Below are 72,089 nucleotides of genomic sequence, written 5' to 3' on the forward strand. Positions count from 1 at the left end.
GTCCCTTAGCAGCATATGATATGACATCATATGCTTGCACGGTACATACGGAAGCAGACCGTGCAGGTATGTTTTCCGTCATGCTACGAAGCGTATATGTCCCATGACGTGATGAAGATATGTACCAATGTCCCTTAGCAGCATATGATATGACGTCATATGCTGGCACGGGACATACGGAAGCAGACGGTGCAAGTATGTTTTCCGTCATGCTACGAAGCGTATGTCCCATGACGTGATGAAGATATGTACCAATGCCAGGGTATAATTGGTTTACGATGGTGACGTAATGATATGTTTCAGTGTCGGGTGGATTATTATTTTTTTCTTTAAATTTTTATCCCACGATTTTGTAACCCATTTTTTCACCCCTGTGTCAATTATCTAATGTGATCCTGGGCTCTCTACACACCCTCCGCCAACCTAGTCCCCATATATGGGGGACATGGGGAGAGCAACGGACTTGAACTCATGCTTCTGTGTCGGGTGGATTAAAGGGACATACGCATAAAACCACCCGAGTAACCACATTATACCACTAACCAACTCAGAAATTACATATATACATATAGACATATAGACATATGAGCATATGACGTGATGAATATATGTACCAATGCCAGGGTATAATTGGTTATCGATGGTGACGTAACGATGACATGTTTCAGTGTTGGGTGGACTAAAGGTAATGCCCCTATGTATACATGTATGTAATCTGATACCACTGCCATAACAGGCATAGGTAATCATTACCGTTCTTCAAAATACTACGTTTTTCCTCCAAAAGCAAGGTACGTAGCAAATAGCTAAACCTAATAATTCAATATTGCAAACGTTCTTTCACAGAGAGGCTGAGATTGTTTGTAGCGGTCTACAGTACTTGCACGCTCTGCTTGCGCACTAGTAGGCAATTTATGGCCTACTAGTGTGCAACAAGCAAGTAGGCACTCGACAGAGTGCAGTTCTAGTTGCATTTATTTTGAGTCTTGTATAGGCGGGGTTACTGGGTCACCTTCTCTTGGGCCTGTAGATGCTGTGGGCACAAAGGTCACAGGTAACAATATTGGCCTAAAGTGTTCATTTGAGTAAGAGGGCATTGTTTCAGTCTCTGGGGCTTGTTGTACCACTTCAGGGGGGTTGAAAGGGCATGGTCGAAGGTGATTCCGGTGGATTGTCCTAACGGGTCCTTCCTTCCCTTCTGGCCTGATCTGGAAGACTGGCACGCCGGGGCGTGATTGGTCGAGAACAACATAGGGTTGGGGCTGCCAGTGGGGTGCCAGCTTGCCTTGCTCTCTGCGGCGGAAGTTGCGCAAGAGCACTCTTTCTCCGGGCAACAAGGGTAGGTGTTTTGCTCTCTCATCATACCTGTCCTTGTCCCTCATTCTGTTTTCTCTGGTCTTAACTGCAACCTGTTTGTAGACTCTCTGCAGCGTCTGGTTGTGTTGATGAACCCAGCCTTCTAGGTCATGTCTTTGGGTCATTGCCGGTGCTCCTACGACCACAGGCAGGCGGGCATGTCGACCAAACATGACATAGTGTGGGGTCAGTCCGGTGGTCTCGTGGGTGGTGTTGTTGTACATCTGGAGCAGAGTCGGCAAGTGATCTGGCCAGTGTGCTTGGTCAACCTGACTCAGCGTTCCTAGGAGAGACAGAATAGTCTTGTTAAACCTTTCACAGGCCCCGTTTCCCTGAGGCCTGTAAGGTGTAGTTCGGATCTTGGAGCATCCGTAGAGGCTGCACAGCTGTGCTACCAGGTTTGACTCGAACGCTGCCCCATGGTCAGACAGGATCCGTTCTGGGCACCCCCACGCCTGGATGAGGTGGCGCCAGAGAACCCGGGTCGTAGTGGCTGCTGTCTGGTCTTTCGTAGGGATGGCCCACCCATACTTGGATAATAAGTCAGTTATAACCAACAGGTAAGGGTAGGTGTCGCCATGCCGGCCAAGAGATAAGTAATCAATTGAGACGAATACTGGACAACTCACCCCGGTGAGTTGTCTTCACTTTCTGACATGTCGGGGTGAGTTGTCTGTACTTTCCACTGGGGCGAGTTGGGCGAGAAAGTACGGACAGCTCACCCCGAAAGTCCAGACAACTCACCCCGGTGAGTTGTCTTCACTTTCTGACATGTCGGGGTGAGTTGTCTGTACTTTCCGTGGCACCCATTACAGTAGGCCTAATTCAATTTCGGATCTAACTAGAAATTGTTGTTGTTGTTGTAAAGTTCTGAAAATAGACTACTTCAATATCCAATAGGAACTATGTCACCATTAGTTCTAAATTCACGCCTTTTTTCCATTACTGGATACATTTTCCCTTTATTTATTTAGTTCTTTATATGATGATTTCCTTTTTTTCATTTCATAGAAGTGTATATCTTTACGTCTGTAAATGTTCTGATAAATTTAAACCGAAAGACCCTAAGTCTTAGTGCTTTTTGCTCTGCTTTTGTTTGAAATGTACCCTAGTGTGAAATAACATCATAATAATGTATGATCAATCAATCACAGTTCTAATATTCAGTAAAGTATTATTGTGCAATATTCAGTATATAAAAGAGCTCAAAGGCTACATATTCAGTCAGACAACTCACCCCGAAAGTGAAGACAACTCACCCCAAAAGTGGCCGAAAGTGAAGACATCTCACCCCTGAAAGTGAAGACATCTCACCCCTGGTGAGTTGTCTTCACGTTCGGGGTGAGTTGTCCTGACAACTCACCAAAAGAGGCAAAAGGGGTGAGTTGTCTTGTTACCATTGAGACAGTTTCCATGGGGTAAGATGTGAGAATTGGCACCAAAGGCGCCCTTACCTCTGGGCCACGTTTCTGTTGGACACAACTTGCGCACTGGGACCCCCATTCCTGCAGGTCAGTAATCATCCCTGGCCAGTAGAAGGTCTTCCTCAGTAGGGCTTCAGTTTTGGCCACTCCCATGTGGCCTGAGGAGTTGTGGTACTTCTCCCACAGCTCCTTGGTCTTGCTTGAGGGTACCACAATTTGAGTTCAAACCGGTGTTGCGCTCCTGCGCTCTCCTCTTCAACACACCTCCCTGGATGTGTAGGCGGCTCCATTCTCGCAAGAGGCGTCTTACCACAGGCAGGCTGTCCTTCCTTTCCTCTGCTCCTGGGAGGTGTTCTCCTGAGAATCATAAAACACGGGACGTGATGTTAAGACTGTCCATTGTGCCAATAGATGGTGTGGGCTCACATGAGATTTCCTTGATGTTAAGAGTGGCATTGGGAGGTGTATTTCTTAACTAGGGTATGATGTCAATTTCGGGACACATCCTCAGTAGTGTGCCTTTGAATCAGCGGGTGTTTCGGCCTTCAAACACTATACACCCTCATCAAAGGTGGCCAGCTAAAGGGTGATCAAGCCTTAGCTTGTGCCCCATGCCCAATCGTTAAGATTTGCCTCTCACGGGACTATGCAAGGCAGGGGCGTCCTCTTCCCTGAGCCAGCCATACAGCTGACCGCATACCTCATATGCCCTCATGTTTGAGGGGTTTGAATGGAGTTCTCAGATGTGTGTGTGTGTGGGGGGGGGGGGGTCATGTTCTTTTAGCCCAGCAAGGGTCTTTCCTTTTAATCCAGATCCACTGGCTGCCTCTTTCAGCTGCTTCAGAAAGTGTTCTGATTGTCTGCCGCAGAGCCTGTCCATGGATGCCAAGTTCCTTCACTTGGGCCAGGGTTTGGTCTCCATCCTGCCAGTTCTTCCACTGGTCTTCCGTTTCAGGGGTTGCCTCCAATTCCACTGCAGCCGCTGCGGCTTGGACGAATTCAGTCTCCTGCGGTAACCTGGACAAGATATCAGCGTTACGGTTGGCAGTACCTGGGCGGTATTTCAGTTCAAAATCAAAATTTGCCAGTTGGGCTGCCCAGCGCTGTTCAACAGCCCCTAAGCGTGCGAGGAGAGACTCATTGACGTGCCCCCCCAGGCACCGCTGCATCAGACGTTGGAACGTCGCTGGGCGGTTGCATAGGCCGAAAGGCATCCTCTGGAACTCGTAGAGGCCCATGGGGGTGGTGAATGCAGTCTTCTCTCTGTCCTTCGGGTCCACGTCCACCTGCCAGAACCCACTGGCGAGGTCGAGAGTGGAGTACCAGGCCGCTTGTTTTAGACAGGTGAGGGACTCTTCTATCCTCGGTAGAGGGTAGGCGTCTTTGTGGGTGAGGGCGCTGAGCTTCCTGTAGTCCACGCAGAAGCGCCACGACCCATCCTTGTTCTTCACAAGGACAATTGGCGCCGCCCAAGGGCTGGAGCTTTCCTTGATGACCTCTGTGTCCAACATGTTTTGGAGGAGCCCTCTCAGCTCTGGGTAGAGGCTTGGTGGGATCGGCCTGTAGCACTCCCTGCTGGGTGGTGCCGAGCCTGTGGGGATTGAATGGAGGACTGTCCAAAGTCCTCTTCTCCTGCTGCAAAGGCAGTCTTCCATCGCTGCAGCAGGGAGTCCATCATCTGTTGCTGCTCTGCAGACAGCCCATCACCTTTCAGCAGGTGGACTGGGTGCTGGTCTTCTGTGGTGACCTGGTTCACCTGGACGTCAACTTCAACTACCCCTGGGTCTGAAGCCTTCAACACCAGGTCCTTCTCCCCTCGCACCTGGCTTGCATCAACCTGGAAAATGTTAGCAAGGGGGCGCCGTTGAGGTATTAAGATGGGGTATGGGTTCACGTTGCGTATCCTTATGGGGAGGCGTCCTTTCACCACCCAAGCAACGGACCGGGCCACCTGCCATTCATCATCTCTCTCTGGGCCCTCCACAAGAGCGCAGAAGTCAGACCTGGGCCTCGTCCCGTACAGGTGTGTCCATAACACCATCTCGCTGTTGGGAGGGACATAGACTGGATCTTGGCGGGTCAACCGGGCCACTCCAACCTGTCCATCTGATGGTTCAGCCTGCGACACCTTCTGGCAGACGGCGAAGGCACGTTCCCACTCACCTTTGGCCTGTCGGGACATGGTAGCACCAAATGCCGTCAGCCCTGGGTGGACTCCCTGGAACAGTTCCTTCCAGAAGTGTGAGATCACGTTCATTCCTAGAATGCCCTTCTCAGCATTCAGGCACTCGTCTTTGACAATGATGACCCCCTTACCGGACACAGTGACCCCTCCCACTGTGAAATCCAAGATGGCGTACCCGGTATAGGGGATCCGTAGGCCATTGGCAGCTTTTAGGGTCTGTTCCCCACTGAGCCATTTTTGAAAGAAGGATTCGCTGAACAATGTTACTTGTGAGCCTGTATCGAGCAAGCAGGGTAATTTAACCCCTGCAACAGCTATTTCCACCCCTGGACACGTACCAATCATAGCGTTCTCCTCTGCTCGGTTCCCCTGGTTCCCCTCCCCAACCACTTGGCTCCCAGTGGCTGGGGCTGTTAGTTTAAATGCCTCTTCTCCTGTGGGCAGCGCCTCTGGATGTGGCCTGCCTTTCCACAGCCTCTACAAATGGGCTGGCCCTGTTGGTCCCATTCGAATGTCTGGTGTCGTCCGGGGGAGGGTGTATAACGACCCTCCTGAACTCTCCCTCTTGTAGTAGGGCGTCTGTACTCATCTGGGGCATTCTGTGGGGAAAGTTGCCCCACATCTTTCAGAGTTTCAGTTAGAACAGATATTTGGTCTTTCATTTCTTTCCTAAGTTCAGCTCTTACAGTCTCTCTCCACTCGTTTAAACTAGGAGCAACTGGGGTCTGTTGTGGTGGAGGCACTGAGACACACGCTGCGCATGCAGACTCCATCCTCTGTTCGGCTTCCAATGCTCGGGCTTCACTACACACTTCACTGAAGGATAATGTAGGGTTTCTACGCACCTGGCGTTGGAGTTCTTGTTGTACTGTGCTAGGTCTCAAACCCAGGACAAGCTGGTCTCGGATGGTCATCTCATCTTGAGCCGAGCCATTTGGTTCATGCTCTCGCCATATGGAGAATAGCTCCCGCAGCCGGAGAATGTAGGCGGCAGCAGTTTCTCCTTTCTGTTGGTGACATTAATTTTAAAGAATTGTGCACGGAGCTGGGCTACTGGAGTTACCTGTCCATACAGCTTCTGTAGCTCCTGTAGGATGGCTGCGCTAGTTGCACGCCTAGCTGGGTCTAATAGACGTATCTCTCGCTTTGCTTTGCCTTCAAGCGCTCCAAAAATAAAGTCTATTTTCTGTTCTTCATTTAACCCTTGTGCCCGCAGCATAGCCCGAACCTGCCCATTCCATTCTGAAAACCTCATTTTACTTGGGTTACCATTGAATTTTGGGATTCATGGGACCCCCATAAACCATGGCATCATCATTGCATTTATCAATGGTTGGCTTGCATTAACATTTTCTGACCTGGCCCCATCTTCTCGTGGTACACTAGGGCCTGCCCTTTCAGGTTGCATTACATTGTCGTCGGCCATTTTGCTCTGTACGGTGTGAATAAGGAGTCCTGCCAACTACGCCACTTATGTAACAGGTTTTTGAGAGAGTTGTACTACTCTAAAGTTCAGACTCCAGTTCACACCAATACAGAGTAAATGACACGACACAATAGGGGTAAAGTATAAAAGTACAAAATCCTTTTATTATAATCTAGACATATGAATCCATTCAACAGTACAATAATTAAATGCAAGGGTACCCTCTTTTAAAACAAAACAATAATAAATCACTTCATCAATAAATCACTTCATCAGCATTTAAAATAGCAAGCAGCAATTGATAAAACTGTAGGGAGAGAGTCAGTGAGTCAGGGGAGTTAGAAATACCACAGTCCAGTCCAGTAGTGAATCCGATCCGGGTTTTGCGCCTCGCCACAGCCGTGACGAGACAGCTAGTTAAGTTCAGTTCGATCCACATTCCACATTGTCCAGTCCGGGACTTCCGCGTCGCCGCTGTCCGGGCGACCTGACGCTCCGCTGTTGGACAAGGAGAACGACGTAATGAGTGACAGCCCTCTCACAACCGGCACTTTCAACTTTGACAACACACGCAGGCTAGCATTATTACTTTCCTTTAAAAAGGAGTAGGATGAGCATATCATTAATCAATCTCTGGTCTGCTGCTCCACCGCTGTCACAACATCTGGCTGGCTCCAGCACTTCAACACAGAAACGGGAACTCGAATCACTTTACTGTCACACTTAAGAGCCTTAACCCACAAACTCAATAGCACATATAGTTACTTTCCTTAATTCAGATGATAGAGAGCGTTGACATTGCAGAGTGATCAATCTCAGCGACGTGGAGGAGGCGATGAGGACATCGGACCCACGGTGTGGTCGAGAGGAGGAGAGGAGTCTGGTCCGCGGGCACAGCGTGGAGAGACGATGAGATATTTAATCTGGCCTACAACATGTAGGGATAAGAGGACAGAGAAAGGTCTGGCGTGATCCGACGACGGCGGCAGCAGGCACTGTCTGAGCACTGCAGAGAGAGAGCCGGGGTGGGATCTGTCATGTAAAGTGAACTACATGTGTCAAACTAATAGAACTACATATGCCATTATGTCAAGTCTGTTGTGCGCATGCGCACGCAGGTATGTGTGAGTTGTGGTTGATTGGCACATTTCAATAAAACAGTCAGTTGTTATGTAACCCCCGCAAGCGTTGGTCAGAGCGTCCTGTGTTCTAATCTAAAGTAAGATTACAAGCGTATGAAAACGTTACATGGTGTCAGAAGTTAACTTAACAGTTGGAGAAGGAAAAGAAGAGTAACTTTGAGACTTTTGAACGTGTGTGTGCATCGCTATGGCGAAGTTTCCCTCCCCGGATCAGTTGGATTTCACGAAGCCGGCAACCTGGCCAGATTGGAAGGAAAGATTTTCCCGGTACAGAGTTGCAACAAAACTGACAGCGGAGGCTGATGCAATACAGGTCAGCGCCTTAATATACTCCATGGGAGCAGAGGCTGAGCACATATTTAAATCGTTCACATTCACGGATGCACTAGATGCAGACAAATATGACCCAGTGCTTGCAAAATGTGACGCACATTTTGTCCCCAAACGTAACGTCATATTTGAGAGGGCTAGGTTTCACTCAAGAAACATGCTTGCGAAAATGTGGAAGCGTTTGTAAGGCAGCTCTATGAGTTAGCAGAAAACTGCGAGTTTGGAGCCCAGAAAGATGACAATTTGAGGGACAGGTTAGTCCTGGGAATCCGTGATAAAGGACTGTCTCAAAATCTACAAATGAAGGATGATCTGACGCTGCGTAGTGCAATTGACATGGCGAGGCATAGCGAGCTAATTAAAGGACAGAACCAAGGCTCATCAGACAATGTGGATGAAGTCAAAACCTTCGGACAGAAGGGAAGGAGAGACTATAAAGCAAGTGGAGCTAAAGCACACACTCCACACAGACAGAAAAACAAAAGGGGGAGAGGAAACTGTGGAAAATGTCACAGAGAACACAGTGATCCAGATCAGTGTCCAGCTAAAGGAAAAAGGTGGAGGCAGAATTGAGACGGATGGAGTCACTGGGCATCATAGAGAAAGTCACACAGCCAACGCAATGGTGTGCACCTATGGTCCCAGTGATAAAGAAGAACAACAAAATCTGAATATGTGTTGACTTAAAGAGGCTGAACGAATGTGTTGAACGAGAAAAGTTCATACTGCCTACTATTGACGACCTTCTCCCCAAGCTAGCAGGAAGTGCAGTCTTCACAAGCCTGGACGCGGCCAGCGGATTCTGGCAGATCCTTTTGGAGGAGGACTGTGCCCGGCTGACTACGTTTATCACCCCATGGGGTAGATACTGCTTTAAAAGGCTGCCTTTCGGCATCACGTCGGCGCCCGAAATATTTCAGAGGAAAATGTCGGAGCTGCTGGAAGGACATGAAGGCGTAATAGTCTACATGGATGACATTTTGATTTTCGGAGAAAACCAAAAGCAACATGACATGAGACTCAGCAAGGTTATGGAGTCCATCAGAAACTCTGTCCTCAAGCTCAACAAAGAAAAGTGTAAGATGTCTCAAACGAAGTTGGACTTTTTGGGGCAGGTGGTGAGCAAGGATGGCATTAAGCCAAACCCAGCGAGAGTTGCCGCTATCAGAGACATGAGCGCCCCAACGAACGTTCCAGAACTGAGGCGGTTCCTCGGAATGGTGACCTACATAGGTCGCTATCTGTCAAACTTGTCCACCTGTCTCCAGCCGTTGAACGAACTGCTAAAGTTTGACAGAGAATGGGTCTGGGGTCCGGAACAAGAAAGAACATTCACTGAGGTGAAATCACTGATCTCCTCAGCACCAGCTTTTAGTCTACTTTGACCCTCGGAGACCCACCGTCGTCAGCGCCGATGCAAGCAGCTATGGCCTGGGAGGCTTACTGATGCAGAACCATGATGGGACACTGAAGCCCGTGGCATTCTGTTCCCGTACTCTATCTGATGCTGAACGAAGATACGCCCAGATCGAGAAGGAATGTCTGGCGGGCGTTTGGGCGTCAGAACGTTTCTACCAGTATCTGTGTGGCCTAGAGTCATACGAGCTACACACAGACCATAAGCCACTGGTCACACTGATCAATTCAAAAGATCTGGATACGACACCCCTCCGCTGCCAGCCTCTCCTCATCAGACTGATGAAGTTCAATCCTGTAGCTGTGTATGTCCCGGGGAAGAACCTCGTCGCTGCTGATGCACTGTCGAGGCGCCCGCTACGAAGCACAGATCCGGGCAGCCTGGAAAAGGAGGTCCAGGCATACGTTAATGCCATTGAGGAGAGCGTAGGAGTCAGGAGGCCGGTCTTGGAGCAGATCATGGAGCAAACAGAGAAGGACAGTGAGCTCCAGTGTGTCCTGAGCTACATAAAGACAGGCTGGCCAGGTCACATCAAAAATGTGGCCATATTGGCGAAGCCGTACTTCCACAAGCGTGGAACTCTAAGTGAGCTGAATGGAGTCCTGAGACATGGCAACCAGATTGTTGTCCCATTCAGCATGCGCGATGACATGGTCCGGAAGGTCCACCAGGGTCACCAGGGGCTGACGAAATGTAGACAGTGCTACAATGATTCCATCTGGTGGCCAGGTATTGGAGATGATGTGAAAGAACTCATACAGTCATGTCGGCACTGCAACCTCAACCGACCCAGTCAGCGCAAGGAGCCTTTAATCACTACAGCACTGCCGGAGCTGCCTTGGCAGAAGATTGCAGCTGACCTCTGTGAGTACAAAGGCCGACACTACCTTGTCATAATTGACTATTTCTCCAGATGGCTGGAAATCCTCAATCTGCCGAAGACGAACTGTGAAACACTCATTGGGAAGATGAAGAGCACCTTCAGCCGCTGGGGGATCGCTTCGGAGGTCCGCACCGACAACGGGCCTCAATTCTCTGCGGAGCTCTTCAAGAAGTTTGCTGCAGAGTTCGATTTCCAACATATCACATCCAGTCCCTATTGTCCTCAGTCAAACGGCATGGCTGAACGCGCGGTTCAGTCAGCCAAAGCCATTCTCAAGCAGGATGACCCTCACCTGGCACTCCTGTGCTATCGGTCAACACCAACAGAGCCAACAAGAGAGAGCCCTGCTAAACTCATGATGGGCCGGAACCTGCGAACAACCCTGCCGACCCTCATGGAGAATCTGAAACCTGCTTGGCCTGATTTGGAAAAGGTCAGGAAAAATGACAAGCAAGCTAAACAGTCCTACGAGAAGTTCTACAACCGCAGGCACTCAGCAAAGCCTCTGCCGCCTCTCACCTGTGGTGATCAAGTACGTCTTAAGATCGACGGAGAGAAGACGTGGGCGACAACAGCGGTGGTGCAGCGTGAGGAGCCTACACCACGGTCGTTCACACTGCAGACAGGCCGAGGTGACACACCCAGGAGGAACCGGAGGAACATCCAGCTGGTCAACAGAGAGACTCCAGTGGAACCACCAGCGGAGCCACCAGCGGTCCCGCCTGAACCAGAACATTATACACCAGAGTATCCTGATCCAGTACCCCCGGTACTGTACACTACACAACCTGTCAGCAGCCACCCAGCAGCAGGTCTCGGAGGTCCTGTTGCCACCAGGAGCGGAAGAGTGGTGAAGCCTAACAGTCGCTATGTTAGTTAGGTTGTTTGTTACTGTAAGCAGAGATGGATGGCATTAGGGCAGAATAATCCCTGCCTCCTCTCGGGTTGTGGTAGTCCACCCACTCCCCTTAAGGTCAGTTAATCCTTGAAATAATGTTTACAGCTAATTTGCATGCTTGATGTTATTTGCATTTACGTTTAATTCATTAATCTAACTTTTGATGCATATGGTTTTGTAATTGAAAGAAAAAGATAAACTGAGGTATTTTATTGGTGATATTGCCTTTGTAAAAGACTTTGGGATTTCTTTACTTAAGAGGGGAGGTGTCATGTAAAGTGAACTACATGTGTCAAACTAATATAACTACATATGCCATTATGTCAAGTCTGTTGTGCGCATGCGCACGCTGGTATGTGTGAGTTGTGGTTGATTGGCACACTTCAATAAAACAGTTGTTATGTAACCCCCGCAAGCGTTGGTCAGAGTGTCCTGTGTTCTAATCTAAAGTAAAATTACAAGCGTATCAAAACGTTACAGTTTTCACTGGCGAATGAATGCCTTGACTCAGTCTGTGTCTGATAGGCTGCACACGCCTCGGTTAGAGCACCTGACAGGTAACAATACTGTGGCATAATGTTAAAATAAAACAATAAAACACAATATAAAGTTAACCATTTATCATGCTGCTCTACATGGCCCTGTGCATTTGTGACATTAAACCAGATGGCATTCTCCACTCTATGACATTAATCATTCACATTTACAGTTGGGAGATGACCAGACAGCAGCAGGCAAAGGTCTCCATCACTCGTAGGAGAAGTGCTGTCTGGTGAGTGTTGTCCATGTTGTCTGTTCAGTATCTCTACTGCTCCTTTCTATTCTGGAGGTAAATTACGTTTTATGGTAACTGTTAGAGAAAATGTAATTATTTTTGTAGATGTAGTGTGTGTAGTGTTTTAGTTAAAGGTAGTGTAAGTTATTGTTTCGAACTAAAAGTATTGTGCTGTCACTCTGTCATTGCTACTGAGTGTTCAGTAGGGGTCTCCCTGTCTCTCCAGCTCTTAATAAACAGAAAATAAATTTTCAGGTCTGTTTCCTCGAGCTGGGGAGTCAGGAAGACCCCTATACTGGACAAACGGACAAACGCAAGCAATGATTACTATCAGAATATAGATGTTTTTACACATATTTTAACAAAAATATCACTTACTGCAACTACAGCTCTGCTAAATTGTAGCAGGACCATACCAGTGTAATTTGTCTATTCAGAAATTTGGCCACATATTGTACGTTAATGTCGACATTTTTCTGTTTGTGTAGGCTTAGGCTATATGTTTTGCATTTTGTCCAGTCATGTAACTGCACACAATGAGAAAGGGCACACTGTGTAGGGCCCACAAAAAACTTTAGCTGTTACCAAACAACGTTTCGGTCCTTAGACGTTCATCAGGACAAAATACCTATTTTTGTGGTACCTTTCTGTGTACAGTTGGACTTCCTTTTTGTCCTACACACCTGCCGTCTATCACATCGGCTTAAAAATAAATAAATTCACCACCAGTCATTTAAAGTAAATAAGTGATGATGGTTAAACTGCACTGTGAAGCAGGATCATCAATATCCTACAAGGCTGAATTACCAATACTTTGCATGTTTCAAGACATTACTTTCAAGACTCTTCTTCCATTCCTTTTCAACATGAATGCAGTAAATGATGGTGAGAAAATAAAAAGAGCCTAGAAAAGTAATTTACAGAAGAATTATCTTGGTTTATGTGTTGCAGAAGTTTAAATATGAGAATGTTCTTTCAGAGTGCTCTGCTTTTGACATCATAATTTATGAATGGTCAGAGTAGATACTCATGTTTCCATTTATATCTTTCAATTGAACTTTGTATAGCCAATTGTCTCCACCAGGCCGTAGGCATGGGGAGAGAGTATGTTTTGCACTCTGTCCGTCCGTGTGTGTGTCCATCCGTGTGTCCGTACGTCTGTGTACAGCTAATCTCCGGCACCGTTAACCCGGTCGATGCCAAATTTTGCACACACACTCCCTGGATGCCAACGATGAACCTCTGCCCCAAATTTTCCAGAAGGGCCTGTTATAGCGCCACCAGAAGGCCGACTTTTGAAAAACACATTTTTGGATATTACTCCTCCAGATTCTGTCCAAAAATCCCGCAAATCGTTACACACTATCTCTATAGTCAAACCGGATCTGTCCGATATTTCATATTCCATCCTAATTGGCTAACATTGGTGATGGATTTATAATTAAGATAAAACCCATTTGTTGCATATAAAATGCAGAAGGGACCAAAGATATAAAGGACTGTATTATACTGAATTACTGAGCCACACAGGGCTAAAACTATAAAACTACTCTTGAGAAAGTACTCAAAAGTACTGATAAAATACTCAGCACCACAACTAGGCCGAGAGCCTATGACCAAGTTAACCATTAGCTTTTAGAAAAATACCTTGTACCCAATTAAAAGATGAAACCACCAGGAAGAAGGATTGTCCAGTCAGCAGAATATGGTTTAGTTCTATTCATTTTCAGATCAGAGAGACAGAACAGATCCGCATACAGCCAAATTACTCTCCCCTGTACCACCAAAAGGGCACATGGTAGTCTCTGACGAACAATTCATTACAAAGGCATTAATACTGTAGAATTACAATTGTTGATACACTTTCATTGGCTCAATACACAGTTAATTTCCACAATGCCACGCTGGCACTAGGTGTCGAACGCTGATTGGACCAGCACATAGATGATGGGACTGATATTGGGACAGCTTCCTTAATTCCGTCCTTGATGGCCATAGTCCGGGAAAGCACAGAGGCTGGCGTTGCTATGGCAACCTGAAGATAACATTCTTTCCCTGCCGTCTGTGAACTCTTCAACAGAGAAATGGCCTGCTATCTACTTTCTCACTAGGCATCAAGGTCAAATGCATGTAGTGTTTATCCAAATAGACCTCTCAATATGCCAGCTAACTTTTGACTGCAGGCAGACAGTATGGAGCCTAATAAGGAGTCAACAAGATATTAAATGGGACAGATGAAAACATATTTTGGCCATAAACATGGATGACATGACATTTATGATGATAAGAAGAACAACCCAGAGTAAACAGGCAGTAGGCTGATGATAAAACCGATGGTCAAAGGGCAAGATGAACACGGTCTGGGCCAAAAGGAAACATATTGACACCAGTCCACAAAAAATACCAATATAGCAGATCTACCAGATCCATCAATTGGCTTTGAAAGTTTACAGGATTGGCCCGTTTTGAACAAAAAGCCTCAAATCATGAACGCAGCGTGCAATTTACGTGAAATCTTTCACAGACTTGCCTACTAGGCTGAGGAATATATCCCACCCTTTTCACATTGGCCTGTTATAGCGCCACCAACAGGTGGATTTTTGCAAAACACATTTTTGGAACAAAATGCCTCAAATCATCCAATTGCCATCCAAGGCATGAGAAGAAATGGCACCCTTTTCACATTGGCCTAACCTGCCCTGGTGGAGACCTGTGCCCCGAGGGGCACTTTATCTAGTTTTTAACCCCTTTTCTCCCCAATTTAGTAGCAATTAAATCCTCCCTACACATTTATATGCTGCTCTTGTACCCTACTGGCACACCTGCCACCTGAGCTCAGTGGTACAGTGCATTGGTTAATTCATCCCATGTATAAACACGAGACCTGTTTCACCTAAGCTATGTGCTGAATACTGTCTTGATACCAAGCCACAACTATTGCATTGTACAATCAACTAGAAAAAGTGCCCCTCGGGGCACAGGTCTCCACCAGGGCAGGTCAGGTTGTGGCCTCCTGGTGGCGCTATAATAGGCCAATGTGAAAAGGGTGACATTTCTTCTTACGCCTTGGATGGCAATTCTCCATATTCAGACCACAGCCATCTTGCCAGCAAGGTGATACCTAGGTGACACTTCCCATAGAGAGCCCATTCATCCAAACAGAAAAGTCCTCTCTAACTATATTTAACAACGTCAAAAACACCAACATTGCAGCTGTAGGGAAAGCTTGAATTATCCTCTTTAAATCTGTAAAATATTTGTTTAATAAAAATCCACCGTAGACATTTTATGAGCTACTTCCTGTCACGAAATTCCTTGCAGATGATTATTTTCTAAGTATCAGAGTATGGAAGCGCTCGTTATCAGTAAAGCAACCTCCTGCTGCCTCAATAGTCAATGAGCTGCCGCCCCCTTCCTATACAAACCCATTATAATTTCAAACTCCATTTTAACCATAATAGATTAATGGAGCGGAGGCAGCTGAAATGAATATCAAATATCTAATACTGAATCAAGTAACTTAAAAACTGTCACATAAGCCTGAGTAGGCTTTTGAAAGTGAAATATTCCTTTAAGTACTACTGCCTCATTTAACTGCCTATATAAATGAGGTAGTAAATAGCAGCAGCATATAATAATGTTCCATAAAACACAAGATGCTGTGTTGAAGACATAGACAGACTGATTGAACTGATTCTCAACGAGAAATGAGGTCTTCAGTGGTCAAGTTAACACGTGTTTTTTCCCATTTAGTCTGTGTGGTAGAAATGGGGATACTTACAAGAAGCATCCTACTGTTGTACTGCCTTATTAGCCTCAGCAACGGTGAGTATATTCAGCTAACAATATAAGCATACCCTTTTTGTGTCTGTATAGCAGCATGTAACATTAAACTCTTTCTTTTTTCCCCCTAGCAAATGTCAGTCCTAGTATCAATAATACAGTTGAACTTGTGCGTGAGGATGTCCCCAAAGGTAGGTAGACAAGTTTTATTATTGCATTTTGATTTAAACGGTGACTATAAGTGAATGAAGTTATGCAGTCATTTAAATGGGGTGTAGGCTAAGTCATGTTTTTTGTAAAAAAAAAAGAAAGAAAAAAAAAAGTAATGTAAAGTTCAAATAGTAATCATTGCTATGGAGTGTTTATTCATTAACTGGGATCTCCCCATCTCTCTAGTTTAGTAAACACAGATACACTCAGTTTGGCATATCAATTGTATCCAATCGGGAGAGAGAACCCAACAAGATCATTTAGCATCTTACATTCTATAGTAGCCTATTCGAGTCCCATGGTCTTTTTAGGTTTTTGTTTCATCTTTTCCAATTTCACTTGTTTTATAAAGAGCTGAGGAGATAGGATGAACCTTTTAACTGTTTTTTAAAAACTTTACTACATTGATATGATATAGTCATATGTAAAGTTTACTTTGACATTTACATTACTTTACTCCCTGTTCTTTATAGATGGACTTGCATTTAATATTAGGGCAACCGATGCTGAAGGCGACCCATTGACTTATGGCATAAGTGGTCTCAGTATGGTCTATTTCTCTGTTAACCCAGCAACTGGAAATGTAACAGTCCAGAACGAGCTTGACAGAGAGGTAGGCGTACAGTAGGAAGGACATCTCCTTTGTGAATTTTGCTCAGTGCTCAGATATGTTTGGTCACAATATATAAAAATACTAGTTACTAAATAATAGTAAAAAGGCCTTTATTGAAATGTTTTACTTGAATGAAAGTAAAAAAAAGTATTGGCATCAAAACATACCTACAATGAGTACCAAAGTAAATTTTGTTTCTCACAAAAAAACATTATTCTTTTCGAAAACAATCAAGTATAGCCTAAAATAAGACTTAATTGGTTAATATGTTTGTAAAAATAACTATTAACTGTAACGACAACACCCTCATTCCAGAGATCCTCTAAAGGGCTTTTCAAACGGGCAGCGATGAACGCAGCCGTTGTCGCCTGGATCAACGACGGGTCTGCTCCAAATCATAGCACTTTTTGAGGCTATTTTTGAGGCTTATTCAGAAAACTCCAGACCACAGAAAATCAACTGAATGTTCAGGTTTTTTGGGTGCAATTGAGGTCAGAAAAAAGGGAGAAAAAATCACCAGACCTTTAATATAATTAGGCAGATTTTCTTATAAACAAGATTTTGTTTGTTTGTTACATTGTAAATGTATATTTCGATTTTTATTATCGTGAGAACGATAATACAATTTTTCGGGAATAGATAGATACTGCTTGGATTCCCCATCGATGATGTCACTGGTGGTGGATGGGTTTCTGAACGGCCCGCAGCCCTCCTATGGGACACAGACGGAGTAGGAAAAAAATTGTGGCATTTCATCATGAACATTAGTGAGGATATGAAGATAGGTTGAAAAGTGGTGAAGTGGTCCTTTAAGTTAAAGGACCACGTTAAAGTTAAAGTTTAACCATTTAGGATTGAGGCCTAAATCAAGTTTTCTGAAAAACTTCAAATATTGATTCAAAAAGTACGAAAATGTTATGCTGCTATATACTGTACCCAAAAGGGGTTCCCGTCCAGAAGGGTTGAAACACCAAAAGGGGTTCCCGTCCTGAATGAGTTAAGGGCCTATACGTAGTACAGATTCCTGTATTCCTTGCGAGCCTTTCTTATTTGATTGTCATCGCTCAATTAAACCTACATATACATTTTAATTAAGTATCGGAATAATCAGAACTCATCACAAGAGCACCAGCAGAGAGCAACTCAGTGGTCAGAGGCTGATTGATTGAAAATTGTATTCACAGTTTGTAGAATGGGTACAGTTCAAACGAAAGTACAGGTGTATACAGGAACAAACTGCTAAAACTTGTTTACATCAGGGTCCTCCATTTTCAATTCATCAGAACATTTAAAGACGTACAAAGGTCAGTTAGTTACATAACTTACATATCAGATCATACAAGCATAAATTAGATAGGGTAATTGTTGGTTACTTACTTTTTCCCATAACGTCACTGGTATTCAAGCTGAGTTACCCACACTTTAAACTGCTGTGTTTTTGCTCTAGGCCATGCCATCTGGTGAAACATACATGAAACTTGGACTTGTGGTCTCTGATGGCTTTACTACAGTAAGTTTAAATATACAGTAAGGGCAGATGGAATACAGTACAAGTGAGCATACCAGCTTTTTGCATTTCATATTATTTTGCTATTCACTGGTCCACTACGCTCTACCTTTCAGACCAGGAAAGAAATAAACATAATATTAATAGATGCCAATGACAACAAACCCATTTTTACGGAATCGGCATACAACAGGGATGTGGAAGAAGTAAGTTGAACAGCATTAAATATTTTTCCTATTCATTTGATTCTTCTGCAGGAAAGTGACCTGTATTGTGTATAAATTATTCTCAACGCAGTTGTATATGCATTAGTTTACGGCCCCCGCATTTGATACATTTTTGTTTATTTCTGGGACTCCAAATAGACAATATTGTAAGGCAAGTATGATTCCCACTGATGCCACGAATACCAAACGAGTCGCCCATTTACCAACTCGCCCTGGGCATACAGCCGGCGGATGCTTTAGCAGGTATTATTGACCTTAATACCTGCTAAAGCATCCATTGGCTCCTACTTATTTACCTATTTTTCTTTTCATTCTTTTCTTTACTTCCCATTGATCAGAATGTAGTTGTGGGAACAACTTTGTTTACAGTATTTGCAGAGGATGCTGATGAAGGAGTTGCTTCTGTTGTGAGATACAACATTGACGAGGTGATAGTATTTACCAGACACCTTAAGATAAATAATTGACTGGATTAATCTATATGGAACTATAAAATGCTTTTACACTATGATTTATAGGTTATTCCAGGTGATGGAGTGCATCCTTTTGCCATTGATGCGTTTTCCGGTGCAGTCACATTAGCAGAAAGCCTAAATTACACCGCTCTGAGCACTTTCTACCGAATAAAGATAAATGCAACTGTAAGTATTTTTCTTATCAAAGGATATTGCATAGAAATTTCCCCTAAAGTCTTTCCACATATTTTTGCAGATAATTCATTATCCTTAGGGATAGACTTTAGCTAATTTTGTAAGCGTTGCCGAGCCATGAGGCCCATAGGGGCAGGAGCCTATGGGCTCCATTTTCGTCAACGCTAAACCCCTTATCCCTAAACTTCTTTGCTTTTTTTTACTATTTTGAAAAAACATTTTGGAATAGTTCAACTAGCCAATCTACACTGACACGTTGTGAGCTTGTAGACCATTTCAACTATTCAAAAATGTTTTGCAAAATAGTAAAAAAGGCAAAGAAGTTTAGGGATAAGGGGTTTAGCGGTGACGAAAATGGAGCCCCATTCCTTAGCGTGAGGCAGCTTGATGTACTGGACATGACGCTAGTATGTCGCAGGGTCTTACCCCAATCCAACCCTAGTATGTCGCAGGGTCTTACCCCAATCCAACCCTAGTATGTTGCAGGGTCTTACCCCAATCCAACCCTAGTATGTCGCAGGGTTTTACCCCAATCCAACCCTAGTATGTCGCAGGGTCTTACCCCAATCCAACCCTAGTATGTCGCAGGGTCTTACCCCAATCCAACCCTAGTATGTTGCAGGGTCTTACCCCAATCCAACCCTTGATGTACTGGACATGACGCTAGTATGTCGCAGGGTCTTTACCCCAATCCAACCCAACCCTTGATGCTGAGTGCCAAGCAGGGACATGACGCTAGTATGTCGCAGGGTCTTACCCCAATCCAACCCACCCCTTGATGCTGAGTGCCAAGCAGGGAGGCACTGGGTCCCAGTCTTTAGTATGACCAAGTTAATGTTCTCTCAAATATGTGCATTCCAACCATTGTACACACTGAGACATAGTGCAGCATGTAATAGATCCAAATAATGTACCATTAAGACGCCCTGAGGGTGCGACCTCGCCCCAAAGGTCGTGCACGCATCCGCCTGGGTAATGGCAGACTGCTGGGCGGGCGCTGGTGCTTTGTCATGGGGGATCAGATCAACGTATGGAATGAATTCTGTATTGGCTATACAGTATATGGAGTGTGTCACGAGGCGTGATGGACGGACGGACGGACGGACAGACTGACTGACAGGTTTTGCAGGTTTACATAGTAAACTGGCAATCATGTAGCATATTAGGCTAAGACTGTATTAACCAACTCGTGGATTTCCTGTCGCTTTGCCCTGGCTGTAACCTTTGAGCTACAGTGTCTCTTTATGTCCCATAACAGGACAGTGGAGGTCTCCTCAACGGAGTGCAGGTGTTTCAGTCAAACGTCGCCTTTGGCTTCATCACCGTCATAGACGTGCCAGACCTTGACCCACAGTTTATACGACTACCTTACACAACCTCAGTCACAGAGCACTCCCGCGTGGTAAGTCAACTCAATATACAGTACATCTACATTATACTTGTGGGGTTTATTAAGAGAAGCTGTTAATGCCACCATTTATTCTTTTTCAACTCCAGTATTTGAATAATGCTTCTGTGAAAGAACCAATAAACAAAGTTATAAAAAAATATATATATATACAGTACATCAAGGTCTCATTAACTTTGGACTAATACTCCTATATACAGGTTTAATGTTTGTTTTAGTTCAATGTTTGTTTTAAAAACGCCATTGACAATGAAAAAAAATATTTCATCTTGTCCTTAACAGAAATATTAAATGCCATTAACAATAAAGATAATCTAATGTTTTGTTTTTTTTATTTCCTTTTCTGCTAAGCAACAAGCTATATATGCTTAGATGTTTTCTATTTCTATTAGGATAAATTTGCACGACTAAACGGAAGTGTGGAGGAGTCTCCACTTCCGCTTTATATTTTACTTATGACAGCTCTTCCGTTGCTCCAGACTGTATGACAGAAGTATTTGGAAATTGTGAGAGGCAACAGTCTGGGAACGCGAGACTAGTTGGTTGGCCTCGTGACATCAAGTGTGTTGCATATAAAATGCAGAAGGGACAATTAATGATTTACTAATGATAAAAAGGACTGTATTACTTTATTACTTCGATAGCCAGAGCTGAAACTATAAAACTGTAAAAATACTTTTGAAAGTATTTTGAGTACAAATAAATACTCAGCACCACAAGTCTAGGCAGAGAGCCTCTAACAATTTACAAAAATGGATTTAAACCTTTTAGATGATAAAGTTAAGAATTAGCTTTAACAGGAATACTTTTAAGAGAATGATCAATATCCAAATGTTACCTTAAGCAGGAAATACTCTTTAGAAAAATACCTTTAAATACCCAATAGAATAAATGAATCCACCAGGAAGAATGATTGTCCAGTCAGAGCAAATATGTTTTTTGTCGATTCATTTTCAGTTCGGAGAGAATAGAACAGATCCCACATACAGCCAAATTACAAAATGTCTCTCCGGCGTGCCACAAAATGGACACGGTATGTATATCATTTTAATCAAGATTTGAGAAGGCTACACAAAGCAACGTGTCAAATAACCAAAGGAAGTTCAAACAATCACATCCTGTCCAAACCAGGAAGCATAATGTATGGGATATGTAGTTAATCATGTAAATGTAGTTCATAATTTAAGTTAAATTCAACCAGCTAACGTGACTAGCAGACAACTTGTCTGCTCTGGCAAAGCACCAAGGCCGAATAACAGGGTGTTTTCCACAGACACGCTGGGTGTTTTAGCAAACCGGAGAAAACAATACTTTATCAGCACGCCGGCTGGGGGGAAGAATTAAAATCGGTAGGACACAGGGCCTGAGATATGAAAGGTACAGGACATGGGGCATGAAGATACAAAGTCATTGGGAACATGGAAACTTCCATCCACAAAATAACAGATCTACAATAATTCAAAATTATCCATCAACGTGACATCATCAGGGATGGATGTATGGAGATCCCTGATGTCATCATTATTAAGCTCATATATGGAGATCCCTGATGTCATCAATATTGGCCAGCAACTCTACATCTGACCTCAACCCCTTAGATCTCCATTGTTCTGTTCTGACATTCCATATATTGATCCTTCCCCATCCATCCTTCCTCTTCGATGTCTCCCTTTTGACTGATACCTGTCCATTTAAACTCGCGAAAACTAGTTCTCAACAGGCCCGAAAATGAATGTGGGTATGTGGGGATGTGGGGATGCACATGCAGATCCGACACACCAAAGGTCCGACATGCGGAAAAAGTCAAGTGCTTATCAGGGTGGGAGGGGTCCCCTGTTCTAATATGATTATTTTGGTCAGGGTGGGAGGGGTCCCCTGTTCTAATATGATTATTTTGGGGGTTCACGGCCTGAAAAGGTTGAGAGCCACTGGTCTAACTGACTAAATTGAGCAGTGATTTTAGCTCCTAAAAGGTGGACTGATAATCTAGTTCTACCACCTGAAAAGTCTGTCTCTCAAGACAGACTGTTGACTCATGTCAAGACTCAAGAGGGCGCTGTATTTGAGGGGCGCTAGCCCCTCCTAATACAGGTTTAATGTTTCTCTTTAGTTCAATTATGTCATCTCTTTATTGTTAATGGCATTTAATGTTTGTGTTGGCACCGTTTGTTTTATATCACCATTACATCACCTAATCAACATGAGATAGACTTTAATATAGCACCCCTCACTTCACACGGGTGTGATCTTTCCTTTATATGCCGATGGGTTCTCAGATTGCCTGAAAAGAGATGTGCTATCACTGAGTTTACATATACTGCTTGTTATAAGCTTTGGGCTTGTTTTTCTGTACAGTTGCTTGTAAATATTGGTAGTTGGAGGTTTCAGGTTTTGGGGCTTGTTTCTTAAGTGCAGTTACATATTTGGGCTTGTTTCCTAATTCTGGTTAAACGAGTGGTTCTCAAAAATGTTCATGTCGGACCCCCAACAAAATAATATGTATTTGTCCACAGAGCCCCCATCGAAAATATTTTGTGCCAGAATGCTGTACCAGATTTGTGTTGTTAAAATGTTTCGAAAAATATTTAAAATGTATCACTTTTTCTTTTTCAAGGTCTGTTTGACAATAGTAAATTGACGCCTTTTAATATGAGTTTGAAGATCCATATAGGGTTAAACTGCTCATGTGGCCTATAGTCGCTTCTTTTGAGCTTGAGCCTGGTTGCTTTTTTCTCTCGGAAAAGCTGGCAACACTGATACTGGGCATTTAAGGCTCATTCATAGTCTGGATTTTCGGTGGTCAGGTGACCTGCATCGCTCCGGGGGTGAGCTGACCACCGGAGCTGAAATAACGTTGAGCGGTGGTGAGTAAAAACAGAGAGAATGGCTGGGGCGGTGGCGGTGGTTTGCTTTTCACCGCGGCTTGTGACGTCATGTTGTAGTTCGGTGGTCACCTCACCACCAAAAATCCAGACTATGAATAACGCTTTACTTGTGTTTATGTATTATTGCACTCATGTCAAGCACAGTTGCTGTGAATTTGACGTGAACTCGTTCAGCCTAGCTGTACTTCAGCAACCGAGAATTTAGTAGCCATTTGTGTGTTTGTGTGTAGACTTCTTCAACTGACTGGTTTATTTTTGTATTGCCAGGTCGACTCTATATTTCAAGTGTTGGCCATAGACCAGGACACAGGAATCAACGATCGTATCACCTACAGCATTGAATGTGAGCCTCAACAACAGTATTGCAGTTATTGCAGTTTAAATCCTCTAATCTTAGTAAAACACGCCTTAGTTGCAAATGGACGTTGACTGCTTTTTCCCATCTACACTATGGCCCTTATTTATCAACGCGTTGATAAATAAGGGCCCAAGTCTCTACACCAAAAATAACCGATCTACAGTAGTCAGATCTACTATTTTTGGATAATGTTCATTGTTCCCCCCCAGAGTACGGATGCTGGGTTAATTGGATGAATGATAGGATGAGTGACAGGGCGGACACATTATGAATGGATGAATTAATTAAAGGATAAATGGATGAATGAATGAACATACAAACGAACAAACGACCGAATGAATGAATGAATGAATGTTATTAATGAATGATGTTACTGGATGAATCGTTGACATTGGAATTGTTTCCGCAGCTGCAACAGTTTCCAGAGCAGTCGCGTTGTTCCGCATCTCAGAAAATGATGGAGCTATATTTGTCAATTCTGACATAGACCGTGAAGTTGTTGGTGATGTCGTCACTCTGAGAGTCAAGGTACAGCTTTGATTTTTATTTTAGTTTCCTCAATTTTATGTCTCCCTGGCTCCCTCCTATTGTTCCCAGATATACAGTATGTATGGTAGTTACAGGAGATATATATATATATATATATATATATATATATGTGCAGGCCAAAGAGAACTTCCCCAGGGAAAGGAAGGGACCGCACAGTCGCACACTCCAGAGACTCGGGACAAGATTATTTATGCTTCATTTTTTATTGCACGACGCGTTTTGCCGCTTGGCTTCGTCAGGTGCATGTATGCAAGCACCTGTATGTATGTATGTATATATGTATGTATATATATATATATATATATATATATATATATATATATATATGCTGCTTACACCGTTCTTGCAGTTTTAAGAGCGTCTTCTAAAGTTCCAAATTTGTCACTTTCTTAAACTAATTTTTTTTTAGCCTAAGTCGGCTCCTAATGACATGGCCACCTCGACGTCCTAATTGAAAAGGAGTGCTATTAATTAATTAATAGTCATAAACGTTTTTTTTGTGGAATGATTAGGAAATATCATATAGGCTAGTTTTGTTTTGAATCAGACTTAGGCCATTCATTTAAGAAGGGGACGATTTGTAATTGTACAGTACTTAATTATACTCAATTATAAATATAATTGTAACGTAATTGTAATTGAATCCTATTTTCAATTGTATTCTATTCCCCAGGCTATGGAGACCAATGTAAACATCCATGGTGTTCAGGCCAGTGCCTTTGCAGAAGTACGGATCACCATTGAAGACATAAATGATCAATACCCTGAGTTTTACATGTGTGGTGATTCTGCTGAAAGTGAATGCATACGGGCGGATAACTTCACAGGAGAGGTCTTTGAGCACTCGCTAGGCAATGTTCCCATCAACATGACAGTCAGAGACATGGATAAGGTCAGTGATGTGATGCAATCCTTTTTTTACTTAAGTAAAAGTATTTATACTGCAATCAAAATATAAATATAATATAGTTAACGACCTACAAGCTCACAACAACACGTTGCAATGCAACGTGTGTCAGTACTTGAGTACACCAGTACCACACTGGATAAGGTTAAGGATTTCACTGCTTATTAAACCCTTCTCAGATAGTTAATTAGAAAATGCCAATGCTTTACTGTAAACCCTCAAGCCTATTAATGGATGCAGTGTATCTGTTTATCTAGATTTATTACAGACAATCCCTGTGAGAAATTCGGGTGGACTTCACTCAGGGTGCGGAGACAGTACAAGGCACTAAAAAACAGGCTACCATTGTATGCCTTCTCTTTTAAGATTTTAAGATTCAGATGAATCAGTCGGCATACTCACTCATTGGGATATATTTCTATAGATCCCTTGTATTGAGTTGGGAAACCACAGCTTTTGCATTATGTTAATAATGTATGACTTTTATGATCTGATTTAGGTTTTATAAAGTATGCCTGTCATCATTTTCTGATGTTTGCAGGGGAAAAACGCAGAAATCAAACTGAGCATTGACGGACCTTATAAGGAGGTGTTTGCTGTGGGTCCCTTGCTTGCCTTTTCAGAGAGCGTTGTTCAGCTCATGGTCAAAAACACGCAGGAACTGGATTTCGAGAAAACAAAAGAGATGGTGATTCAGGTAAGCACAGATTGCAGAATTGAGGTGTCAAGCAATGAAACCTGAGAATGATGTTGCACTGGGAAGCCAATTTCAAAATCATCATGTTTGGTGAGACAGGTTGGCAACCTTGGCTGAGTTAAGTTTGACTCTCGGCTTGTCCGTCTATGTGTCGAAGTGTCTCTGAGCAAGTCTTTTAACACCTAAAAGCTCGCCACAGAGCACTTATCTGAGCAATTTGATCTGCCATCTCGCTGGGTAAATGCAGAAAAGTAATTTCCCCGCCCCAGGGGACCAGTAAATACTATATTAAGATAAGATAAGGAAAAGCGCGTAAGCTGTTACACCAAAACTGGTTAAAACCACTTGAAAATCACACCTGTGTGAACTGAGTGGTGCAACTAGACATTTATTTATGGATACTGTACTGTACTGTGCTCTGTACTGTATTGTAGTGTACTGTGCTCTCTACAGTACTTAGATAATGTTTGGAAAAAAATCGAGTTACCGTGTGGGGGTCCCGGAACAACCAGACCCCCAGGAACGCGCCCAGGGGTCCGGCCCGGTTCCGGCGAGCCTTCCCGCGTCCGAAACGGTCGAGAAATGACAAGAGTTACAGTGTGGGGGTCCCCGTGGGGTCCGTGTGGGGGTCCCCGGAACATCCAGACCCCCAGGAACGTGCCCAGGGCTCGTACTGTAGTGTACTCTGTGCCACTTTACTCTGTGCTGTACTCTACTGGCCACTTTAGGTGTTTCAGCTGTCCGTGCTCGGATACAGAGACACACACATACTGTACATACACACACACACACACATACATCGGAGGCACCACTCAAAAATAGGAGAGGGCCTAATGAGCGCTGCGGGACTCCGTTCTTAGTGGACTTCATCACTAGTTGACCGGTGTATATGGGATTGCAGTGCACTATTTGCATGTAGATTTGTTTGTATCTCAGCTCAGGATAATGTTGGACAGAATTTATAGTCCGACTCCGCTCACAGTGAATTCATGTGCAGGTAATTTAGCAAGACTTGTGATAAAATGGAAATGGCATCTGCATGTGTGTGAGGCCTGAATTAGTTGTGCTGTTGATAAGGCGCTTGGGTGTGGCAGTGCCCTGCCCACTACTGCAGAGGTTGTGGGTTTGAATCCACCTTGGTCCATATCCAAACACAGTTGGCACGTGTTCAGGGGAGGGAAGCCAGGCAGGGAGTGTGATAATTGTCACTGCACGTATTCCTACGGCTGGGGCGGAGTGTTGGGTGAGAGGAGTAGGACGGATGCTCTACATCCCCCCGGTGGGGGCTTCACACTGGTAGGTGAGACAGTAGGATACAACAGCAGTGACAATACAGATACCGGTATGTGTGGGGAGGAATCAATTGGAATAACGACTACATTGGGGAGAAAAAGGGGTACAAAAATAAAAATTACAAGTTGTGCTGTTGGTGAACATGATGCTATTTCCTGGTTTCCTTTGTCTTACGGTACAGGTGATAGCAGAAGATGTACAAGACAGTACGCTCCGTTCTACTGCTACTGTCACCATCAAGATCAAAGACATCAACGACAACAACCCCAAATTCCCACAGGAGTCCTATTCGATATCTGTTAAGGAGCACAGTCCAAATGGTACAGCAGTTGCCGCCAACATCACTGTAAGTTTTTACTTATCAATCTGTAGTATTTTAGATTAAAGCTTAATGAGCTACAGTAATCGTGACATTATTGACAGCTACTTCCCATAAATAATGGTTTGATTTGATTGAGAAATTCAATAGGGTTATTCTGTGTATTATTTGGTATGCTCTGTAATGTGCATATACTGTCTGTATGTCAGAAGCATATGACATGGCCATAGAAAACACAATAGTTTCTAGCATACATGTATATACAATATATTGTATAGAGTATCGTTGCTGTTGGGTGGAACCCTTATGCAGTACGTCCAAAACATTTACTTTACAGGAAATTGTGTTCCAATGGATCCAATCAAGGCAGTTATTATTTAGTAAGCTCTTTTCATTGGTTAAAAATATCATAAAACCTACAGACAGACCTACAGACAGACACTTTCACTTAAAAAGTTTAAAAATAGCACATCTACAAGCTTGTACATCTGCTATTAATGTTGTGTGACAAAGTAGAGCATGCATTAATTTACAGAACATTGAAATATGGAGATACAAGGCTTCTGACCGACTGCAACGAGATGCTACACACACTATCTGTAGTTAACTACATGTAACCCATGTAGAAACCCATGTAGTAAAATGTGCAAGGAACTGGGAATATTTTTGGATTGATCTGACATTCACAAAGGGTCATGTTCTTTTTCAGGCAGAGGATCCTGACACAATGGATGAAGGCAAACTCATCTACAGACTGCTCCCAGACACTATGTATAACTATCCTTTATATACTGCAGGGGTCAGCAACCTTTTTGACATGAAGTCATGTTTCTTGATAGTCTGTGTGCCTTAACATTACATTTAATTATGACACTACTGTACATCAAATTGTAATATTCCAAAATATTTTGTCTATATATACACTCGCATCAGGATGTAATGATTAAAGGAGAATTTCATGTTGGAAGGCGTTCTTACCTTTCGTTGTAGTTGTTAGGTCCGCACCAAAGTGGTCCAGAGAGGATTTATATAAAAAAAGGATTTTCGAGCAATGGAAATGAGCAAATTAGCACTAAAACCCAACGCCCCATTGAGGGCTTATGGTGTGGTAGGGGAAATAGCCAATAATGCGTTTTTGCACAAAATAACACCTGGACCACTTTGGTGCGGACCTAACAACTACAACGAAAGGTAAGGAAGCCTTCTAGCATGAAATTCTGAGTTTGAATGAATGTACAGTATAATTATGAGCAGGATGGAATTTGTATAGGCCTATATATTATATATATCACCCACAGCTGTTGTTGTATGATAGTGTGGGAGGGGTTAGGGGAGGGGTTAGGGTTATGATGTTGATTGATTGACACTAAAATGGTGTTGTTTCGATTGGGCCTTTTGACTCAAAGACTTTCAGCTTTCAGGAAGAAACCAAAAATACACAGGGAAGACATATTGGAATATTATAACCACACCTGGAGGTCTATTAGAGTAATGTTAACCGTGCAAAACAGAAAAAGTACAAACATCACTGCACTCGATCCATCTTTAAGCATGTCACAATTGTTACATAATGGAGAAAGAGCCTAATCACAATTATTTTTTAGATAATCACAATTATTTTTGTATAATTGTCATAGTTTCCTTGTTGGAAGAAATATTTTTCATACTTTTCAAAAAATAGTGTAAATAGCAGAGCTACAAATCGGCTATTTCTAGATATATTAAAATGAATACATGTCAGTAATTTCATTTCAATTCAATTTAAGTTATTTGTCATATCTGCCCTGTGCAATTTTTGTTTAGAAATTATACATGTCTGTTTAGACAGACATGTATAATGAAAACACAATTCAATCATTCATCTTAATTATTCTTGTCGTTGTGACACTGGGTTATTCCTGTGTGCTCTTTTGTTTTTCTTTCAGGCGCAAGTATTTCGATGTGTATCCAGACACAGGAGTGGTGTATGTGGCAAACAGCAGGCTGATTGACCGAGAGGTCACGTCTCTGTATTCAGCCACCCTGCAAGCCAGAGACACGGACAACAAGACAGGCTCAACAGTGTTAGAGATCACACTGACTGACATCAATGACAACAGGCCGGAAATCAACAGGAATCCTTATCTGGAGTTTGTTAAAGAGGGTGAAAATGTGGACCTCAAAATACAGGTATTTACGATGAGGATATCCATGAACATGACTCTGCTTTTGATATCCCTCCATTTTAGGGGATATGGTTAATCTTTAATTTTGAATATATTATTTTGTCTCCTCCGGCCTCTGCATACTTTTTAAAAAAATAAATGAAAAAGTAAATGAAAAAACACGGCCCTCACGTATTAGAAGTCACCAGAAAAAAGGACGTGTTTTTTCGAGGAATATATCATGGTTAAAATTACGGTTACAATGGGTTTGTATAGGAAGGGGGCGGGGCAGCTAAAATGAATATCTAAATTCTGAATCAAGCATCAATCAATCAAACTGTCTGGGGTGCTCCCATAAGCCTGAGTAGACGATAAAATGACAACGTTTTTTTTTTAAGTGAAATATCCCTTTAAATTCCATAGACTTTTGCTGGGACAGGAAATTTATAATTGGGCTCTCGACAAATTCCATAGACTTGGCTGGCCTATGATGTAATTTCGGAAAGCCATGCATTGGAGGGCTAGTGCCCTTCAAAAAATGTAAAAAACCAATCGCGCTCGCAATGCATTGGCTATTTCTGCTATTTGTCAAAGTAGCCTAGTATAGGGTGTAAGTCGCTAAGACAATTTAAAAATAAATTTAAAAATAAATGTAACTCTGACAACTTCAACTAAGAACCACAAACGAAATTAACTATAGTAAGTATAATCCTGCATGTAAATCTTATACAACAAATCGTGGCTGGACCTCACAATCTCACTTACAAACAGAAAACATGGTGATGGTTTTTAATTTATTTTTCCAGGTGGCATATCTGATAATATAAAATATTGGATTCTACCATCTGTTTCTTCCAATGTTCCCTACAGGCTACTGATGATGACGAACAAGGGACGGAAAACAGCCAGATTGTGTTTGGAATTGTGCTAAGCGAGTACAGTCATCTCTTCACGATTGACCCTGACACTGGAGTTCTGACAAACCGAACCCAACTGGACCGAGAGGACTTGGATCCTGAGCTAGAGGGAAAAATTGAGTTGAATGTGACTGCTAACGACAAGGGCACTGATCCCCATCCCCTGTCCACGTGGGTCACAGTTATCATCCAAGTGGATGTGAGTCCTCACCAGTGTCTAGTCAACCCACATTGATGCTATACTCCTGATGATACATTTTGTGGTCTGTACAGTTTGTCAGCAGCACCCAAATAGACCAAGGTTGTTAGGAAACTGAATACACACTGGTGTGTTGGTATTTCAAAGTATGCTCATGAGGACATACAATTTGCATTAAAGTTACATTTACCCTTTGTCTTTCAAACACTAAAACTAAACCTAAATCTGTCCCTTGCTCTAATCCTAACCCTGACACACACACACACACACACACACACACACACACACACACACACACACCACACACACACACACACACACACACACACACACACACACACAAGCACCTATATTATTGTCAGTTGCCACTGTAGATAGTGGTATTGATTTTCTCTATGGTGCATAATCAATTTAGTTCTATCTATTGATTTTCTCTTAATGCCTCCTAGGATGTCAATGACAACACTCCACGATTTACAAAACCGTCATACAAATTCTCAGTCAAAGAAGGGATGAAAGGTAAGCAACTTTGTTCAATCAACTACTTTCACTTGTAGACACTGTTACTGAAACATTCTCTACTCCTTTGCTTCAACCAATCAGGCGATGTTGGCTCCGTGCATGCGGTGGATTTGGACCAAACCTCAGACTTCAACCGCATCTCCTTCAGCATCATTAATGGAAGCTCTCGAAGTTTCATCATTCGTACCTATCCTGAGGAGGGAGGTTACAGAGGCAACATCTCCGTGGACCCGGACATCGAGTTGGACTACGAGAGCGCTCACAAGAACTTCACCATGTGGGTGGAGGCCGCAGACCTGGAACTCAAAAGCTCCATGGTGGTGGTGGAAGTGGAGGTCTTGGACGTGAACGACGAAAGACCAGTGTTCCTGCCGACGGAGGTCGTGGACGTAAAGGAGAACAGCACGATCGCTGGAGCCGTCGGGTGTTTTATGGCCAAGGACAGAGACGGCGACCCTTTGTTGGTCTACGAGATGGAATCCACCCAGTGCCGATGCAGCAACACGCTGAGCCCCTGCAACTGGTTCCTCTTGGAGAAAACAGGGGAAGTCATAGTGAACCCGAATGTCACAGTGGATTATGAGCTGTGTGTGCAGGTGATAATGAAGGCTCAGGTGGTGGATGTGAACACGGAAAAAGGAGCCAACAACAGCGCGGTATCAGGTAAGCACTGCGATTCATTAGGGTTTGTGGTTGGAAGAGCTCACATAGTTGTTCTAATTGTGCAGTTTGTTGTAGGGCATGACTGGTTTGTAAGCGAACTATATCAGATTCAGAATACACATTCACATGCAGTTACTTGAGGCGCACAAAAACACACACATGTGCAGAATGTAGGTTGTTTCAATCTGTAAAGGCAGCTCCACTTCAGAATGAGTGCACAGATCTGTGGAAAGAGAAAATATGAATTAATAATCTGAATTGTTGCAGGAGAAATGGTGATCAACATTGTGGATATAAATGACAATGTTCCAGAATTCATTGTCCCAGATTCCGTGTTTGGTGAGTGGATGTACAAGATATTTCAGATACTATATACAGTGAGCTCGTATATCTATCAACGTATATATCTATGGTGGTACTGTACGTCTGTCGGTCTGTGATTTGATTCCCTCTCTGGTGTTTAGTTGTGGTGTCAGAGAGTGCAAGCAAGGCCACATCGGTGGCCAGTGTTAAAGTGAGTATGAAGTGACACAAATAATCCATAAATTAAATTGTCTCTGTTGATGCATGAGCTAGCTGCTTTAAGTGTGTGTCCCCCCTCCACACACACACACACACACACACACACACACACACACACACACACACACACACACACACACACACACACACACACACACACACACACACACACACACATTTCAGGCGACAGACCGTGACTCTGGGATCCATCAGCAAATTACGTTTGAAGTGACGTCAGTGCAATTCCACGACTCCAACAATCAAACGAACGACGAGAGGATTCTGTTTGAAGCTGTCCGCGCCCCACAGGAAAATGAAATTTACATCGCAGTCATCCAGTGAGTCCCTTTCTGCATTGCAGCTGTTTATAGATGACGCTCTTCTTAAGAGTCACAAAATCTACAATTTTGCGTGCTTGTAGATCAGCGTTTTCTGCAGAAGGGATTTGTTATCGAGCAGGGGTTCCCAAACTTGCACCCAAAAGAGGCTGCCTTTTGCCAGACCACTTTTCTGTCTGCCTGCTTAAATAAAATAAAAAGCTGAAAAATACATATTTAAAATAGCTTTCTGTTGAGTGTTTTACTAAATCTTTTTAGCTTTTCATTTTTTTCTACATTGCAGATCTCTTGAAGAGCTTGTTACGAATCTGAAAGGGAAGTATTTGGTGAACGTAACAGCAACAGACACGGGTGGCCTCTCAACAACCACAGTGCTGGAGGTGAGAAGCCTGAAGAAATTGTACAGTATATTTGCCTTGTTGAAATTTGCTATACATGCAGTATAAACTTGCCCTGTCTGTCTGTCTGTCTGTCTGTCTGTCTGTCTGTCTGTCTGTCTGTCTGTCTGTCTGTCTGTCTGTCTGTCTGTCTGTCTGTCTGTCTGTCTGTCTGTCTGTCTGTCTGTCTGTCTGGTGAGTTCATTACCTGGTGGGAAGAATAATTGCTCTCTCTGCTCATTGTTTATATTCTAGATTTTCACGGTTGACCAATCATATAAAATTGAGCTTCGATTTGATTCACCTGTAGAGGAAGTCAACAAGAACAAAAATGAAATCATTAGGTAAGGCGGTTTCATAGCCTAAAGTACAACATTTGCCATTTCCACAACAACTCTGTGGTAGAAACAACTTTGGAATCTTTGAAATCAGGTCTTGTCAGTGTATTATTTCTTCTACCTTCTATCCAAGGGTACTTACCACTGCTACCAAAGCTGCTGTTCAAGTTATGAAAATCAGACCTGACACTGAAACTGAAGAGTCCAGGTGAGCACATCATCTTCATCCCACCCATTCAAATGTACTTTTTTCAGCTCTTGACTTCATTCAGCTCACCCACCACCAGGTGGTGCCAACTATCTTATAATATGCTGTTATTGCGAACGCAGTGATTGCGAACGCAGTGAGCATTTACTATGAGACCCAGCAGATCCTGTCTGTCTGTCTGTCTGTCTGTCTGTGTGTGTGTCACGCTGTAACACCAACCGCCCGCCACCAGAGGGCGCAGCTGTATCACACACAAAAACACACACACATGCATGCACACACGCACACACACACACACACACACACACACACACACACACACACACACACAGACACACACACACACACACACACACACACACACACACACACACACACACACACACACACACACACACACAAACAACTTAACTTAATAAAAAAAAACTTAACTTAAAAAAAAACTTAACTTAAAAAAAAACTTACAAAGAAAAAACTTTAAAAAAAACTTAACTTAAAAAAAATCTTAAAAAACAAACAAAACTAATGTATCACACACAAAAACACACACATGCACGCACACGCACGTGCACGCACACACACACACAAACAACTTAACTTAATTAAAAAAAACTTAACTTAAAAAAAACTTAACTTAAAAAAAAATCTTTAAAAAAATCTTTAAAAAAAAAAATAACTAAAAAAAAACCTTAAAGTACGTAATTTATTCTAATTGTTGTTATTGCAATTTACGAGCTGCGTTCGCTTCCCGCGTTCGCGCGTCTTACTTGTAGTTATTGTAGATATGTACATCTAACATATAATTAACAGAATGTCTGTCCTGTCTGTCTGTCTGAATGTCTATCTGAAACACTGTTGCTGTTCCTCACTGGCTGCACCAATCGCTCAGAATTTTCACAGGTATTGACCATTATATTATAAGGGTCTTAATAAGGCCCTTTTTTCAATTTAACAAATGTAACGCTGTTAATTAAATGTATTATTGAATTACATTTTCCCATCGACTTATATGGGAAAATGCGAAAACTCACATTCAAGTATTTTTCTCTCAGAAACCGAAAGGGCTACAGTTACAACACTTGGAGGGCAGGTTCATAATAATTATTAAAATTAATGTAATGAATAATTACATCAGTCGGCCTCATGGTGGCGCTATAACGGCTCACTTTACATTTAGCCTTATAGCTCTTGAACCTTAGGTCGTAAAATCAAAATTTCTTTCCCTGGATTCCTTGGGACATGAAGCATTTCCTCATATAGGCCACTTGCATCAAGATGGATCTTCTGCCATTTTGAATTTTCTTCAAAACGCACGTTTTGCTCTTCCACCTACAGATTTTGTCCAAATCTCACAAAAATCGGTACACATGATCCCCGGACCTATCCGATTAAAACACCACAGGCAGAATTGTCATAGTCCGTATCATTTAGATTTTACGACTTAAGGTTCAAGAGTTTTAGGGCAAAAGGTAAAGTGGGCTGTTATAGTGCCAACTATTGTTAAATTGATAAAAGGGCTTCGTTAAGACCTCCATATTGAAATGATCAATGCCTGTGTAGAAATTCAGAGGCATAGGTGCAGCTAGCGAGGAGCAGCGACATTGCTTTGGACAGATATTCCCTTAATTATGTTAGATTGTCAATGAAATGCACATTATCTGTTGGTTATAGTTTTTATGGGAAAATGGGACTGATCGATGAGGTGTCTGATGTTGTGAGACCCAAAACCCGATGACCTTGGGATACATCACTGAGGATACGTCCCAGGTGCATCCATGCGATGTATTTTTGTTTATTGTACACTGTGTGTATGTGCCTCTCTACTGAATGATGTAGCTTGTGACGCAAGAAGAATTTCAGATAAATTAAATTTGACTAGTCCTTACGCGTATATCTAGTGTGCATCTGAGCATAGACATGGTAACGCCCGCCTGCCTCTGATTGGCCTACCGACACTGCCCGTCTCGACTGTCCTCCGAGATGCGAGGTTACTCCATGGTGGGAAAATAATACAAGAGAATGACAGCTTGGCACGCGCGACAGAATGCAGCCTTGTAACTAACTTGTAAGTTTTATTTTTGTAGAAGAGCCAACCCACTAACTTTGGAAGCCGATTAGAGCCGAACGATACGGACTATGAAAATTCTGCCAGCTGTGTTTTATTCGGATAGGTCCAGAAATTATGTGTACCGATGTTTGTGAGATTTGGACACAAATCTGTAGGTGGAAGAACAAAAAGTGTGTTTTGAAGAAAATTCTAAATGGCAGGAAATCTATCCTGACACAAATGGGCGTGGCCTATATAGGGAGATAGATGTGCCACTCATGACCCAAGGAATCCAGGGAAAGAGACATTTTGATTTTACAACCTACAGTTCAAGAGTTATAAGGCGAAATGTAAAGTCGGCTGTTATAGCGCCAACATGAGGCCGACTGATGTAATTATTATTCATTTTAATAATTATTAGGTACCTCCCCTCCAAGTGTTGAAACTGTAGCCCTTACGGTTTCTGAGAGAAAAATTGTTGAATGTGAGTGCAGCCAGTGAGGACCAGTGACAGTGTTTCAGACAGACATTCAGACATACAGACAGACATTCAGACATTTCGTAAATTATATGTTAGGTATAACATAACGTCATAAACATAATTCTGGCATGTTTTTGTTGTAAAGTGTTCTCTCTCAGCCGGTATTGACTTGGTTGAGTGCTATCATTCGGCAGGGCTCAAAAGGACACTATAATGGAGTTGTATTGTGTCTACTCTAATGGGACCGCCCTTCCACCTGAAGCTCTCGAGAAGATGCTCTCTGCTGAACATATTGCTGTACTGCGTCAGCTTGGCCTCATAGACATTGTAAGTGTGTGTGTGTGTGTGTGTGTGTGTGTGTGTGTGTGTGTGTGTGTGTGTGTGTGTGTGTGTGTGTGTGTGTGTGTGTGTGTGTGTGTACCTGTGTACACACAGGTAAAACCATCCAAGCCTAATTGTGATTGTAACTGTGACTGTTATTGTTGCTTTGATTGTGATTTACGTTCCAGGGGACTGTGTCTGTGGAGGAACCAAAAGAAAATCCTCTTACCTTTTTCCTGGCGGGCCTCGTCAGTGGGTGCATCATCGTTTTGTCAGTTCTCACCACATCTCTGCTGTGCACACGCAGAAAGTAAGCAAGGATTTGGGGGGGGGGGAGACAGACGGAGCAGCCAATCTCATGGGCCCCGGAAACGGGGTCAGAAGGGCCTATTTAGGGACCGACTTGTCTATCTCCCCAACTGGTGCTGGTCTAGCACCCCCACCGTTTCCCATTGTGTTGCACAATCGTTGTTGTGGATTGGCTGATTGCTTGCCTCTCGCTGCAATGGCCACTCTGTTACTATAATACACATTAACAATTCGTTGATCATTATGCTGGCTGTTGGTGTGAAAGAAGCAGAAGCAATTCATGTGGAGAGCCGAGAGCACACGCACAGTACATTTGGATACTCTTCAGAGCATCCAATGGCGTCTGAAGAGCATCTCATGGTGTCGCCGTCTAATCATTATTGCAATTATCTCTATAATGACATTGATCAATCATCAATGCCTCCAGCTGGTGCAAAATGCAGCTGCTCTCCTCACCAGCACAAACAAATCTGAGTTTTAGCTGCACTTCATTGGCTTCCTTTCACTTTTAGAATACATTCAAGGTTCTGTTATTTGTTTTGAAATCTACTGGGACCTACGGTGTGCAGACTCCCCCTCCTTTCCTCCATTAATTTGTACGTATTGATGTTCATCACCTGAAAAGGTTTTTGTTGGGATGTGCATGCTTCCCTTTGGACTCTGAACATAAGAGGAGACCAGCTTGCAGGGCTGACCGCACATTTGCTGCTGCTCTTTAGAGATCGGCCTAGTCTATTGAAGCTTTTAAATCCTAACTTAAGACCTATTTCTTTTCACTGGCTCTTAATACAGTAACAGTCCATCGAAGCTTTTAAATCCTGACTTAAGACCTACTGTATTTCTTTTCACTGGCTTTTAATAACACCTGAGTCACACTCTCAAATTCTCTATAGTGGCTTATTGCTTTATAGTGTGATAAAGACTTTGACTAGAGAGGTACTGGATCTGTTTCAACTGAATCCAATTAATTCATGTGTTAGCTACCGGAGGAAGCTGAAGGCGGCTAAAGCCATGCACACTGTGGCCATGACCAAGTACAAGTAAGTGGTTTATGTGTGTGTGTGTGTGTGTGTGTGTGTGTGTGTGTGTGTGTGTGTGTGTGTGTGTGTGTGTGTGTGTGTGTGTGTGTGTGTGTGTGTGTGTGTGTGTGTGTGTGTGTGTGTGTGTGTGTGTGTGTCATCATTTTGTACTTTATTACTTAATTTTACCATACTTTTGACGGTCTATTCAAATAATTTAAAAAAAAGATATATATACCACATCATTATATCTAATAAATTATGTATTGCCCTGTCCATATCAAATGTATCGATATGATCTATATTTAATTCTGTCTGTGCGTGTGTACGTTTTTGTGTGTGCACTGACAGGGCTAACCCTGTGCTCAACCTCAACATCGACACGGCCACAGATCTGGGATTCGATGAGGAAAACTCTAACGCAGACAAAGTCAGGTACAAACGACCCTCCGCAGCATTCTCCACAACCATCGTACTGATGCAAAGTGACAGAGTGGAGACATCGCTCTCCACGACAAGCTACAAAATAAATTTGTCCGAGTGGTTTCACTACAGCATGATACCTGTGTTGTGATGATAAAACACTGACTGCTCCCTACTTTAATACGCATATGGTGTCCACTTTACTGATTGATTGTTTGTTTGGTTGGTTGAATACTTTTATCAGTAAAAAATGGCACAATATTTTCAGATGGGGGTCTGCGGTCAATATTATATGTATACATTTTGGTGTCCTGACATGAAACACTACATAGGCTCCCTGAGAAAAGCTTCAGTAACGGTAACACATTTGTTCTTTCCCCATCAAGCCTCAACTCTCTGGACTACAACATTGACATGTCTGAGAAGGATTCGCCCCTTACTATGGTGAGTTTACATTTGAACTACCTTCATCGTCGTTGTTATGAATTCATGCATTGGTTATGTCACCAGTCCATGTCCATCCACTGTCCTTCTGTGAATTAAATTGACTAACTAAATTGAGTAACTTAAAGCTGCTATAAGCAATGTCAACATTTGAATGACCTTTTTTTTATTTTTTATTATTCAGACAGCCAGCAATGGGTAGAACGCTCCCCCCAAAAATGTAGTCTCTGTGAAATATCTAGGGGCCGAAATCTGCATTCAAAGATGTTCCTAGAAGCTTTGTCATTGGTCGAAAAAACCCGGTCGCAATGACTAACCAATCAGGAAATGGACAGGCAAATCGACCAATGACAAAGCTTCTAGGAAAATCTTTGAATGCAGATTGCGGCCCCTTTTGGAGAGCGTTCTACCCATTGCTGGCTGTCTAAATACCAAAAAAAAGAAAGAAAAAAACCCCAAAAAATGTCATTAAGATTTTGACAAATTATTGCTTATAGCAGCTTTAATGCTTATGACCAAACAGCATGTTTATTAGCAGTTATTACACAGCTTTGAAGAGCACTCATTGTTTAATTTATAATCAATGAATCTATCAGGTGATAGATTAATAGATTATACATTAATCAATTCATTAATTGGTCTGTTTTTTTGAATAACCACTCTCTTTACATTTCTATGGATACAGTTGTAATCATAGAATAATTTATAATAAAGTACATGTAGGAAACTTATAATACAACTAGAACTGCACTCTGTCGAGTGCCTACTTGCTTGTTGCACACAAGTAGGCCGCAAGCAGAGCGTGCAAGTACTGTCGACCGCTACAAACTGTCAAATCTCAGCTTCTCTGTGAAAGAACGTTTGAAATATTGAATTATTAGGTTTAGCTATTTGCTACGTACCTAGTTTTTGGAGGTAAAAAAGTAGTATTGTGAAGTATGGTAAAAGTTTCTATCTATAAAAGAAATACAGTTCTATCGATTTAGAAGTGTCCTGGATCCCTTTTTAGTTTCTCAAAGAAAAATAAATCATCGATATCTGATGAAAAGAAAAAGTATATAAATTGAAAAAGGACACTCCAACAGCAAATGAACGCTCAATGTTAAACCCCAGCTGAGCGGGGTTTCCTCATGCTATATGCACATGAGTCTGATCGGCGGATATGAGTGCCACACCTCTGGTTGCAAAATAATTCCCTTCAGCGACTGCCTAGTTTTTCACTAACCTTTGAAGAACCACCCGGCCGCCATCATCGTTCCGTCTTAAAATGGTGTGAAGGAGGAACGCTCCCGTACCGCGTCGCCATTGCAATAGGAATGCATTGGGCCTCAATTTCCCAGAAGCCTTAGCAAGCCAGTGTGACTGGCACCGGTTTCTGTTGTGGGAGACGTCAAATCGGAGCTCGATCAGTGAGAGAGCGGGAGAAAAGGAGAAAGGGATAGAGGGATTCCCTCAGTGTGAGTAAGAGGGGAAGGGAGGGATGAAGGGGGTAAGATTGAGCCTATTTCACCTTAAGAGTTGCCTATTATATGTTTTGCTATATTCAATTGTGGAGATGAATTTTGTTAAAGGCAGTCAGGCAGACCTATTAATCATTAAGTGAGATGTGGTTCACTGTGAGTGCCATCACGGCTCCAGGCTGCACAAGCCAACACACAGCTGTGCAAGAGAGCTCACAGGCAGGGAGAAGTGCAGGCACTCAGTAGTCGATACCATGCCTCCGGCAGCTTGTCTGTAAACTGTTCTCTTCTAATTCTACTTTATTCATTTTAGTAAAATGTATAAAGTTTTAGGCAAGGCAAGGCACCTAGTCCATGAAGGTTACTCAATCTTGATTTGTCACATCTACAACAACTGCTAGTTTAAAAGTGTGTTATATATATTCTGTACTTTCCATACAAGTTTTTGATTGATTGATTGAAAAATGTATTAACAGTTTGCAGAATTACAGTACATTTCAAGCACAAACTCAATACAAAGGCTGTTAACTGTGAGTGGACGACCCAATTAAGCATTACACTTGTTTCCAATAGGGTCCACAAGTAGTCTGTTTATGTCTGTCTCAAGTCATGTGGGAAGTCACTCAATGCAGAGATGGAGACTATGGGTTGATAGGCTGCCGCCTGGCAAAATCCACTTCTCATTTGTATAAAACAAAAACTAAAAATGATTCCCCCTGATGTCCCCTGTCGTCGTCAACAAAAAGCATGATCTGCACGCTTGCTGTGCAACGTATTACCGGGCTTTCATTTACCAGTGTGTCTCCTCTTTGACAGATAATCCAAGAAGAGGATGAGGACCATGAGGAGCCAGGATACATTGAGCCTCTGGGGGCAGCACTTGCCCAGCGGGGAGCCAAGAAAGGCTCTGGGAAAACTCATGTAGCGTTTGATAATCCTGCCTTTTCGGGTAGTACAACTGACGTGTAACAGCCTGGGTGAAGGGGCAGGGGTGGTTGACACATGCCAGCGGGTGAGGGAGTGGGAGTGGGGCTGACAGTCACTGGAGGCCCCCAGTTTGATATGCACTAGGCCAAGGACCCCCAGTTTTTTTTTCCCTCTGGAACTGCAATCTCCACTGTCAAATCCTCAGTGTGGTTGTTTAACTCTGAGAATGTACAAATGGACCACCATGGGTTCATTTGTACATTCTCTGAGTTATACAATCTCAGAATTACAAACCCCTAATGGTCCATTTGGACCTTTGTTCGTCCCAGGACTGACGTCGACAAACAGGAATCTGACATCTTTAGAGTTTTAGCAACCACTGTCAATCAAAGGCAGAACATCACCGCTATATAACAGAAACTTTGCCATTTTAAAAAGACCCCACGTTTTAGCAGCTGATGCGGAAAAAGCCTTATTTTCTGAATGACAGCATTATAGCATGGGATGTGCATGGTTTAGAATGGGACCTTTATTAGACACTTGACCAATCTATAAATGGACGTCAGTAAAGTTAAAGCCATCATTGTTCTATTACAGTAACACAACATACGTTGATGTACCCATGCCTTAATTACAATTTAACCACAAGTTGCAAGGATCTCATCTGCTTCAGCTGTTGGCATGGAATGTTTTGTGTTGTCATGACCAGTTTATTTAATTTGATCTTTGTTAAATACAATTGAGTGTGTTGTTTTCTTTGTATAATAATCATTGAAGCACTAATGAGTTTGCAAGCTTGAAAAGAGAGCAAAACGGCAAACAACAAATGATCGTTGCAAACAATGATTCACAGCTGTTCTACTGTATAAATGTGTAAGTCAAATGTTTTAAATTTGTTTTAAATTTATTTTGTTGAGTCTGACTGTTTATTTTATCACGTCATTATGTCATGTTATGGTCATTGTCACTGACGAGAAGACATTTCTTTTTAATCTGTCGAGTGGAAACCTCATATGTCCAAAACTGTTACTTTTCAGGAATCATATGCAAAAATAGCAATAAAGGCTGTAGTGTGATCGAGTAGGGCATTCATTTACGAAAAAAACCCCAAAGTTAAAATATGGAGATAAGAGGTTTCTGCCCTACACATTTATAAATAAACTTGAAGACCTAAAGTCTGATCTGGCCATTTTCACTTGGACTGACTGGTTAGGGTATGAACCATTTGCAGATATAGAATATATAGGCATACGTATATGGGTATACTCATATGTACATCTGCACAACCCTGGAAATTGGTTTGTAATCTCAGGCCTGGAAAAAAAAACGACCCTCAGTGTGTAATTACTAAGTAATCAATTAGGAGGTGTGGCATAGTCAGAATTAATTCCATATATATCACAATGTGATGTCAGAACATGCAGATATCAGAAGAACAGGCCCTTTTATGCCCATATGGAGTTCTTTGTCAGACATGCCCAAATATGGAGTCTATGCAGATGTCAGAACATATTTGTAATGATGCAACTGGAGATTTCAGTATCTGCCTCTCTGTGTCCCTTTATGCCTATATATGGAGTTATGTGTCAGGCATGGATCTAAGACTATCTCTCGGGCAAACTGCAGTATGTGAGACTGCAGTGTTGTCTGTTCGGATGTGCTGGTGAACATCACAGGCACTCCCCAGGGCACAGTGCTGTCACCTTTCCTGTTCACCCTATAAACATCTGACTTCCGCTTCAACTAAAAGACATGTCAGTTGTCACCTACAGATGAATTTTTTAGATAACATTGCAGTGGTCAGCTGCATCTCAGGTGAATGTATCTCAGGTGATAACACTGTTGAGCACGCATGGTTAAGGAGGTAGTGCACTGGAGCAAGGCAAACCGCCTCTGGCTCAATGCTAGCAAGACCAAGGAGATGGTGGTAGACTATATGACATGACCAAGAGGCTCCAACATAAATGCAGAGGTAGTGGAGAATGTAGACAACTACAAGTTTGTAGTTTCCGAGTGCACCTAAACAGGTTGTTGGAGTAGTCTACTCTGATGCACTGTATTGTTCTCGAGAAGGCTCAGATCTTTTAGCGTATGCAACAGGATGCTGGTGATCGAGGAAGGGCTCCTTCGTGGGGACCTCAATGGAGTGGGTGGTTAAGGTGCATACAGCGAGGAAGCTGTGGGAGTATAAATTGGAACATTCCAATGTGTTTCTAATGATTAGTAAAACAAATCGACTCCAAGTTAAGTTAGAACTTGGTTTCACATAGCTGCCATTTTGGTAATATGCAAATTAGGGTTGTACAAATGTCAGATGCTGTGACACTTTGTGGTACTTGAATAAATGTTTCATACAATATGTTGAAATAATTCTGACCTTTATTACTTGCGCAAGCAGAGCATGCAAGTAATGTTATCAGTCAGGTGCTACCACGATGCGTATGTCCCTTAGCAGCATATGATATGACATCATATGCTTGCACGGTACATACGGAAGCAGACCGTGCAGGTATGTTTTCCGTCATGCTACGAAGCGTATATGTCCCATGACGTGATGAAGATATGTACCAATGTCCCTTAGCAGCATATGATATGACGTCATATGCTGGCACGGGACATACGGAAGCAGACCGTGCAAGTATGTTTTCCGTCATGCTACGAAGCGTATGTCATGTACGTGCCACCGGCCTACTTGAGAACGATGCAACTTGGGAACCTAATAATACCCGTTGTCAACTTGTCATAGCACCCGTTTTAACTATCTGTCTGTGTCCCTTTTGTGCCGATACTGTATATGGAGATCTCTGTATCTGTCTGTCTGCCTCTGTCTGCCTGTGCCCGAAGAGTGCAAACTAACTGTGAAAAGTGTAGTGGTTAAGTATTCAATTTGCAGGTGTGGGGTTGTCATAGCAATCAATTGGCTGAGGCAGAGGCTGAGGCTGGGAATTGCACAGGTGAGGGGCCTTATGCTGATTAGGCCCACTGGCAGCCTTTTGTAGTGGTTCTGGAGAACTGTGGGTCCGACCGACTCGATACCGGGCACTGCACTCCCTGTGGGGGTGTGGAGAAATCAACCGTTATCAGGATGTTGGAATACGGCCAATATGGCCATACTGGCATACTAGACATTGTGGTGTTTGGCTGTATTCCCCCGGACTGCACGCATGCAGGGTGGTGCAGACATAGCCTGGTCAAGGACTCCCCCTGCTGAACGTGTCATTTCCAACTCTATTGTCGGTGCATGGAAACTCTGCCTATCGGGCGTAACTCGGACAGCGAGTCAGTCGGACAGCGACATCAGTGACACATTTCCCAGTATGTTGATTATCACATACTGGGGGTATTTCTAAGGTGCTGATTACGAACATTTTCTTGATTATCGGGTGATAACAGTTGAATGGGGTGGTGGAACCCGTGTGTTGAATGTGAAGTCGGTGGGGCAAACAGTTCTCGAATTATGTGCATTACAACCGTACGCACGCAGAGACGCAGAGACGTGGCACATTTATAGTAGGATTTAGGGGGGCGTGCTAACGTCATTTTGATAGCATTATCATTTTGGGCAACTGTGAAACTTGTGTCTGTTTAATGTTTCAGTGCCAATCACTTAAGTTGAAGCATTTCTTCTTTAACATATTTGCTACATTTTATGATCTAACTCAGCAATAAAAGTTCGGAAACGTAACTTTGGTCCATTATTTCTCACTTAAATAATACCAATCGGTATTGTATTTTATATCATTGTCTCCACCAGCCGAAGGCATGGGGAGATGTATGTTTTGCACTCTGTCCGTGTGTATTCGTCTGTGGACAGCTAATCTCTGGCACTGTTGGCTTGATCGCAGCCAAACTCTGCACACACATTCACTGGATGCCAGAGCTGAACTTCTGCCCCAAATTTTTCACATGGGCCTGTTATAGCGCCACCAGGAGGCCGATATTTGCAAAACACATTTATGACATTAAACTTACAGATTTTGTCCAAACATCATGTAAATTGGTACACAGTCTCTCTATAGCCATTCAATGAAACTGGTCATTCAGATTTTTCATACTCCTTTTTTTATTGCCTAAGATTGGCTTCCAAATTTCACATGAGTGCTCCGTTTTGAACAGAATGCCGCAAATCACATCGTGTGATTTCCGTGAAATTTGACATGCACATTCCCACTAGGCCGAGGAACAAATGCCACTTGAAACTTCTCAAATCAGCCTCATGTTGGCGCAATAACGGGCCTATTCGTGATTTTACCTATAACTGCACCGATCTGTGTAACACTTTGTATGCACACTCCCTAGAAGTCAAGGACAAACCTTTTTGTCTCCACCAGGCCGAAGGCATGGGGAGAGAGTATGTTTTGCACTCTGTCCGTCCGTCCGTGTGTCCGTCCGTCCGTGTGTCCGTCCGTCTGTGAACAGCTAATCTCTGGCACCGTTAACCCGGTCGATGCCAAATTTCGCACACACACTCCCTGGATGCCAACTATGAACCTCTGCCTCAAAATGACCAGAACGGCCTGTTATAGCGCCACCAGGAGGCCGACTTTTGAAAAACATGTTTTTTGATATTACTCCTCCAGATTCTGTCCAAAAATCCTGCAAATCGTTACACACTATCTCTATACTCATGTGTTCAAGATGGATCTGTCCCATATTTCATATTCCATCCTAATTGGCTAACATTGGCTTTCAAAGTTTGCAGGATTGGCCCTTTTGAAACAAAAAGCCTCAAATCATGAACACAGCATGCCATTTACGTGAAATCTTTCACATACCGGTACTTTCCTACTAGGCTGAGGAATATATCCAACCCTTTTCACATTGCCCTCCTACACAGACTGGTTTCTGAACTGACCACAGCCCTCCTATGAGACACAGACAGAGTAGAAAACTAGAAAAAGTGCCCTTCTGGGCACAGGTCTCCACCAGGAGGATAGGATTGTGTGTGATGTTTGGCAAAATGTTTAGGAGTAATATAAACTGTCTGTGTGTGTGTGTGTGTGTGTGTGTGTGTGTGTGTGTGTGTGTGTGTGTGTGTGTGTGTGTGTGTGCGTGTGCGTGTGCGCGCGCGCGACCTGTTGTAGCGCCACCATGAGGCTGATTTGAAAACTGTCAAGTAGCATTTCTTCCTCAGCCTAGTAGTGGGAATAGGCATGCACAGTTTCACCGCAATGGGACGCTGCGTTGCGGAGTTGTGGCAATTTGTACAAAACGGGCTACTCCTGAAAACTTTAGAAGCCAATCGTAGCCAATCAGGATGGATAATTATGAGAAATCAAACAAATCACATGATCACATGACTATGGAGAGCATGTGTACCGATTTGCGTGAAATTTGGATAAAATCTGAAGGAGTAATATTAGAAAATGTGTTTTACATATGTCGGCCTCCTGGTGGCGCTATAAAGAGCAGATGTGAAAAATTGCAGGCAAAGGTTTTTCCTTGGCCTCTAGGGAGTGTGCATACATGGTTTTACACAGATCGGTGCAGTTATAGGTAAAAACACAAATCGGCCAGTTATAGCGCCACCATGAGGCTGAGTTGAAAATATTCAAGTGGCATTTCTTCCTCGACCTAGTGGGAATGTGCGTGCAAAATTTCACGGAAATCACACCATGTGTTCATGATTTGCAGCATTGTGTTTGAAACGGAGCACTCCTGCGAACTTTGGAAGCCAATCTTAGCCAATCAGGATGGAGTCTGAAAAATCTTAAAGACCCGTTTCGTTGAATGGCTCTAGAGAGACTGTGTACCAATTTGCGTAATGTAGGTGTACTGTCAAAACATTTGTTTTGCACAAAGCGGCCTCCTGGTGGCGCTATAACAGGCCAATGTGAAAACTTTGGGGCAGAGGTTCAGCTCTGGCATTCAGGGAGTGTGTGTGCAGAGTATGGCTGCGATCAAGCCAACGGTGCCAGAGATTAGCTGTTCACAGACGGACACACGGACGGACGGACGGACGGACGGACGGACACACGGACGGACGGACACACACACGGACGGACGGACGGACGGAGTGCAAAACATACTCTCTCCCCATGCCTTCGGCCTGGTGGAGACAATAATTGTGCCATTTTATCATGATTATTAGTGAGGATCTATTATATGAAGATAAGTTGAAAAGTGGTGAAGTGGTCCTTTAACTTTTGAAATGTAAATGAATGTGATTGCTTTTGGAACCTGTAAATTACAACAAAACAAAAGAAAAAGGCACTGGTGTGGTACTCCTGGTTTACCAGAACGGGGTTCAAGTCCCTGCAGTGCCCTGCTCAATTTGTTGGATTTACATTTTTATTTTCTGCTCATTGTGTTTTTCAGTACAAATACCTCACAATTATTGCACTTAAGTGCGGAGTGATTTTCATCTTTTTTTCAAATCCTCGTTTTTCATCCTTTTTGACCATGGGCTATAGCCCATGGTCTCGGACGGCATAATATAGCATGACATTTCCATTTTTCATCATTTTTGAGGATTTGAAAAAAAGACGAAAATCACCCCGAGACCATGGACTATAGCCCATGGTCTCGGAGTGATTTTCATCTTTTTTTCAAATCCTTGTTTTTCATCCTTTTTGACCATGGACTATAGCCCATGGTCTCGGAGTGATTTTCATCTTTTTTTCAAATCCTCGTTTTTCATCCTTTTTGACCATGGGCTATAGCCCATGGTCTCGGACGGCATACTATAGCATGCCATTTCCATTTTTCATCATTTTTGAGGATTTGAAAAAAAGACGAAAATCACCCCGAGACCATGGGCTATAGTCCATGGTCTCTGGGTGATTTTCGTCTTTTTTTCAAATCCTCGTTTTTCATCCTTTTTTACTCCTTTTTGTCTCGGACGGCATACTATAGCATGCCGTTTCCCTTTTTCTTTATTTTTGTGGATTTGAAAAAAAGACGAAAATCACCCCGAGACCATGGACTATAGCCCATGGTCTCGGAGTGATTTTCGTCTTTTTTTCAAATCCTCGTTTTTCATCCTTTTTGACCATGGGCTATAGCCCATGGTCTCGGACGGCATACTATAGCATGCCATTTCCATTTTTCATCATTTTTGAGGATTTGAAAAAAAGACGAAAATCACCCCGAGACCATGGGCTATAGTCCATGGTCTCGGGGTGATTTTCGTCTTTTTTTCAAATCCTCAAAAATGATGCAAAATGGCATGCTATAGTATGCCGTTCGAGACCATGGGCTATAGTCCATCGTCTCGGAGTCATTTTCGTCTTTTTTTCAAATCCTCGTTTTTCATCCTTTTTGACGATGGGCTATAGCCCATTGTCTCGAATGGCATACTATAGCATGCCGTTTTGCATAATTTTTGAGGATTTGAAAAAAAGACGAAAATCACTCCGAGACGATGGGCTATAGCCCATGGTCTCGAACGGCATACTATAGCATGCCATTTTGCATCATTTTTGAGGATTTGAAAAAAAGACGAAAATCACTCCGAGACCATGGGCTATAGCCCATCGTCTCGGAGTCATTTTCGTCTTTTTTTCAAATCCTCGTTTTTCATCATTTATGACCATGGGCTATAGCCCATATCGGACGGCATACTATAGCATGCCGTTTTTCATCATTTTTGAGGATTTGAAAAAAAGACGAAAATCACTCCGAGACCATGGGCTATAGTCCATCGTCTCGGAGTGATTTTCGTCTTTTTTTCAAATCCTCGTTTTTCATCATTTATGACCATGGGCTATAGCCCATATCGGACGGCATACTATAGCATGCCGTTTTTCATCATTTTTGAGGATTTGAAAAAAAGACGAAAATCACTCCGAGACGATGGGCTATAGCCCATGGTCTCGAACGGAATACTATAGCATGCCGTTTTGCATCATTTTTGAGGATTTGAAAAAAAGACGAAAATCACTCCGAGACGATGGGCTATAGCCCATGGTCTCGAACGGAATACTATAGCATGCCGTTTTGCATCATTTTTGAGGATTTGAAAAAAAGACGAAAATCACTCCGAGACCATGGGCTATAGTCCATCGTCTCGGAGTGATTTTCGTCTTTTTTTCAAATCCTCGTTTTTCATCATTTATGACCATGGGCTATAGCCCATATCGGACGGCATACTATAGCATGCCATTTCCATTTTTCATCATTTTTGAGGATTTGAAAAAAAGACGAAAATCACCCCGAGACCATGGACTATAGCCCATGGTCTCGAAGTGATTCTCCTCTTTTTTTCAAATCCTCGTTTTTCATCCTTTTTGACCATGGGCTATAGCACATGGTCTCGGACGGCATACTATAGCATGCCATTTCCATTTTTCATCATTTTTGAGGATTTGAAAAAAAGACGAAAATAACCCCGAGACCATGGACTATAGCCCATGGTCTCGGAGTGATTTTCATCTTTTTTTCAAATCCTCGTTTTTCATCCTTTTTGACCATGGGCTATAGCCCATGGTCTCGGACGGCATACTATAGCATGCCGTTTCCGTTTTTCTTTATTTTTGTGGATTTGAAAAAAATACGAAAATCACCCCGAGACCATGGACTATAGCCCATGGTCTCGGAGTGATTTTCATCTTTTTTTCAAATCCTCGTTTTTCATCCTTTTTGATGAAAAACGAACGGCATACTATAGCATGCCATTTTTCATCATTTTTGAGGATTTGAAAAAAAGACGAAAATCACCCCGAGACCATGGACTATAGCCCATGGTCTCGGAGTGATTCTCCTCTTTTTTTCAAATCCTCAAAAATGATGCAAAATGGCATGCTATAGTATGCCGTTCGAGACCATGGGCTATAGTCCATCGTCTCGGAGTCATTTTCGTCTTTTTTTCAAATCCTCGTTTTTCATCCTTTTTGACGATGGGCTATAGCCCATTGTCTCGAATGGCATACTATAGCATGCCGTTTTGCATAATTTTTGAGGATTTGAAAAAAAGACGAAAATCACTCCGAGACGATGGGCTATAGCCCATGGTCTCGAACGGCATACTATAGCATGCCATTTTGCATCATTTTTGAGGATTTGAAAAAAAGACGAAAATCACTCCGAGACCATGGGCTATAGCCCATCGTCTCGGAGTCATTTTCGTCTTTTTTTCAAATCCTCGTTTTTCATCATTTATGACCATGGGCTATAGCCCATATCGGACGGCATACTATAGCATGCCGTTTTTCATCATTTTTGAGGATTTGAAAAAAAGACGAAAATCACTCCGAGACCATGGGCTATAGTCCATCGTCTCGGAGTGATTTTCGTCTTTTTTTCAAATCCTCGTTTTTCATCATTTATGACCATGGGCTATAGCCCATATCGGACGGCATACTATAGCATGCCGTTTTTCATCATTTTTGAGGATTTGAAAAAAAGACGAAAATCACTCCGAGACGATGGGCTATAGCCCATGGTCTCGAACGGAATACTATAGCATGCCGTTTTGCATCATTTTTGAGGATTTGAAAAAAAGACGAAAATCACTCCGAGACGATGGGCTATAGCCCATGGTCTCGAACGGAATACTATAGCATGCCGTTTTGCATCATTTTTGAGGATTTGAAAAAAAGACGAAAATCACTCCGAGACCATGGGCTATAGTCCATCGTCTCGGAGTCATTTTCGTCTTTTTTTCAAATCCTCGTTTTTCATCATTTATGACCATGGGCTATAGCCCATATCGGACGGCATACTATAGCATGCCGTTTTGCATCATTTTTGAGGATTTGAAAAAAAGACGAAAATCACTCCGAGACCATGGGCTATAGCCCATCGTCTCGGAGTCATTTTCGTCTTTTTTTCAAATCCTCGTTTTTCATCATTTATGACCATGGGCTATAGCCCATTGTCTCGAATGGCATACTATAGCATGCCGTTTTGCATCATTTTTGAGGATTTGAAAAAAAGACGAAAATCACTCCGAGACCATGGGCTATAGCCCATCGTCTCGGAGTCATTTTCGTCTTTTTTTCAAATCCTCGTTTTTCATCATTTATGACCATGGGCTATAGCCCATATCGGACGGCATACTATAGCATTCCGTTTTGCATCATTTTTGAGGATTTGAAAAAAAGACGAAAATAACTCCGAGACGATGGGCTATAACACATGGTCTCGAACGGCTTACTATAGCATGCCGTTTTGCATTATTTTTGAGGATTTGAAAAAAAGACGAAAATCACTCCGAGACCATGGGCTATAGCCCATCGTCTCGGAGCCATTTTCGGTTTTTTTTCAAATCCTCGTTTTTCATCATTTATGACCATGGGCTATAGCCCATATCGGACGGCATACTATAGCATGCCGTTTTTCATCATTTTTGAGGATTTGAAAAAAAGACGAAAATCACTTCGAGACGATGGGCTATAGCCCATGGTCTCGAACGGCATACTATAGCATGACGTTTTGCATCATTTTTGAGGATTTGAAAAAAAGACGAAAATCACTCCGAGACCATGGGCTATAGCCCATCGTCTCGGAGTGATTTTCGTCTTTTTTTCAAATCCTCGTTTTTCATCATTTATGACCATGGGCTATAGCCCATATCGGACGGCATACTATAGCATGCCGTTTTTCATCATTTTTGAGGATTTGAAAAAAAGACGAAAATCACTCCGAGACCATGGGCTATAGTCCATCGTCTCGGAGTGATTTTCGTCTTTTTTTCAAATCCTCGTTTTTCATCATTTATGACCATGGGCTATAGCCCATATCGGACGGCATACTATAGCATGCCGTTTTTCATCATTTTTGAGGATTTGAAAAAAAGACGAAAATCACTCCGAGACGATGGGCTATAGCCCATGGTCTCGAACGGAATACTATAGCATGCCGTTTTGCATCATTTTTGAGGATTTGAAAAAAAGACGAAAATCACTCCGAGACGATGGGCTATAGCCCATGGTCTCGAACGGAATACTATAGCATGCCGTTTTGCATCATTTTTGAGGATTTGAAAAAAAGACGAAAATCACTCCGAGACCATGGGCTATAGTCCATCGTCTCGGAGTGATTTTCGTCTTTTTTTCAAATCCTCGTTTTTCATCATTTATGACCATGGGCTATAGCCCATATCGGACGGCATACTATAGCATGCCATTTCCATTTTTCATCATTTTTGAGGATTTGAAAAAAAGACGAAAATCACCCCGAGACCATGGACTATAGCCCATGGTCTCGAAGTGATTCTCCTCTTTTTTTCAAATCCTCGTTTTTCATCCTTTTTGACCATGGGCTATAGCACATGGTCTCGGACGGCATACTATAGCATGCCATTTCCATTTTTCATCATTTTTGAGGATTTGAAAAAAAGACGAAAATAACCCCGAGACCATGGACTATAGCCCATGGTCTCGGAGTGATTTTCATCTTTTTTTCAAATCCTCGTTTTTCATCCTTTTTGACCATGGGCTATAGCCCATGGTCTCGGACGGCATACTATAGCATGCCGTTTCCGTTTTTCTTTATTTTTGTGGATTTGAAAAAAATACGAAAATCACCCCGAGACCATGGACTATAGCCCATGGTCTCGGAGTGATTTTCATCTTTTTTTCAAATCCTCGTTTTTCATCCTTTTTGATGAAAAACGAACGGCATACTATAGCATGCCATTTTTCATCATTTTTGAGGATTTGAAAAAAAGACGAAAATCACCCCGAGACCATGGACTATAGCCCATGGTCTCGGAGTGATTCTCCTCTTTTTTTCAAATCCTCAAAAATGATGCAAAATGGCATGCTATAGTATGCCGTTCGAGACCATGGGCTATAGTCCATCGTCTCGGAGTCATTTTCGTCTTTTTTTCAAATCCTCGTTTTTCATCCTTTTTGACGATGGGCTATAGCCCATTGTCTCGAATGGCATACTATAGCATGCCGTTTTGCATAATTTTTGAGGATTTGAAAAAAAGACGAAAATCACTCCGAGACGATGGGCTATAGCCCATGGTCTCGAACGGCATACTATAGCATGCCATTTTGCATCATTTTTGAGGATTTGAAAAAAAGACGAAAATCACTCCGAGACCATGGGCTATAGCCCATCGTCTCGGAGTCATTTTCGTCTTTTTTTCAAATCCTCGTTTTTCATCATTTATGACCATGGGCTATAGCCCATATCGGACGGCATACTATAGCATGCCGTTTTTCATCATTTTTGAGGATTTGAAAAAAAGACGAAAATCACTCCGAGACCATGGGCTATAGTCCATCGTCTCGGAGTGATTTTCGTCTTTTTTTCAAATCCTCGTTTTTCATCATTTATGACCATGGGCTATAGCCCATATCGGACGGCATACTATAGCATGCCGTTTTTCATCATTTTTGAGGATTTGAAAAAAAGACGAAAATCACTCCGAGACGATGGGCTATAGCCCATGGTCTCGAACGGAATACTATAGCATGCCGTTTTGCATCATTTTTGAGGATTTGAAAAAAAGACGAAAATCACTCCGAGACGATGGGCTATAGCCCATGGTCTCGAACGGAATACTATAGCATGCCGTTTTGCATCATTTTTGAGGATTTGAAAAAAAGACGAAAATCACTCCGAGACCATGGGCTATAGTCCATCGTCTCGGAGTCATTTTCGTCTTTTTTTCAAATCCTCGTTTTTCATCATTTATGACCATGGGCTATAGCCCATATCGGACGGCATACTATAGCATGCCGTTTTGCATCATTTTTGAGGATTTGAAAAAAAGACGAAAATCACTCCGAGACCATGGGCTATAGCCCATCGTCTCGGAGTCATTTTCGTCTTTTTTTCAAATCCTCGTTTTTCATCATTTATGACCATGGGCTATAGCCCATTGTCTCGAATGGCATACTATAGCATGCCGTTTTGCATCATTTTTGAGGATTTGAAAAAAAGACGAAAATCACTCCGAGACCATGGGCTATAGCCCATCGTCTCGGAGTCATTTTCGTCTTTTTTTCAAATCCTCGTTTTTCATCATTTATGACCATGGGCTATAGCCCATATCGGACGGCATACTATAGCATTCCGTTTTGCATCATTTTTGAGGATTTGAAAAAAAGACGAAAATAACTCCGAGACGATGGGCTATAACACATGGTCTCGAACGGCTTACTATAGCATGCCGTTTTGCATTATTTTTGAGGATTTGAAAAAAAGACGAAAATCACTCCGAGACCATGGGCTATAGCCCATCGTCTCGGAGCCATTTTCGGTTTTTTTTCAAATCCTCGTTTTTCATCATTTATGACCATGGGCTATAGCCCATATCGGACGGCATACTATAGCATGCCGTTTTTCATCATTTTTGAGGATTTGAAAAAAAGACGAAAATCACTTCGAGACGATGGGCTATAGCCCATGGTCTCGAACGGCATACTATAGCATGACGTTTTGCATCATTTTTGAGGATTTGAAAAAAAGACGAAAATCACTCCGAGACCATGGGCTATAGCCCATCGTCTCGGAGTGATTTTCGTCTTTTTTTCAAATCCTCGTTTTTCATCATTTATGACCATGGGCTATAGCCCATATCGGACGGCATACTATAGCATGCCGTTTTTCATCATTTTTGAGGATTTGAAAAAAAGACGAAAATCACTCCGAGACCATGGGCTATAGTCCATCGTCTCGGAGTGATTTTCGTCTTTTTTTCAAATCCTCGTTTTTCATCATTTATGACCATGGGCTATAGCCCATATCGGACGGCATACTATAGCATGCCGTTTTTCATCATTTTTGAGGATTTGAAAAAAAGACGAAAATCACTCCGAGACGATGGGCTATAGCCCATGGTCTCGAACGGAATACTATAGCATGCCGTTTTGCATCATTTTTGAGGATTTGAAAAAAAGACGAAAATCACTCCGAGACGATGGGCTATAGCCCATGGTCTCGAACGGAATACTATAGCATGCCGTTTTGCATCATTTTTGAGGATTTGAAAAAAAGACGAAAATCACTCCGAGACCATGGGCTATAGTCCATCGTCTCGGAGTGATTTTCGTCTTTTTTTCAAATCCTCGTTTTTCATCATTTATGACCATGGGCTATAGCCCATATCGGACGGCATACTATAGCATGCCATTTCCATTTTTCATCATTTTTGAGGATTTGAAAAAAAGACGAAAATCACCCCGAGACCATGGACTATAGCCCATGGTCTCGAAGTGATTCTCCTCTTTTTTTCAAATCCTCGTTTTTCATCCTTTTTGACCATGGGCTATAGCACATGGTCTCGGACGGCATACTATAGCATGCCATTTCCATTTTTCATCATTTTTGAGGATTTGAAAAAAAGACGAAAATAACCCCGAGACCATGGACTATAGCCCATGGTCTCGGAGTGATTTTCATCTTTTTTTCAAATCCTCGTTTTTCATCCTTTTTGACCATGGGCTATAGCCCATGGTCTCGGACGGCATACTATAGCATGCCGTTTCCGTTTTTCTTTATTTTTGTGGATTTGAAAAAAATACGAAAATCACCCCGAGACCATGGACTATAGCCCATGGTCTCGGAGTGATTTTCATCTTTTTTTCAAATCCTCGTTTTTCATCCTTTTTGATGAAAAACGAACGGCATACTATAGCATGCCATTTTTCATCATTTTTGAGGATTTGAAAAAAAGACGAAAATCACCCCGAGACCATGGACTATAGCCCATGGTCTCGGAGTGATTCTCCTCTTTTTTTCAAATCCTCAAAAATGATGCAAAATGGCATGCTATAGTATGCCGTTCGAGACCATGGGCTATAGTCCATCGTCTCGGAGTCATTTTCGTCTTTTTTTCAAATCCTCGTTTTTCATCCTTTTTGACGATGGGCTATAGCCCATTGTCTCGAATGGCATACTATAGCATGCCGTTTTGCATAATTTTTGAGGATTTGAAAAAAAGACGAAAATCACTCCGAGACGATGGGCTATAGCCCATGGTCTCGAACGGCATACTATAGCATGCCATTTTGCATCATTTTTGAGGATTTGAAAAAAAGACGAAAATCACTCCGAGACCATGGGCTATAGCCCATCGTCTCGGAGTCATTTTCGTCTTTTTTTCAAATCCTCGTTTTTCATCATTTATGACCATGGGCTATAGCCCATATCGGACGGCATACTATAGCATGCCGTTTTTCATCATTTTTGAGGATTTGAAAAAAAGACGAAAATCACTCCGAGACCATGGGCTATAGTCCATCGTCTCGGAGTGATTTTCGTCTTTTTTTCAAATCCTCGTTTTTCATCATTTATGACCATGGGCTATAGCCCATATCGGACGGCATACTATAGCATGCCGTTTTTCATCATTTTTGAGGATTTGAAAAAAAGACGAAAATCACTCCGAGACGATGGGCTATAGCCCATGGTCTCGAACGGAATACTATAGCATGCCGTTTTGCATCATTTTTGAGGATTTGAAAAAAAGACGAAAATCACTCCGAGACGATGGGCTATAGCCCATGGTCTCGAACGGAATACTATAGCATGCCGTTTTGCATCATTTTTGAGGATTTGAAAAAAAGACGAAAATCACTCCGAGACCATGGGCTATAGTCCATCGTCTCGGAGTCATTTTCGTCTTTTTTTCAAATCCTCGTTTTTCATCATTTATGACCATGGGCTATAGCCCATATCGGACGGCATACTATAGCATGCCGTTTTGCATCATTTTTGAGGATTTGAAAAAAAGACGAAAATCACTCCGAGACCATGGGCTATAGCCCATCGTCTCGGAGTCATTTTCGTCTTTTTTTCAAATCCTCGTTTTTCATCATTTATGACCATGGGCTATAGCCCATTGTCTCGAATGGCATACTATAGCATGCCGTTTTGCATCATTTTTGAGGATTTGAAAAAAAGACGAAAATCACTCCGAGACCATGGGCTATAGCCCATCGTCTCGGAGTCATTTTCGTCTTTTTTTCAAATCCTCGTTTTTCATCATTTATGACCATGGGCTATAGCCCATATCGGACGGCATACTATAGCATTCCGTTTTGCATCATTTTTGAGGATTTGAAAAAAAGACGAAAATAACTCCGAGACGATGGGCTATAACACATGGTCTCGAACGGCTTACTATAGCATGCCGTTTTGCATTATTTTTGAGGATTTGAAAAAAAGACGAAAATCACTCCGAGACCATGGGCTATAGCCCATCGTCTCGGAGCCATTTTCGGTTTTTTTTCAAATCCTCGTTTTTCATCATTTATGACCATGGGCTATAGCCCATATCGGACGGCATACTATAGCATGCCGTTTTTCATCATTTTTGAGGATTTGAAAAAAAGACGAAAATCACTTCGAGACGATGGGCTATAGCCCATGGTCTCGAACGGCATACTATAGCATGACGTTTTGCATCATTTTTGAGGATTTGAAAAAAAGACGAAAATCACTCCGAGACCATGGGCTATAGCCCATCGTCTCGGAGTGATTTTCGTCTTTTTTTCAAATCCTCGTTTTTCATCATTTATGACCATGGGCTATAGCCCATATCGGACGGCATACTATAGCATGCCGTTTTTCATCATTTTTGAGGATTTGAAAAAAAGACGAAAATCACTCCGAGACCATGGGCTATAGTCCATCGTCTCGGAGTGATTTTCGTCTTTTTTTCAAATCCTCGTTTTTCATCATTTATGACCATGGGCTATAGCCCATATCGGACGGCATACTATAGCATGCCGTTTTTCATCATTTTTGAGGATTTGAAAAAAAGACGAAAATCACTCCGAGACGATGGGCTATAGCCCATGGTCTCGAACGGAATACTATAGCATGCCGTTTTGCATCATTTTTGAGGATTTGAAAAAAAGACGAAAATCACTCCGAGACGATGGGCTATAGCCCATGGTCTCGAACGGAATACTATAGCATGCCGTTTTGCATCATTTTTGAGGATTTGAAAAAAAGACGAAAATCACTCCGAGACCATGGGCTATAGTCCATCGTCTCGGAGTCATTTTCGTCTTTTTTTCAAATCCTCGTTTTTCATCATTTATGACCATGGGCTATAGCCCATATCGGACGGCATACTATAGCATGCCGTTTTGCATCATTTTTGAGGATTTGAAAAAAAGACGAAAATCACTCCGAGACCATGGGCTATAGCCCATCGTCTCGGAGTCATTTTCGTCTTTTTTTTAAATCCTCGTTTTTCATCATTTATGACCATGGGCTATAGCCCATTGTCTCGAATGGCATACTATAGCATGCCGTTTTGCATCATTTTTGAGGATTTGAAAAAAAGACGAAAATCACTCCGAGACCATGGGCTATAGCCCATCGTCTCGGAGTAATTTTCGTCTTTTTTTCAAATCCTCGTTTTTCATCATTTATGACCATGGGCTATAGCCCATATCGGACGGCATACTATAGCATGCCGTTTTTCATCATTTTTGAGGATTTGAAAAAAAGACGAAAATCACTCCGAGACCATGGGCTATAGTCCATCGTCTCGGAGTGATTTTCGTCTTTTTTTCAAATCCTCGTTTTTCATCATTTATGACCATGGGCTATAGCCCATATCGGACGGCATACTATAGCATGCCGTTTTTCATCATTTTTGAGGATTTGAAAAAAAGACGAAAATCACTCCGAGACGATGGGCTATAGCCCATGGCCTCGAGAGGAATACTATAGCATGCCGTTTTGCATCATTTTTGAGGATTTGAAAAAAAGACGAAAATCACTCCGAGACGATGGGCTATAGCCCATGGTCTCGAACGGAATACTATAGCATGCCGTTTTGCATCATTTTTGAGGATTTGAAAAAAAGACGAAAATCACTCCGAGACCATGGGCTATAGTCCATCGTCTCGGAGTCATTTTCGTCTTTTTTTCAAATCCTCGTTTTTCATCATTTATGACCATGGGCTATAGCCCATATCGGACGGCATACTATAGCATGCCGTTTTGCATCATTTTTGAGGATTTGAAAAAAAGACGAAAATCACTCCGAGACGATGGGCTATAGCCCATGGTCTCGAACGGAATACTATAGCATGCCGTTTTGCATCATTTTTGAGGATTTGAAAAAAAGACGAAAATCACTCCGAGACGATGGGCTATAGCCCATGGTCTCGAACGGAATACTATAGCATGCCGTTTTGCATCATTTTTGAGGATTTGAAAAAAAGACGAAAATCACTCCGAGACCATGGGCTATAGTCCATCGTCTCGGAGTCATTTTCGTCTTTTTTTCAAATCCTCGTTTTTCATCATTTATGACCATGGGCTATAGCCCATATCGGACGGCATACTATAGCATGCCGTTTTGCATCATTTTTGAGGATTTGAAAAAAAGACGAAAATCACTCCGAGACCATGGGCTATAGCCCATCGTCTTGAACGGAATACTATAGCATGCCGTTTTGCATCATTTTTGAGGATTTGAAAAAAAGACGAAAATCACTCCGAGACGATGGGCTATAGCCCATGGTCTCGAACGGAATACTATAGCATGCCGTTTTGCATCATTTTTGAGGATTTGAAAAAAAGACGAAAATCACTCCGAGACCATGGGCTATAGTCCATACGTCTGAGTCATTTTCGTCGTTTTTTCAAATCCTCGTTTTTCATCATTTATGACCATGGGCTATAGCCCATATCGGACGGCATACTATAGCATGCCGTTTTGCATCATTTTTGAGGATTTGAAAAAAAGACGAAAATCACTCCGAGACGATGGGCTATAGCCCATGGTCTCGAACGGAATACTATAGCATGCCGTTTTGCATCATTTTTGAGGATTTGAAAAAAAGACGAAAATCACTCCGAGACGATGGGCTATAGCCCATGGTCTCGAACGGAATACTATAGCATGCCGTTTTGCATCATTTTTGAGGATTTGAAAAAAAGACGAAAATCACTCCGAGACCATGGGCTATAGTCCATCGTCTCGGAGTCATTTTCGTCTTTTTTTCAAATCCTCGTTTTTCATCATTTATGACCATGGGCTATAGCCCATATCGGACGGCATACTATAGCATGCCGTTTTGCATCATTTTTGAGGATTTGAAAAAAAGACGAAAATCACTCCGAGACCATGGGCTATAGCCCATCGTCTCGGAGTCATTTTCGTCTTTTTTTCAAATCCTCGTTTTTCATCATTTATGACCATGGGCTATAGCCCATATCGGACGGCATACTATAGCATGCCGTTTTTCATCATTTTTGAGGATTTGAAAAAAAGACGAAAATCACTCCGAGACGATGGGCTATAGCCCATGGTCTCGAACGGCATAGTATAGCATGACGTTTTGCATAATTTTTGAGGATTTGAAAAAATGACGAAAATAACTCCGAGACCATGGGCTATAGCCCATCGTCTCGGAGTCATTTTCGACTTTTTTTCAAATCCTCGTTTTTCATCATTTATGACCATGGGCTATAGCCCATATCGGACGGCATACTATAGCATGCCGTTTTTCATCATTTTTGAGGATTTGAAAAAAAGACGAAAATCACTCCGAGACGATGGGCTATAGCCCATGGTCTCGAACGGCATACTATAGCATGACGTTTTGCATCATTTTTGAGGATTTGAAAAAAAGACGAAAATCACTCCGAGACCATGGGCTATAGCCCATCGTCTCGGAGTCATTTTCGTCTTTTTTTCAAATCCTCGTTTTTCATCATTTATGACCATGGGCTATAGCCCATATCGGACGGCATACTATAGCATGCCGTTTTTCATCATTTTTGAGGATTTGAAAAAAAGACGAAAATCACTCCGAGACCATGGGCTATAGTCCATCGTCTCGGAGTGATTTTCGTCTTTTTTTCAAATCCTCGTTTTTCATCATTTATGACCATGGGCTATAGCCCATATCGGACGGCATACTATAGCATGCCGTTTTTCATCATTTTTGAGGATTTGAAAAAAAGACGAAAATCACTCCGAGACGATGGGCTATAGCCCATGGTCTCGAACGGAATACTATAGCATGCCGTTTTGCATCATTTTTGAGGATTTGAAAAAAAGACGAAAATCACTCCGAGACGATGGGCTATAGCCCATGGTCTCGAACGGAATACTATAGCATGCCGTTTTGCATCATTTTTGAGGATTTGAAAAAAAGACGAAAATCACTCCGAGACCATGGGCTATAGTCCATCGTCTCGGAGTCATTTTCGTCTTTTTTTCAAATCCTCGTTTTTCATCATTTATGACCATGGGCTATAGCCCATATCGGACGGCATACTATAGCATGCCGTTTTGCATCATTTTTGAGGATTTGAAAAAAAGACGAAAATCACTCCGAGACCATGGGCTATAGCCCATCGTCTCGGAGTCATTTTCGTCTTTTTTTTAAATCCTCGTTTTTCATCATTTATGACCATGGGCTATAGCCCATTGTCTCGAATGGCATACTATAGCATGCCGTTTTGCATCATTTTTGAGGATTTGAAAAAAAGACGAAAATCACTCCGAGACCATGGGCTATAGCCCATCGTCTCGGAGTCATTTTCGTCTTTTTTTCAAATCCTCGTTTTTCATCATTTATGACCATGGGCTATAGCCCATATCGGACGGCATACTATAGCATGCCGTTTTTCATCATTTTTGAGGATTTGAAAAAAAGACGAAAATCACTTCGAGACCATGGGCTATAGCCCATCGTCTCTGAGTCATTTTCGTCTTTTTTTCAAATCCTCGTTTTTCATCATTTATGACCATGGGCTATAGCCCATATCGGACGGCATACTATAGCATGCCGTTTTTCATCATTTTTGAGGATTTGAAAAAAAGACGAAAATCACTCCGAGACGATGGGCTATAGCCCATGGTCTCGAACGGAATACTATAGCATGCCGTTTTGCATCATTTTTGAGGATTTGAAAAAAAGACGAAAATCACTCCGAGACGATGGGCTATAGCCCATGGTCTCGAACGGAATACTATAGCATGCCGTTTTGCATCATTTTTGAGGATTTGAAAAAAAGACGAAAATCACTCCGAGACCATGGGCTATAGTCCATCGTCTCGGAGTCATTTTCGTCTTTTTTTCAAATCCTCGTTTTTCATCATTTATGACCATGGGCTATAGCCCATATCGGACGGCATACTATAGCATGCCGTTTTGCATCATTTTTGAGGATTTGAAAAAAAGACGAAAATCACTCCGAGACCATGGGCTATAGCCCATCGTCTCGGAGTCATTTTCGTCTTTTTTTCAAATCCTCGTTTTTCATCATTTATGACCATGGGCTATAGCCCATTGTCTCGAATGGCATACTATAGCATGCCGTTTTGCATCATTTTTGAGGATTTGAAAAAAAGACGAAAATCACTCCGAGACCATGGGCTATAGCCCATCGTCTCGGAGTCATTTTCGTCTTTTTTTCAAATCCTCGTTTTTCATCATTTATGACCATGGGCTATAGCCCATATCGGACGGCATACTATAGCATGCCGTTTTTCATCATTTTTGAGGATTTGAAAAAAAGACGAAAATCACTCCGAGACCATGGGCTATAGTCCATCGTCTCGGAGTGATTTTCGTCTTTTTTTCAAATCCTCGTTTTTCATCATTTATGACCATGGGCTATAGCCCATATCGGACGGCATACTATAGCATAACGTTTTTCATCATTTTTGAGGATTTGAAAAAAAGACGAAAATCACTCCGAGACGATGGGCTATAGCCCATGGCCTCGAGAGGAATACTATAGCATGCCGTTTTGCATCATTTTTGAGGATTTGAAAAAAAGACGAAAATCACTCCGAGACGATGGGCTATAGCCCATGGTCTCGAACGGAATACTATAGCATGCCGTTTTGCATCATTTTTGAGGATTTGAAAAAAAGACGAAAATCACTCCGAGACCATGGGCTATAGTCCATCGTCTCGGAGTCATTTTCGTCTTTTTTTCAAATCCTCGTTTTTCATCATTTATGACCATGGGCTATAGCCCATATCGGACGGCATACTATAGCATGCCGTTTTGCATCATTTTTGAGGATTTGAAAAAAAGACGAAAATCACTCCGAGACCATGGGCTATAGCCCATCGTCTCGGAGTCATTTTCGTCTTTTTTTCAAATCCTCGTTTTTCATCATTTATGACCATGGGCTATAGCCCATTGTCTCGAATGGCATACTATAGCATGCCGTTTTGCATCATTTTTGAGGATTTGAAAAAAAGACGAAAATCACTCCGAGACCATGGGCTATAGCCCATCGTCTCGGAGTCATTTTCGTCTTTTTTTCAAATCCTCGTTTTTCATCATTTATGACCATGGGCTATAGCCCATATCGGACGGCATACTATAGCATGCCGTTTTTCATCATTTTTGAGGATTTGAAAAAAAGACGAAAATCACTCCGAGACCATGGGCTATAGTCCATCGTCTCGGAGTGATTTTCGTCTTTTTTTCAAATCCTCGTTTTTCATCATTTATGACCATGGGCTATAGCCCATATCGGACGGCATACTATAGCATGCCGTTTTTCATCATTTTTGAGGATTTGAAAAAAAGACGAAAATCACTCCGAGACGATGGGCTATAGCCCATGGCCTCGAGAGGAATACTATAGCATGCCGTTTTGCATCATTTTTGAGGATTTGAAAAAAAGACGAAAATCACTCCGAGACGATGGGCTATAGCCCATGGTCTCGAACGGAATACTATAGCATGCCGTTTTGCATCATTTTTGAGGATTTGAAAAAAAGACGAAAATCACTCCGAGACCATGGGCTATAGTCCATCGTCTCGGAGTCATTTTCGTCTTTTTTTCAAATCCTCGTTTTTCATCATTTATGACCATGGGCTATAGCCCATATCGGACGGCATACTATAGCATGCCGTTTTGCATCATTTTTGAGGATTTGAAAAAAAGACGAAAATCACTCCGAGACCATGGGCTATAGCCCATCGTCTCGGAGTCATTTTCGTCTTTTTTTTAAATCCTCGTTTTTCATCATTTATGACCATGGGCTATTATAGCCCATCGTCTCGGAGTCATTTTCGTCTTTTTTTCAAATCCTCGTTTTTCATCATTTATGACCATGGGCTATAGCCCATATCGGACGGCATACTATAGCATGCCGTTTTTCATCATTTTTGAGGATTTGAAAAAAAGACGAAAATCACTCCGAGACCATGGGCTATAGTCCATCGTCTCGGAGTGATTTTCGTCTTTTTTTCAAATCCTCGTTTTTCATCATTTATGACCATGGGCTATAGCCCATATCGGACGGCATACTATAGCATGCCGTTTTTCATCATTTTTGAGGATTTGAAAAAAAGACGAAAATCACTCCGAGACGATGGGCTATAGCCCATGGTCTCGAACGGAATACTATAGCATGCCGTTTTGCATCATTTTTGAGGATTTGAAAAAAAGACGAAAATCACTCCGAGACGATGGGCTATAGCCCATGGTCTCGAACGGAATACTATAGCATGCCGTTTTGCATCATTTTTGAGGATTTGAAAAAAAGACGAAAATCACTCCGAGACCATGGGCTATAGTCCATCGTCTCGGAGTCATTTTCGTCTTTTTTTCAAATCCTCGTTTTTCATCATTTATGACCATGGGCTATAGCCCATATCGGACGGCATACTATAGCATGCCGTTTTGCATCATTTTTGAGGATTTGAAAAAAAGACGAAAATCACTCCGAGACCATGGGCTATAGCCCATCGTCTCGGAGTCATTTTCGTCTTTTTTTCAAATCCTCGTTTTTCATCATTTATGACCATGGGCTATAGCCCATTGTCTCGAATGGCATACTATAGCATGCCGTTTTGCATCATTTTTGAGGATTTGAAAAAAAGACGAAAATCACTCCGAGACCATGGGCTATAGCCCATCGTCTCGGAGTCATTTTCGTCTTTTTTTCAAATCCTCGTTTTTCATCATTTATGACCATGGGCTATAGCCCATATCGGACGGCATACTATAGCATGCCGTTTTTCATCATTTTTGAGGATTTGAAAAAAAGACGAAAATCACTCCGAGACCATGGGCTATAGTCCATCGTCTCGGAGTGATTTTCGTCTTTTTTTCAAATCCTCGTTTTTCATCATTTATGACCATGGGCTATAGCCCATATCGGACGGCATACTATAGCATGCCGTTTTTCATCATTTTTGAGGATTTGAAAAAAAGACGAAAATCACTCCGAGACGATGGGCTATAGCCCATGGCCTCGAGAGGAATACTATAGCATGCCGTTTTGCATCATTTTTGAGGATTTGAAAAAAAGACGAAAATCACTCCGAGACGATGGGCTATAGCCCATGGTCTCGAACGGAATACTATAGCATGCCGTTTTGCATCATTTTTGAGGATTTGAAAAAAAGACGAAAATCACTCCGAGACCATGGGCTATAGTCCATCGTCTCGGAGTCATTTTCGTCTTTTTTTCAAATCCTCGTTTTTCATCATTTATGACCATGGGCTATAGCCCATATCGGACGGCATACTATAGCATGCCGTTTTGCATCATTTTTGAGGATTTGAAAAAAAGACGAAAATCACTCCGAGACCATGGGCTATAGCCCATCGTCTCGGAGTCATTTTCGTCTTTTTTTTAAATCCTCGTTTTTCATCATTTATGACCATGGGCTATAGCCCATTGTCTCGAATGGCATACTATAGCATGCCGTTTTGCATCATTTTTGAGGATTTGAAAAAAAGACGAAAATCACTCCGAGACCATGGGCTATAGCCCATCGTCTCGGAGTCATTTTCGTCTTTTTTTCAAATCCTCGTTTTTCATCATTTATGACCATGGGCTATAGCCCATATCGGACGGCATACTATAGCATGCCGTTTTTCATCATTTTTGAGGATTTGAAAAAAAGACGAAAATCACTCCGAGACCATGGGCTATAGTCCATCGTCTCGGAGTGATTTTCGTCTTTTTTTCAAATCCTCGTTTTTCATCATTTATGACCATGGGCTATAGCCCATATCGGACGGCATACTATAGCATGCCGTTTTTCATCATTTTTGAGGATTTGAAAAAAAGACGAAAATCACTCCGAGACGATGGGCTATAGCCCATGGTCTCGAACGGAATACTATAGCATGCCGTTTTGCATCATTTTTGAGGATTTGAAAAAAAGACGAAAATCACTCCGAGACGATGGGCTATAGCCCATGGTCTCGAACGGAATACTATAGCATGCCGTTTTGCATCATTTTTGAGGATTTGAAAAAAAGACGAAAATCACTCCGAGACCATGGGCTATAGTCCATCGTCTCGGAGTCATTTTCGTCTTTTTTTCAAATCCTCGTTTTTCATCATTTATGACCATGGGCTATAGCCCATATCGGACGGCATACTATAGCATGCCGTTTTTCATCATTTTTGAGGATTTGAAAAAAAGACGAAAATCACTCCGAGACGATGGGCTATAGCCCATGGTCTCGAACGGAATACTATAGCATGCCGTTTTGCATCATTTTTGAGGATTTGAAAAAAAGACGAAAATCACTCCGAGACGATGGGCTATAGCCCATGGTCTCGAACGGAATACTATAGCATGCCGTTTTGCATCATTTTTGAGGATTTGAAAAAAAGACGAAAATCACTCCGAGACCATGGGCTATAGTCCATCGTCTCGGAGTCATTTTCGTCTTTTTTTCAAATCCTCGTTTTTCATCATTTATGACCATGGGCTATAGCCCATATCGGACGGCATACTATAGCTTGCCGTTTTGCATCATTTTTGAGGATTTGAAAAAAAGACGAAAATCACTCCGAGACCATGGGCTATAGCCCATCGTCTCGGAGTCATTTTCGTCTTTTTTTCAAATCCTCGTTTTTCATCATTTATGACCATGGGCTATAGCCCATATCGGACGGCATACTATAGCATGCCGTTTTTCATCATTTTTGAGGATTTGAAAAAAGACGAAAATCACTCCGAGACGATGGGCTATAGCCCATGGTCTCGAACGGAATACTATAGCATGCCGTTTTTCATCATTTTTGAGGATTTGAAAAAAAGACGAAAATCACTCCGAGACGATGGGCTATAGCCCATGGTCTCGAACGGCATAGTATAGCATGACGTTTTGCATAATTTTTGAGGATTTGAAAAAATGACGAAAATAACTCCGAGACCATGGGCTATAGCCCATCGTCTCGGAGTCATTTTCGTCTTTTTTTCAAATCCTCGTTTTTCATCATTTATGACCATGGGCTATAAACGGCATGCCGTTTTGCATCATTTTTGAGGATTTGAAAAAAAGACGAAAATCACTCCGAGACCATGGGCTATAGCCCATCGTCTCGGAGTCATTTTCGTCTTTTTTTCAAATCCTCGTTTTTCATCATTTATGACCATGGGCTATAGCCCATATCGGACGGCATACTATAGCATGCCGTTTTTCATCATTTTTGAGGATTTGAAAAAAGACGAAAATCACTCCGAGACGATGGGCTATAGCCCATTTGTCTCGAACGGAATACTATAGCATGCCGTTTTTCATCATTTTTGAGGATTTGAAAAAAAGACGAAAATCACTCCGAGACGATGGGCTATAGCCCATGGTCTCGAACGGCATACTATAGCATGACGTTTTCCATCATTTTTGAGGATTTGAAAAAAAGACGAAAATCACTCCGAGACCATGGGCTATAGCCCATCGTCTCGGAGTAATTTTCGTCTTTTTTTCAAATCCTCGTTTTTCATCATTTATGACCATGGGCTATAGCCCATATCGGACGGCAAACTATAGCATGCAGTTTTTCATCATTTTTGAGGATTTGAAAAAAAGACGAAAATCACTCCGAGACGATGGGCTATAGCCCATGGTCTCGAACGGAATACTATAGCATGCCGTTTTGCATCATTTTTGAGGATTTGAAAAAAAGAGGAAAATCACTCCGAGACGATGGGCTATAGCCCATGGTCTCGAACGGCATACTATAGCATGACGTTTTGCATAATTTTTGAGGATTTGAAAAAAAGACGAAAATCACTCCGAGACGATGGGCTATAGCCCATGGTCTCGAACGGAATACTATAGCATGCCGTTTTGCATCATTTTTGAGGATTTGAAAAAAGATACGAAAATCACTCCGAGACGATGGGCTATAGCCCATGGTCTCGAACGGCATACTATAGCATGACGTTTTGCATCATTTTTGAGGATTTGAAAAAAAGACGAAAATCACTTCGAGACCATGGGCTATAGCCCATCGTCTCTGAGTCATTTTCGTCTTTTTTTCAAATCCTCGTTTTTCATCATTTATGACCATGGGCTATAGCCCATATCGGACGGCATACTATAGCATGCCGTTTTTCATCATTTTTGAGGATTTGAAAAAAAGACGAAAATCACTCCGAGACCATGGGCTATAGTCCATCGTCTCGGAGTCATTTTCGTCTTTTTTTCAAATCCTCGTTTTTCATCATTTAAGACCATGGGCTATAGCCCATATCGGACGGCATACTATAGCATGCCGTTTTTCATAATTTTTGAGGATTTGAAAAAAAGACGAAAATCACTCCGAGACGATGGGCTATAGCCCATGGTCTCGAACGGCATACTATAGCATGCCGTTTTGCATCATTTTTGAGGATTTGAAAAAAAGACGAAAATCACTCCGAGACCATGGGCTATAGCCCATCTTCTCGGAGTCATTTTCGTCTTTTTTTCAAATCCTCGTTTTTCATCATTTATGACCATGGGCTATAGCCCATATCGGACGGCATACTATAGCATGCCGTTTTTCATCATTTTTGAGGATTTGAAAAAAAGACGAAAATCACTCCGAGACCATGGGCTATAGTCCATCGTCTCGGAGTCATTTTCGTCTTTTTTTCAATTCCTCGTTTTTCATCATTTATGACCATGGGCTATAGCCCATATCGGACGGCAAACTATAGCATGCAGTTTTTCATCATTTTTGAGGATTTGAAAAAAAGACGAAAATCACTCCGAGACGATGGGCTATAGCCCATGGTCTCGAACGGAATACTATAGCATGCCGTTTTGCATCATTTTTGAGGATTTGAAAAAAAGAGGAAAATCACTCCGAGACGATGGGCTATAGCCCATGGTCTCGAACGGCATACTATAGCATGACGTTTTGCATAATTTTTGAGGATTTGAAAAAAAGACGAAAATCACTCCGAGACGATGGGCTATAGCCCATGGTCTCGAACGGAATACTATAGCATGCCGTTTTGCATCATTTTTGAGGATTTGAAAAAAGATACGAAAATCACTCCGAGACGATGGGCTATAGCCCATGGTCTCGAACGGCATACTATAGCATGACGTTTTGCATCATTTTTGAGGATTTGAAAAAAAGACGAAAATCACTTCGAGACCATGGGCTATAGCCCATCGTCTCTGAGTCATTTTCGTCTTTTTTTCAAATCCTCGTTTTTCATCATTTATGACCATGGGCTATAGCCCATATCGGACGGCATACTATAGCATGCCGTTTTTCATCATTTTTGAGGATTTGAAAAAAAGACGAAAATCACTCCGAGACCATGGGCTATAGTCCATCGTCTCGGAGTCATTTTCGTCTTTTTTTCAAATCCTCGTTTTTCATCATTTAAGACCATGGGCTATAGCCCATATCGGACGGCATACTATAGCATGCCGTTTTTCATAATTTTTGAGGATTTGAAAAAAAGACGAAAATCACTCCGAGACGATGGGCTATAGCCCATGGTCTCGAACGGCATACTATAGCATGCCGTTTTGCATCATTTTTGAGGATTTGAAAAAAAGACGAAAATCACTCCGAGACCATGGGCTATAGCCCATCTTCTCGGAGTCATTTTCGTCTTTTTTTCAAATCCTCGTTTTTCATCATTTATGACCATGGGCTATAGCCCATATCGGACGGCATACTATAGCATGCCGTTTTTCATCATTTTTGAGGATTTGAAAAAAAGACGAAAATCACTCCGAGACCATGGGCTATAGTCCATCGTCTCGGAGTCATTTTCGTCTTTTTTTCAATTCCTCGTTTTTCATCATTTATGACCATGGGCTATAGCCCATATCGGACGGCATACTATAGCATGCCGTTTTTCATCATTTTTGAGGATTTGAAAAAAAGACGAAAATCACTCCGAGACGATGGGCTATAGCCCATGGTCTCGAACGGCATACTATAGCATGCCGTTTTGCATCATTTTTGAGGATTTGAAAAAAAGACGAAAATCACTCCGAGACCATGGGCTATAGCCCATCGTCTCGGAGTGATTTTCGTCTTTTTTTCAAATCCTCGTTTTTCATCATTTATGACCATGGGCTATAGCCCATATCGGACGGCATACTATAGCATGCCGTTTTGCATCATTTTTGAGGATTTGAAAAAAAGACGAAAATCACTCCGAGACGATGGGCTATAGCCCATGGTCTCGAACGGCATACTATAGCATGCCGTTTTGCATCATTTTTGAGGATTTGAAAAAAAGACGAAAATCACTCCGAGACCATGGGCTATAGTCCATCGTCTCGGAGTCATTTTCGTCTTTTTTTCAAATCCTCGTTTTTCATCATTTATGACCATGGGCTATAGCCCATATCGGACGGCATACTATAGCATGCCGTTTTTCATCATTTTTGAGGATTTGAAAAAAAGACGAAAATCACTCCGAGACGATGGGCTATAGCCCATGGTCTCGAACGGCATACTATAGCATGCCGTTTTGCATCATTTTTGAGGATTTGAAAAAAAGACGAAAATCACTCCGAGACCATGGGCTATAGCCCATCGTCTCGGAGTGATTTTCGTCTTTTTTTCAAATCCTCGTTTTTCATCATTTATGACCATGGGCTATAGCCCATATCGGACGGCATACTATAGCATGCCGTTTTTCATCATTTTTGAGGATTTGAAAAAAAGACGAAAATCACTCCGAGACCATGGGCTATAGTCCATCGTCTCGGAGTCATTTTCGTCTTTTTTTCAATTCCTCGTTTTTCATCATTTATGACCATGGGCTATAGCCCATATCGGACGGCATACTATAGCATGCCGTTTTTCATCATTTTTGAGGATTTGAAAAAAAGACGAAAATCACTCCGAGACGATGGGCTATAGCCCATGGTCTCGAACGGCATACTATAGCATGCCGTTTTGCATCATTTTTGAGGATTTGAAAAAAAGACGAAAATCACTCCGAGACCATGGGCTATAGCCCATCGTCTCGGAGTGATTTTCGTCTTTTTTTCAAATCCTCGTTTTTCATCATTTATGACCATGGGCTATAGCCCATATCGGACGGCATACTATAGCATGCCGTTTTGCATCATTTTTGAGGATTTGAAAAAAAGACGAAAATCACTCCGAGACGATGGGCTATAGCCCATGGTCTCGAACGGCATACTATAGCATGCCGTTTTGCATCATTTTTGAGGATTTGAAAAAAAGACGAAAATCACTCCGAGACCATGGGCTATAGTCCATCGTCTCGGAGTCATTTTCGTCTTTTTTTCAAATCCTCGTTTTTCATCATTTATGACCATGGGCTATAGCCCATATCGGACGGCATACTATAGCATGCCGTTTTTCATCATTTTTGAGGATTTGAAAAAAAGACGAAAATCACTCCGAGACGATGGGCTATAGCCCATGGTCTCGAACGGCATACTATAGCATGCCGTTTTGCATCATTTTTGAGGATTTGAAAAAAAGACGAAAATCACTCCGAGACCATGGGATATAGCCCATCGTCTCGGAGTGATTTTCGTCTTTTTTTCAAATCCTCGTTTTTCATCATTTATGACCATGGGCTATAGCCCATATCGGACGGCTTACTATAGCATGCCGTTTTGCATCATTTTTGAGGATTTGTAAAAAAGACGAAAATCACTCCGAGACCATGGGCTATAGTCCATCGTCTCGGAGTCATTTTCGTCTTTTTTCAAATCCTCGTTTTTCATCATTTATGACCATGGGCTATAGCCCATATCGGACGGCATACTATAGCATGCCGTTTTTCATCATTTTTGAGGATTTGAAAAAAAGACGAAAATGACTCCGAGACGATGGGCTATAGCCCATGGTCTCGAACGGCATACTATAGCATGCCGTTTTGCATCATTTTTGAGGATTTGAAAAAAAGACGAAAATCACTCCGAGACCATGGGCTATAGTCCATCGTCTCGGAGTCATTTTCGTCTTTTTTTCAAATCCTCGTTTTTCATCATTTATGACCATGGGCTATAGCCCATATCGGACGGCATACTATAGCATGCCGTTTTTCATAATTTGAGGATTTGAAAAAAAGACGAAAATCACT

At 42.3% G+C, this 72,089-nt stretch overlaps 1 protein-coding gene across 1 annotated transcript; it reads left to right on the top strand.

Moving 5' to 3' along the window:
• Positions 1-7,226: 7,226 nt before the first annotated feature.
• LOC306920340 (cadherin-related family member 2-like) lies at positions 7,227-41,999 on the top strand (the record flags this gene model as incomplete). Its single annotated transcript, XM_079497057.1, has 28 exons — positions 7,227-7,274; positions 8,553-9,083; positions 9,226-11,034; positions 18,515-18,604; positions 18,695-18,817; positions 20,085-20,228; positions 23,387-23,462; positions 23,887-24,005; positions 24,700-24,918; positions 25,475-25,630; positions 27,105-27,269; positions 27,952-28,013; positions 29,168-29,411; positions 30,257-30,502; positions 30,952-31,021; positions 31,106-31,687; positions 31,955-32,026; positions 32,152-32,201; positions 32,393-32,547; positions 32,831-32,927; positions 33,180-33,268; positions 33,396-33,470; positions 36,193-36,325; positions 36,508-36,629; positions 37,609-37,668; positions 37,999-38,082; positions 38,457-38,514; positions 40,791-41,999. The coding sequence occupies 28 exons, from the start codon at positions 7,227-7,229 to the stop codon at positions 40,941-40,943; spliced, it is 5,832 nt and encodes a 1,943-aa protein (XP_079353183.1). The 3' UTR covers positions 40,944-41,999.
• Between the last annotated feature and the right edge of the window lie 30,090 nt (positions 42,000-72,089).

The sequence above is a fragment of the Electrona antarctica genome (genome assembly GCF_951216825.1).
Source record: "Electrona antarctica genome assembly, chromosome: 1".
NCBI lineage: Eukaryota > Metazoa > Chordata > Actinopteri > Myctophiformes > Myctophidae > Electrona > Electrona antarctica.